Source organism: Peromyscus maniculatus, chromosome 16 (assembly GCF_049852395.1).
Source record: "Peromyscus maniculatus bairdii isolate BWxNUB_F1_BW_parent chromosome 16, HU_Pman_BW_mat_3.1, whole genome shotgun sequence".
Classification (NCBI taxonomy): domain Eukaryota; kingdom Metazoa; phylum Chordata; class Mammalia; order Rodentia; family Cricetidae; genus Peromyscus; species Peromyscus maniculatus.
In genome coordinates this window covers 30,304,621-30,376,709 of record NC_134867.1, presented here as the reverse complement: position 1 = coordinate 30,376,709, position 72,089 = coordinate 30,304,621, and the positions used below count along the sequence as shown (strand labels likewise).

The following is a 72,089-nucleotide window of genomic DNA, read 5'->3' as shown; positions in this document are numbered from 1 at the left end:
CTGATCCAGTTGGGGGCCCCTCAGCCTTTGGTTCATAGTTCATGTGCTTCCATTCATTTGGCTATTTGTCCCTGTGCTTTATCCAACCTTGGTTTCAACAATTCTCGCTCATATAAACCCTTCTCTTTCTCACTAATTAGACTCCTGGAGCTCCACCCAGGGCCTAGTCGTGGATCTCTGCATCCAGATCCCTCAGTTGTTGGATGGGGTTTCTGGCCATCCCATCACCAGAGTAGGTCCGTTCCAGCTGTCTCTCGGCCATTGCCAGCGGTCTATTGTGGGGGTATCTTTGTGGATTTCTGTGGGCCTCTCTTGCACTTTGCTTCTTCCTGTTCTCCTGTGGTCTTCATTTACCATGGTCTCCTATTCCTTGTTCTCCCTCTCTGTTCTTGATCCAGCTCCCACTTCTTCTTCTTCTTCTTTTTTTTTTTTTTTTTTTTTTTTTTGGTTTTTTGAGACAGGGTTTCTCTGTGTAGCTTTGCGCCTTTCCTGGAGCTCACTTGGTAGCCCAGGCTGGCCTCGAACTCATAGAGATCCTCCTGCCTCTGCCTCCCGAGTGCTGGGATTAAAGGCGTGCGCCACCAACGCCCGGCAAGCTCCCACTTCTTAAAGGGGCTGGGGCATGCTTTGCTATCTTTCTGCTGCAATTCTCTATGAAGTTCCATCCTTGGTTTTCTAGAAAGGATAGGAAATGGTGACGTTAGTTGATATGCCCAACAAGAGCTTCATGTCATGCTTTTCCAAGCTCTCCGTGGAGCAGCTGGATTCCAATGGACTAGAAAGTAAATGAAAGAAGTTTTGTGTTTTTATCAGAATTCCTTAAGACCCGATACCTTACTCACAAAATGTTCTGATACTAAACAGCAAGTAACTTATACTTTGACATAATGGCATTTGACTTTGTCCATGATTTTTCTCACATCACTTTTTTTTTTTTAACAAATGGCCGCCCTTTTGAGGCTCCCTTCCTTAAATTCCCTGTAACTTTCAAATATATGTTTTTTTTTTGTTGGAAATAGATTGTTTTCATGAAATATATTCTGATTACAATTTCCCCTCCCCCAATTCCTCCAAGGTCTTTCACCGCCTATCTAAATCCACCCCCTTTCTGCCTCTCTTTAGAAAACAAACAGGAATCTAAAGAATAGTAATAAAATAATATAAAACAAAATAAATCAGGGGAGAACAAAACAGAAGAAAGAGCAAAAGAACGGCACACAAAAAGGCATATAGATGTAGAGATAGACACATTCGCAGACACAGAAATCTCATAAAAACACAAAAGTGGAAGCCATAATATATATGCTAAGGACCAGTACGGTTTGTTTGTTTGTTTGTTTGTTTTTAAATGTCCTGACAAGACACTACGAGACAAAGAATCTCCAAAAATGCCATTGAATTCTTGTTGTGTTGGCCACCTACTGCAGAGCCCGGGCAGGCCCTTAATAGTGGTTTGTATCCCCATTAAAACACTGTTAGAGAAAACAGATTTTTGTTTTCATTTGCAACTGATTATCAATTGGAAATAGCTTCTAGGTTAGGGATGGGGAGTTGTGACCACTTCTCTCAGTGCTGGTACTCCATCTGACACAGACTCATGGTGGCCCTGTGCATGTTGTCCAATTCTGTGAGTTCGTAAGTGCTTACTCCTGCTGTGTTTCAAAAGCCTTATTTCCTTGCTATTCCCCATCCCCTCTGACTTGTGAAGTTTCTGCTTCCTTTCCCTTGGGTTTCCTGGGAAATGGAGGGATTTGATGGAGACATCCCATTTTAGGACTGAGAGTTCCAAGATCTCTCACACTCTGCAAATTGTCCAGCTGTGAGGCTCTGTATTTGTTCTCGTGTACTGTAGGAGGAAGCTTCTCCGGGGATGACTGAGAAAGGAACTGGTCTATGAGTATAACAGACTATCATTTATGGCAACGTTCCTTTAGCAGAACAGTAGTATTTGGTTTTCCTTTAGGTCCCCAGCCTGTCTGGTCTCGGGTTCTTTGACACCCAGGCAATGCTGGGGATGGGTTGTGTCTCACAGAGTGGGTCTTAAGTCTAATCAGTTAGTTGTTGGTTACACCCACAAGCTTTGTCATCTGGCATTAGACTTGCAGGCAGATCATCTTTGATGTTTACCTTTCTTCTTTGGTAGTATGCCAAGTACCTTCCAACACCATGAACGCTAGGCTATAGAGATGAAGGATCTAGTTAGGTACCAGCTCAACTTCTCGTGTTTAATGCATTGTGTAGGTTATGTGGGTGTTATCTTCAGCAATAGGGCCTTACCACCAGTTTGTGGAGAACAGCCAACAGCCTTGGCAATTCCCTGGTTGTTTGGGTGTTCCCATGGGACCTCTTTGGCCAATAGTTGATTAGATGTAAGGCATTCCCAGAATTGGAGACTTCATTTGAAGATGAGAGCTGTCCAGTTGGGTTCAGTCTCTGCTGTTCTTTGAGTATTCCTTTTAGACCATATTCATATATGTGTATATTTTAGGAAGCTTCTATTGTATTAAGTTTCCATAGTACTCTCAAATAGCCCTTAGTCTTAGCTGTCCCTCCCTGTCATCCCTCCCTAGATTCCCCCCTTTCCCATCCTCCCCCAATTTGATCCTCCCATTCCAATCCTCCACTCATCCATCCATAACTATTCTGTTCCTCCTTCCTAGGGTAAGCCAGTCCTTCACCCCAGTCCCTTACTATATACTTAACCTCTGTGGTTGTGTGGATTGTAGCCTACTTACTGAATACTATTAGCAAGTCATAGGAAAGCTGGGCAGTGGTGGTGCACGCCTTTAATCCCAGCACTTGGTAGGCAGAGCTAGGTAGATCTCTGTGTGTTCAGGGATACAGCCAGAATTGGAGACACACGCCTTTAATCTCAATACCAACCATAGAAGACCTGGAGGCAGTGATGAGGCAGTCATTGGTTGGGTTTACAACCAATGAGAAGACAGAACCAAAAGTCTTTATAAAGACTTTAACACAGGAAGTAGCTCTCTTTCTGAGAGGTAGGACCACCGCAGGAGGAAGAGTAAGGTTTTAGCCCTTAGCTCTGACCTCTTGGCTTTCTTCTTTGCATTGGTTCTGTGTTTCTTATTTAATAAGACGGTTGGTTACATCTACAACATACAATATTTATATTTATATTTTATATATTTATATTTTTGGTTCTGGGTTATTTCACTCAGGATGACTTATTTTTCTAGTACAATCCATTTACCTAAAATTTTCATGATTTATTTTTAACAGCTGAGTAATATTTCATTGTGTAAATGTACCACATTTTGATTATCCATTCATCTGTTTACAGACATCTAGGTTGTCCTCTTTCTGGATATTCTGAATAGAGCAGCAATAAATTTGTTGAGCAAGTGTCTCTGTGTTGGGAGGAAGCAGCCTTTGGGTATATGCCTAAGAGTGGTATACTGGATCTTGAAGTTGATCCATTCCCACGTTCCTAAGAAACAACTACACTGCTTTCCAGAGTGGCTGTACAAGTTTTCAGTCCCACCAGCAATGGATGTTTGTTCTCCTTACTCCACATCATCACCAGCATGAGCTGTTCTTGTTTTGTGGATCTTAGCCATTCTGACCTGTAGAAGAAAAAAGGTTCACGTGCTCACAGACAGCACTAGAGAAACCAGACTTGTTAAACATGCATGCTTTTTTATTTAGGGAAAGATATTGACACCTGTTCATGTGGACGGGTGGAATAAATATTGGTTAATAACCCGGGTATCTTTTTGCTACTCTGTGGAGCCAGCAGCCTTCACCAGAATCCCCCAGACTCCTGAGTATTGTTTCTCAACTCTAATGAAAGAGGTTCCATGTACTTTGCAAAAGAGTTTGCTATTCTGCTTACTACAAACCCTTCCTCCCTAGGCCCCTGTCCTAAGCACTGTTTCTCAGTCATAGGACCCATTCCTGGAGAAAAGTTCATAGGTGCTTTGTGAAAGAGATGTACTTTGCAAAGGAGTTTAGATGTTGCTATGCCTAAAGCTTTGTTGTGGTAACTGTCAGGTGGAAACTTTTTCCCCAAAGCTTTACTGTGTTTAAATATATAAAAAATAAACCACTTGTCTTCAGGTTCTAGAAGTCTGGATGAGCCTGGCTAAGTCATACTGAACCAAGTCCTCATTCTTGGCGCTCCATGGATCATGTCACTGATGGTCATGATTTTCATTTCCCTGATGGCTAAGGATGTTGAACAATTCTTTAAGTGCTTCTCAGACATTCATGTTTCCTCTTTTGAGACTTCTCTGTTTAGATCCGTACACCAATTTTTAATTTGGTAATTTTTTTCTTGATAGCCAGGTATTTTTTAGTTCCTTATATTTTTTTTAGATATTTCCCTCTCTCACGTGTGTCTTTTGAAAGCCTGAACTTGCCTCTACTATCAACCATTGTACTTTAAAGAAAAACTGGAAACAACTGGCTAAAATAATTGTTGACACTTTTTCCCCATTCTCTTTTGAAGCTATAACAATATCTTCTGTGTTTCCTCTCTTTGTGAAAATTATTTTTATTAAAATAAGCAATTGTTAATTCTCAGGCCCCACTTACATGACAAGCCAGACATGATTATTAGGTTTTATGGTTGTTTCACCAAGAAAACATTTCCCTTAATTGGGTATAATTCTCTTTTGGTTTTATTATTACCCGAGGCTCTCTTTGTCTCCATTTCTGTTTCCTCCTCATCTCCTTGATCTCCAAATCTTATGATCTCCAAATCGCAGTCCATACAATTCTGTGTTTTATCTCACACAATTCTGTTTTATCTTGGATGTGATCTCATCCAGGATAACTTTAAAATGAGTTAAAACATCTGCAGATTTTCTCCTCTGAATTTAAGGCATCCATTCTCAGTTCACGGGCTTCATCCTCTAAAAGTTCTTAGATGTTACATTATCAAAATTAGTTCTTGATCTCTCCCTACACTCAAGTCCTGACCTCCCCCTCCCTCTTTCCCATCACAGATGGTGACACTCTCATCTTTGCAAATTATGCGTACAAACTCTTATGATCTGCTTTGCCTCTTTTACTTGTCACATTTTTAAATAATAATTTTTATTTTATGAACACTGGAGTTTTGCCTGCATGTATGTCTGTGTGAAAGTGTCAGATGCCTGGAACAGGGTGCTGGGAATTGAACCGGAGTCCTCTGGAAGACGAGTCAGTGCTCTTCACTAGCGTCATCTCTCCAGGCCCTTCTTGTCACATCTTACATTCAATGCCCTCAAATGGATCAGCCCTGACTAACACCAGCAGACCACTCCTCCCCACATCTCCTGCTACCGCCTTGGCCATATCACTATCATGGCTCACCTAGATTATTATACCACCTCCAGACTGTGCCTCAACATGTTTCTATTCATTTTACACAAAAAGGTGATATCTAAGTCATAGTGCATCATTCTTTTCCCACAGTCCCTTCCCTTAGCTTCAAAGGGAAAAAGAGAATGAAGTTCCTGGATTAATTTATCTCAACCAAGAAATTATAAGCAATGTTACAATAAAAACAAACACCAATTTATCCAGGTACGAAATAGATTTGCAAATCAAAAGATTTAAGTTTGATTAAATACCTAGTTAATATTTTGTCAAGTTGAAGGAGTAGATTTTTGTCAATGTTAGCAAAGAAAATGGGAGTGATAAAAAGTAACGTATTTTGAACAACTTTTAAATGGCTATTGTCATTGTATGATTGGAAGGCATTTATGTTGGTGGTGATTTATTTCTTTATTCCTTAAGCTGTAGGTGATTGGTTGGTATAAAGCTACCCAGAGGGAATTGTCAGTAATCGATAAGTCAGCTAAGTCCTAGAACTGCAAACTTGGAGTGTGTGATCTTTTATGAACCCTTTGTTGTCGGTACTGTTGTTGTTGTTGGTGGTGGTGGTGTTGTTGTTGTTAGCTTGGAATATTGATAAGGGATTTCGATCATTTACAGCCTACAAGTTTGTGTAAAGCAGTACACAGTAAAACCAACATCATGAAAATACTATTTCACCTTCAGAAAATGAGAGGCACATTTTGGACATTCTTTATATAAATGTTAAAGACTGAGGGATCTGTCCATGAGGGAAAATACTGCCTGCCAAACATGATTTCTAGGGCTCACAGAGAAGTTTTGTTCTTTCTTCTAAACATACAGCAGCTGTCTTAACTATTCCCATACCTGTGAGGCCAAGTTTGTCCAACTCCAAATAGATATACTTAATACATACTTATGATATCTCCCTGATAGTATTTCCCCCAACTGAACAAATGATTCCTCTCCACCTATATTAGCTTCCTCGATACCCGATGCTCTAAAAGCTTATAACTCTACAAAATTAATCACTGACACCTAATCTCCAGTCAGATATGGGGTCAGAGGGCAGCTTTGGAAGGTGATTACATCTAATAGACATCTTTCCGATGAATAGGCTGAGTGTGCTTCCAAGAGAATGCAAAGACAGAACTATAAAGCTCCATCTGTGCATCAGGAGGTGACTGCCATAATTCAACTTTACTGACACGACTATCTCTGACTTCTCAACCTCTAGAACCATGAGTTATTAATTTCTGTTGTTTATAAGCCACCTAGTATGGGCTCTTTTGTTATAGCAGCAAAAATATGCCACACCAGTATCCCTCGGACACACCCAAAAGACAACAAAAGCATCGAACTCTTGTTCTCCATCAGGAATTTGAATTCACTATTCCCTCTTCTGAAAGAAAAAAGACCATTTACTCGCATATGTTATTTCATAGTTCTTCTGACAAGTGTAGGAGAGAAATTCTATTTAAAATAAGAACTCTGCATGTGCATCCACATGTATGCTTAGAAATATACATATACAAACACATATACATGCACAGTCATGTGTAGAAACTGATATAGTTCTGTGGTCAGTCAGTGGCATGGCATTGGTACCTTAAAACTGATTGTAGTATACTTACTTACATCATGGAAATTTGGCTAAATCTATAAATCAGATATTTAATTGTACTCTCCCAAAAGCAAGTTATTAAGCAATTGCCAGTGTAAGTGACATGAATCCCGGCTGCTCTGAACTCCTTGGCCCTATCCATGATTCGTTTTCCTCTTTAGCACTTTTCACCATCTAACACTTGCTTCTGCATATGGAAGATATTGATCACAGCTTTATGTATAATAAAGGGAACTGAAGGCAATGCTTATTAAGAAGGGAATGTAGATACCAATTTTTCATACACTGAGTTTCTATGACTAATGTAATAAATGCTAAAAATACAATATCTTAAAATAACACAAATTCATTGTCTTGCATTTCTGAAAGTCAAGATTTCCAAAAATCAATGTACTGTCAGGATGCATGCCTTCTAGAATCTTGGATAAGGGACATTCATGCAGATAGTCATTACACCATTAGAACTGACAACCATACCTGTAGTGAACCTTCAGAAGTCACTCCTGGACTGCTCTCTGCTCTAGCCAAGCGGTCATGGAATGAACACAAGTTGGCTTGCATGTACCACTCCAGGGGAAAACTGTGATGCCCACCTCTCCTTCTCTGCTGGGATTTGATCTGGCTTGAGCTTACAAAGGTGTTGGGCATGCTGCTGCAACCTCTGTGAGTTCATATGTACAATTGCATAGATATACATAAAAAGCACTGCTTCATTTGGAGCATCTGCTGCCTCTGGCTCTTACAATTTCTGCCCCTTCTTCCTTAAGGATCCCGTACAGTGTGTGTGTGTGTGGGGGGGGGGTTATACACCCCATATAGAGCTGAGCACTCTGCTATCTCTTATTCACTGTGTGAGTGTCTGTATTTAACCAACTCCCAATGACTTACTATATTGATTAGTGCCCCCTCTCAAACCTCAGAGAAGTTTCTTTCTGCAGTAGATGGGGAGATCTTTTTGAAAAATCTCCTTTTCATTTTCTAAACTCACAAAGTAAAATGCTGGAAAAATTCCATAATTCAAGGTTTAAAATGTTCTCCTTTGATGTGTCTTTGATTGACAAGTTCAAAAATCACAAGGCAGCTATCGATACACTACACTACTAATATCTAGAGGTACCTTAAAGACTGCACAATCTTCAACTTCAAGTCGGGGGCGGGGAGGAAGTCTAGATTGGAAAGAAAGAATCTGGACAAGGTGAGAGATGACTAACAATAAACACGCCCCATGGTCCTTTCTTTATCCTTTCCATTACTCCCTCTGACAATTTGCGCAGGGAAATGTCCTTTGGTGTGCTACTTAGAGTTTAAAATAGAAATTAAATCTCTTCAATGAAATCATTAAAAGATTATTTTATGCCCTCTCATACTATTCTAAGGAGTTGTACGCTTACATAAATTTTATGCACATCAAGCAATTGGAATTTATACTTGTATTATTCTGTCTTTGTTGATGTCTGCTAAAATTTTTTGTGTTCCATTTACTTTTCAGGATCTATCCTAAAGAAATTATCATAAATACAAGATATAGTTTATGGAGATTTAAAACAGTAAAATACTTTAAGAAGAAAATTTATTAAATAAAATGACTATTGTGACCATATGAAAAATGTTTATGCAAGCTAGTAGTCAACAGGGAAATTCATTTTACTATCAGGAAAGAGAATAACAACTTTATACATGAAAATAAATTTGATCCTTATAATGTGGAAACAATGATGTGCATCTACAAGTCTGAGAGGAAAAATAAAAAGGTGCATTCTTTTTAAAGTAATGGGAATATGAATAATCCTGGAAATTATTTTTAATCCTGTCCAAATTTTCTGTAATGACCTTACTTTTAAAAAATTTGAATTTTTTTTTTTATATTTTGACCAATTGACATTATATGCAGTTTCAAATGTTTACTGATTATACTTACTTAAAATGTTTTTTAGGAAAATTATTTGCATCGAGAAATAAAAAATAATATTTTTCAGTATTTGTCTGCTGCTTAGTGATTACTTAGTAGTTTGTTTTTGCTTTACATAAATTGTTGCAACCATGCTCACATGTGGTAGAATATCTACCAAGAAATGTAGTCCAGTAAATTAAACTTTTTGTATCATCTTAATAAAATGAATGACTTAGACAATTGTCCCTGACTTGCTGTTTTTTATATTAGCAAAATATTATGCCAAAAGTTATTAAAAATCAAAAGTATTTAGTTCTTTAGGTTTCAAGAGTTTGGGGCACATTTTTAAAATTCAGGCATTAAAAGTTATGCTGATTAGAATCTGCCAGAAACAATGCGATTGCCAAGTTTTTAAACTTTGTGTGTCTGTTTTGGTTTGATTCATCGTTTTTGAAAAATACAGATTTTCACAAAATTTTGGACCCTGCACCTTCACTTTTTAGCAGCCTAACTGTTTGTAAGACAGATTGTTCCAGAAGCTTTGAAAAGTTCACCTTACTTGTGTGGCCTCTTAGTTAATATCCAAAGTTCAAACCTCTTTCCTCTGCCAAAGGCAGCTCCTCTTATCTCTCTCTGCCTAAATATTCCATCTTCCAGAGTAGAAATGAAATGCTTACATGAGGACACAAATCTGTTTTCCAATGTTGATGAAAGATCCTGGCTTTGAAACAAATCTTTGTTAAGATTGCCAGAAACTTTAGTAATTTTTTTTTCTGTATTTTCCTCAATCAACAGATGCCTCTGAGATAGACAAAGTAATCCAAAACAAGTGGACATTGCTGAGAAGTGTTAGGTAGAGCTTGTCAAAGATCAGAGAGCAAAAGACCTTGTCAAGAATGTTTCTGTTGCATTCTCTCACCAGTATGCTCACTTTAAGGATCGCTGCTACTAGAACAGTATTTGAAACAGAACAAAGCAAGAGGAGAACAAAATATTGCTGGGCTACAAAGTGAATGGGTTCATAGTAAATCACCACAGATTATTTAAACAGCCAACAAACTGACATGTTCTAGTGACTTAAGCAGTTGTTAAATTGCTGCTCCCTTCTATAGATAAAATTTAAGCATCCCATGTGGAAGTTGAATGACATTAGCTGGATAATTATTAAGAAAAGAAGAAACAAATCATTTCCCGCAGGATAGTTTTTTTTTTTCCTCTTTTATGTCTAAAACGGTCATAATAATTTTCAGAGCCGTGGAGGCAAAGAACTTTTAAAATAGTGGGAAGAAAACTAAAAGATGTTATTATTCAACAACTTTGACTGGAAAGTAACCAAGGAGGGAAAACTGAGATGGAGTGAGTGGAAATCCCTCAACTCATCTATGCCAAGCTTCCCTGTCTCCACCAGGAACAGAGATGGGGACAGAGAGAGGCAATGAAGTGGTAGTTTGCAGGGTGCATCCTCCAAACTGAGATCTATGTCTAAAAGAGAAAAGGGAGCCAATTCATACAATACATTTGAGGAGAAAAAGAACAAAGCTAAATAGTGCTGACAAAACATCAAATCTGGCTCATTTAATAAACTCAACCATTATTAAACTACTGTGATATATCCTAATAATTACGAATGTTTACCACATGTCAGAAACTGATCTATAAAGTAAACACGTGGTGCATATCCATTCTCGGACTATAATAATGCATGCATACACACACACACACACACACACACACACACACACACACACACACACACACACATACTTTTTGACCAGTACTCCTAAATATTTATTAAAGAAGTAAAAGATAAGAGACATATTCTTCATTAACCATCATTTTATATGGGTGATTGGCATGTCTAATTCTTCCATGATACATAATTTGGTAATATTCACAAATAGAAACAAGTTGTTTGGAAAGTGGCTTTTCATGGGAAAAATAAACATTTTTTCCCAAACATAATTTACACTGTAAATATAAATAAATATGCTATATTCTGTTCATTAATGCTTATGGTCTTTTAAAAGCATGGTGTATGTTTAATCACCTTATATTTGAATAATACTAGTGTTCTAGATTAATTGTTCCCTAGAGATTTCGATCATTGCTCTCAATTTTTCTAATAAAATCTCTCACGATGCCTTCTTGAAATTTGTTATCCTACCAGCACCCCCTGTAAAAAAATATTTTAGTTTTCCCTTGTCAATTAAGTCTAATTGAATATAAGCCATACATTATTAGCTATCGTTTTGATCACAAATATAGCATTGTTCATGCTAAGGGCCCCTAAAACACCACTCCAATTTGTACCCTTATATAAATGTGTGCCATGCAGTCTCAGTGATGCTGAAAACAACCAATCCACACATTGCTTACCTAGCTCTCAAAAACTAAAGATGCTTCACAAAGCGGGAGTTTTTATATATCACAGGAGTTGAGACGGTCCACTGAACAACATGCCATAAGCTAACACCACCTCCAATTATTAACATGGGGCCAACCTTTATTAACCAAGATACAACTCCTATCATGTCAAGTTGAATTAGCTTTCACCAAAGATCAATGGTCATCTTAAAAAGTATTGAATAAAATGCAGGTACTTTAGTCATAGCTGAAATATAAAAAACAACTTTCTTCTTGTATTAGCATGTATTGCTAAACAGGGAACTGTGCTAATCACCGGCCCAAAGTGTGCTTCTGAACACAGAAACTGATATTCAAATCTGTCCTTGTTTCCTACCTCTGAAACACACACACCTTTTATCTTCTGTATAACTACAGTGATATAATTATAGCTGTTTTACAGAAAAGGAAGGAGACACCAAGAAATAACATTTTAAAGTCACACATTCAGTGTTAAACCCACATGAGTTTTCACGGCCCCAAAATTGGGAACATCATAAGAGTTCCAGATAAGTGAATACAGTCTCTTTATAGAACACAATATGTTCAGTTAAAAATAAGGTAGAAATAAATAAAATATTTATTCTTAACATGGTAACTGGAAAAACACAATTAATTGTGTTAAAGTAAATGTATTAGGAAATAGAAGAGAAACACATGATATGAATAAAAGGGTGTTAAAGTTAAGGGAAATGTTTCACTAATTTCCTATTTACCTAATGTTCTTGCATTTTTTTCCCAATTAAGCAATACATTTACAGTAAAACGGAGGAAAGAAATTCAGTTTTAAAACCAGAGAAGTGGTTTATGTTTAATAATTGGCTTTAAATATGTTTTATACTGAGAATGCACAGTAGCAGGAATAAAATTCTCTTATTCTATTGAAGACATTTTTTCACATGGGCACACCCACTTGGCCATCTGTGAGCACATCTGTATCAGCAAGCACAAAAGAAGAAGGGTCGGTGAATCACATGATTCCTTTCCATAAGGTTGGTGTCTAGAAGGCACAGGTCTCACATCACTTTCTTTCTATTGGCTAAATGCTGGTATATCCACACTAAGATGATAGCTGAGGTAGAGAATGCCTTGGAGCTTCTAGGCTAGTTTTATTCTAAGCTAAAAACCAAGAAATATATAGTAATGGACAGTCTGGGTCACAGGAGACTTTACTAGGAGTTTGTATTAATAAGATATTAAAATGGATTTTGTTGCCGTCTAAGTAGCACTGTCTAGCCTGTGACTATTAGACAAGTAGTTGAATCTCTAAACATGAGCTATGGGGTCTAAACAAAAGGAAACTCCCAATACTGTGACCATATGTATACTTCCCATATTTTGTGGCCCCCAAACATAAGTCCTCTTCCCATCGTGACAGGAAATAATCACTATATGGACTTGCAATCTATAGCGTTATGTATGACACATAGGCAACTGTGTATATCAAATGCAACATTGCGATGTGGAATTACATCCCCTAAGATAGTACTTAATATCAAGTATATCATTAAATTTTATTATTAATTATTTAATCAGTACCATAAAACACAACATAAAGATTTGTTTCAAAAGAATATCCACACTGGGCTGCAGAGTCGATGGTGACAGCAGTCGCCCATGCTGGTCTCCCAGAACGACACTGTCACTGTCCGTCCATACACTTACATCACAAAACAATCTGAGAAAATATGAAGAAATTTAGCATCAGCAGAGCATCAGAGAAATAGCAGAATTTAAAACAATTCCCCAAGAATATTGGATAAAGTCATGATATAATAAAGAATGGAAGATAAACATATCCAAATTCTTCAAATGAAAAGGCAACAGAGCATTATGAAACATGAAGCCAGCTACATTTTTCAAAAGCCAAACAAAACAGCTATAAAATTTAAGAGTATTTGAAATGAAGCAATTAGCAAACCAAGACCATAGAATCCTCAGAATAATGAATTGAAAACTTAAGAAATAGTATAAAAGATGAAAGAAAATTTTGGTACATTTGCACTTATTTTAGTATGTCAAGTAACTTCAATTTTTAAGACTCACTCAAAAGTTATTGAGTTGTTAAGTTTATGGTTTACACAAAATGTGTTGTTAAATCAGAGAAAAATTAGTAAAAACCATTTGTGTACACAGAAAATTTCCCTAGAGTACAATTACCTAGTTATATTGACAGTCAAATTTTGAATAGTATTTTCAAATGATGTTTAATAATTTGATTATCTGTAGGAAATTTCAATGTCATTTTCTGTATTTCGATCTTAACAACCCTAAGAAATCACATGTATTTTTTAATTTCCTCCAGTCCTCTAACAACTAAATCATTTTTTCTATGCCTCCCTGTTTGTTTCTCTTTATTAAAGATATTTTAATTAGCATTCAAAGTACTGTTTCATTATAGCATTTGAAACAAAATTTGTTTTGTTGATTGTCTTCTACTACCTCCCAACCCTCATGGTCCTGTACACACACACACACACACACACACACACACACACACACACACACACACACGAGCATGAAAAGCCAGCATCTACATAAGAGACAATATGTGATATTTGTCTTTCTAAATCTCGGTCATTTGACACAATGTAATTCTTCCCAAGTCCATCCATTTTCCTGCACGTTCTCACTGTCTATCTGTTCATCAGCTGATAGGCAGCCAGGCAGGCTGACTTCATTGTCTTGCTATAGTGAGTAGTGCAAAAATACACATGGACGTGTAAATATAACTACTGTAGGATTTGGAGTGCTTTAGGTATCTATGCCTAGGGAGGGTACTGCTGGCTCACATGGTAGTTCTGTTTTTTTAGGGTTTTAAAAGTGTCCATACTGATTTCCATAATGGTGACACTATTGTAGGCCTGTTTCTTACCTATACTCACATCCTAAAGCACATTCCTGAAGTTTTCCTCTAACACTTTCAGCATTTCGGCTTTTAAATTAAGTTCTCTAATGTATTTAATTGGTTTTTGTGGGGAAATGACAAGTATGATATATAGCATTCTTCTTCAGGTGGATACCCAGTTTTCCTAGGACCATTTGTTGAATAGGCTTTTTTTTTCTCAGTTTATATCTTCAAAGTCTATTCAAAATCCTTATTAAGCATGCACTAGCCACATCTGTGTGGGTTTGTTTCGAGGTCCTTTCTCTGCTCCATTGCTCTAAATGTCTGGTTAGTGCCAGCCAGTATCATTCCGTCAGGGTCACGATGTCTCTGCAGTTAAGGGTCAGGTATTGTTAGCTCTGTTCTTTCTGCTTAAGATTGTTTTGTATACTAGTGATCTTTCATATTTCTGTGTGAAACTTCAATTGTTTTTAACTTTATGATGAAAGACATTGGAATTTCTATTGGGTCTGCATTAAATCTGCAAATTGCATTTTGTAATGTAGCCATTCCCATAATATTGGTTCTTCCAATCCGTGAGTGGATTGGAAACATCTTGCCAAACACTTGTCAATATCTAGTGTCTTCTCTAATTTCTTTTTTCAGGGCCTTAGAGTTTTCATTGTAGACATTTTTCACTGCTTTTGTTTAGGGGATGGGCGATGTTTCCCATTTCTCTCTGAGTTCATTATCATTATGTATGATAGCTAGAGCTTTTTCTATGTGGACTTGGTCTTCTGCAGTTTTACAGAAGGGTTTATTATACCTATGAGCTTTATGGAAGAATTTATAGGATCTCTTAAGTATAAAAGTACATGTAAATAGAGGCAATTTGATTTTTTCCTTTGTCAGTTTTATCCATTTTGTATTCATCTCTTAGTGCTCTAAGACTTTAAGCACTATATTGAGTGAAATAAAGGAGAATGGGTACTCTTGTCGCATATATGCTTTTAAATTTTTCCCATTTAGTATGCTATTGACTATATGCTTGTTATATACAGTCTCTCCCTTCCATGTACTCCTAATTTCTCCAGGACTTTTATCATGAAGGCATGTTTAACATTGTCAAACATCTTTCATCATCTACTGAGATTGCCCTTTCTCAAGTTTATGTATATGGAACATTACACTATAAGATTTGTGTAAGATGATGGATCTTGTCTTGACTGAAGTCCATTTGGTCACAATGAAGTGTCTTTTTAATGTGTTCTTGAATTCTATTTGAATTCTCTTTACAATTTTTACATCTATGTCCATCAGAGAAATTGATCTATAGTTTTGCTGATGTTATTGTTGTTTTATTTTATCCAGGTTTTATATCAGGGTAAAAATACTAGCTTCAGAGAATGAATTTGTTAATGTCCCTTCCCCTTTTCAATTTCTCTGTAATACTCTGGGAAGTGCTGGTGTTTGATCTCCTTTAAAGTTTGATAGAATCTATCAGAATCTATCTGCTCTGAGAGTTCTCTTTATAGGAGACATTTAATTACTTCTTAAATCTCATTCATTTCTTGTGGGTCTGTTTAAATGATCTGTAGCTTCTGGCTTTCCTTGGTCATATACATTTAGAAATAGCTCCATTGAAACTCTAGCATTTTGGAATGTAAATTTTGATTTCATTCCCTCATGATCTTCTGAATTTAGCTGGGGTGTGATGTATTATTCATCACTCTCTTCTCTTATGAATTTTGTGATTTAGTGTTCTCTTTTTATTTTTGTTTGTTTGCCTATGAATTTATCAATCTTACTTATCTTTTCAAAGAAACAACTGCCTCGTTGGTTCTGTGTGTTGTGCATTCAGTGTGTATTTCATCATTTTCTACCCTAATCCTAATTATTATTAATTGCTAACAACTGGATTTGACATTACTGTTCTTCCAGAGGTGTGTCACTAGATCATCTATTTGGGATCTCTTATTTTATAATATGAGTAATTATTTTTCAAACTTTTCTCTTAAGACTTAGTTGTATACCAGATGACCTGTTGTGCTCTCATTTGTCAGTTGATTCTAGGAATTTTTTCATTTCTTTATGATTTCTTCATGACACAGTTTAATCAAAAATATTTTTTCACTCTCCAACTATTTGTGTCATTTTTGAAGTTTCGCTGGCTGTAGATTTCTACTTTTATTTTACTATGATCTGTTAAGATACAAGAAATTCTCTCTTCTTTGTGTCTATTGAGGCTCTGGGGCATATGATGTGTTAAATTTGGTGAACAATACATGTGCTGCTGAAAAGAATGTGTATTCTGTATACGTTACATGGAATGTTCTGTAGATACCTGTTAAATTGACTTGGTCCATGTTATAATTTATCTCTGAAGTTTCTTTGTTGGATATTAGTTTGGAAGATCTATCTGAATATGACAGTGGATATTGAAGTCCCCATTATTATTGTATCAGGACCTACATCGCCTTTTATGACTCTTGGTGTTTGTTTTATTAAATTAGCTTCCTTAATATTTAGTTTATAAATGTTTAGAATTGTTATATGCATCTAATGGATTGTTCCCTTTATGGCCTTCATTATCATGTCAAACTAAATTTCTTTGAAGTTTTCTTTACCAGATATGAGAACATCTATGCCTGCTTATTTATGGCTTCCATTTGCTTGGTAGGTTGATTTCCATACTTTGACAGTAAGTTTTTGAATCTCTTTACTAATTAAGAACATTTCTGGAAGATAAAAAATATCTCTTTTTTGTTTTTGTTGCGGTGCTGGTGGGTTTTATTTAATTTTTTTTCATACAATATATTTTGATCATATTCACCCAACTGCTCCTAGATTCTCTCTACTTACATATCCACTCAACTTCTCTCTCTCTCTCTCTCTCTCTCTCTCTCTCTCTCTCTCTCTCTCTCTCTGAAAAGAACAACCAAAAATGAACATCAAAACAATCTCAAAAAATCAGTAAGAAAAAAAAACAAACACAAACACACAAATAGGACTGAAGAAGAGTCATTTCATTCAGTACCTCAGTTACAGCTAATATGTAAGATATATCTTACTACAAGTATAGTCAGAAGACCTTAGTTCCTTTCTAGAAGAAACAGTTGCTTATAAAACATAACATTTCAGTCAGCAGTTTAAAGAGACCAAGAAACTGAAGTACAAATATAAAAGCAATTTCTTCACATTAAAACTGTAAATAAAATTTACTATGGTAGACACATAAAATTGGATGAATCCAGAGAGACTGTTTGGTTTTAACACCTAGCAAGGAAGTATAACTACAAAATTAGCATTCATTTTGTGATGTATATTAATATGTATAGCTCATATGTAAGCTATTTTATTAAAGTGGTATGCTCTCTAGAACAAGCAAGGCTGTGGCTTGGTTTCTTTTCTTTTTTTCCCAAGCAGGTACTCTCAGCAAACAAATAGCAGACATGTTGTTCTGTTTAGGTAAATGTTAGCAATCACAGCTGCCTTGGTAATTCAGTTATGTAGCATAGACATTGTAAACTACTTGAAAAGAAACCATCTGGTTTGCACTTGTAAAACTGAAACCAATTAAAACATTTAAATGACATTTTGTTTTTCATTTCAATCTGTAAAAATATATTTTGCAAGTCCCAATTAGCGGTTAGCTTTTCTGTATTGCTTTTATAATATGAGTCTGACTCAAACACATTTTAATTTCAACAAAGCTGCACCTATAATTGATGTAACAGATCAAGTATCCAAAAAATTAATAGGTGGATATAAATAGGATAGTACACAAGATCTGTATGAGTCTGGCTGATAAAATACAAAAGGATGCTAATTATTTTATAAGCATTGGTTAGTTACGTATATCCTCAAACTCTGATAACTGGCTATACACTGAGAAAAATCTTAAAAAAATGTAATCAGAAAGAGTTCTTATTATTCACATACTTTCCTCTTAAAATTGTTAAAATAGTATGAACTCTTCTCTTGGCACTCAATATGTAACAGGCAACTCCGTAATGACTGTCTCACCTGTAGATGATAGAAGGAAGGATGAGCACTCTGGATTGGAAAGCTTTCAACATTGATACACACAATCAATGTGTCTAGTGCTCTCCAAAGTTAGACTCTGTCCCCAATTCAGTCTGTAGGTTAAAGAGACAACAGAAGAGGCAGGGAACACTTTTTCTATCTTTTTATCTCTCTTCCTCTTAGAATTCCTGTCTCACATCTATGACTTGACACCTTGGAAAAAGATATAAGGAAGAGGGATGAGCAGAGGCAGGGAAATTCTCCTCAAAGCCCCTGATTTAAGTTGTTCTCTCTCTCTCTCTCTCTCTCTCTCTCTCTCTCTCTCTCTCTCTCTCTCTCTCTCTCTCTCTCTCTCTCTCTCTCTCTCTCTCCATGGCACACGTTGAGAGACAACACTTTCTCTTCTGAGGAAAGTTCATATTGTTTTAAGGCTCTACAACACCTTCCTCTCATTGCATGTGGCATGTGTTCTCTGAACTCTAGTTCTCTTGAACATACCAAGCTTTAGTACACACTTACAGAAGTAATTTCTCTTCCTCTGTAACAGGAATCTGGTCACCCCTCTCTAGCCTCTCCTCAGGACTTAATAACCTGTCATTACAAACCTTGTTGCTTAGTAGTTTTTAAAAAATGCCAAATCTTTTTCTTAACCAAGTATATCCAGGACACATTTGAGCATCTTTGACCACATCACAGGTAGGTCAGAAAATAGATCCCAATAGAAGACTTTCTATGCTTAGCCCAGTCACCTGCTCTCCAATCACCTGTGTTTTGCATTCTCTCTATAGGCCATAGCTTGGCCTTCCTACACAATCTAGACTATGTGGAGCCCCAACTTTGTTCAAAAAAATGCTCTTTACAATTTCCTCTTTCCCTTCCCTTTTTTTAATTATTATTTCTATTCCCAATGAGAGTGTGGATTTTTTTTTTTAATTTAAACTGCTTGGCCATTAGCTCAGGCCTATCATTTTCTAGCTCTTACCCTTATATTTAGCCCATTTCTATTAATCTATACTTTGCCACGTGGCTCGTGGCTTACTGGTACCTTACACCTTCCTTGTCCTGGCAGCGGCTGCAGGCAGCCTCCCCTCTGCCTTCCTGTTCCTTCAATTCTCCTCTCCGTTAGTCCTGCCTATACTTTCCGACAAGCTACTGGCCAATCAGTGTTTTATTTATACAGAGCAATATCCACAGCACTTCCCCTTTTCTTCTTTTTTCAAAAAGGAAGGTTTTAACTTTAACATAGTAAAATTACATATAAAAAAAACAATTATTGAGCAAGAATTACAGTTACAATATTAAAGAAGATATCCTATCTATCTTATATTTGTGAGTTTAAGGTTTTATATCTAACTTATCTTTTATCATAACTAAGGAAAATTGTAACTATCTAGCTTCAACTACATCAAAGACCTCAGAAGGATATAATATTACCTGAGAAACAGGAGAAGGATGCAAGCAACTTTCAGGAGTCTTGCAGGGTAGACAGAGACAGCTGACAGCCTGGACAGTCACCTAATGTTCCTTTGTAAAGTTGGGGCATCTGTCTTCAGCCCACAGGCCTAGAGTCTCTCAGTCTTTTTTCTCAGTGTCCTGTAGAATGTCTGGCAGCTTTCTCTGTGAAGCAGGAACCTGAAGGACCACTTTGTCAAGCAAAGTTCAGTAGTCATTTTTCTATGGGTCCTGTATGTCCAGTCAATCAAGCAGTCCAGGCAAGAACAGTTTCTTGCCCAAATGGCTATTTTTGCCAAGGTGAAGATAAACTCCATGTGGAGTGTCTTCGATGCCCACCCTCCTCTCTGAAGTAAATCGGTGCTGCCAGGAGCAGACATGTCTCACTGTCCAGAAAGTCTAAATTTTTAAAAATATTTTAAATGCCATATTCTGTATATCTTTGAAGTGTTTGAAGATTACCCATCTATCTGAAATATATCTATGTATACCTAGAAGACTTAACTAACATGGCTACAAGTATGATTATCATAGATGACTAATTATTAATGTATTTTTAATTATCCATTATAATTTTAAATGAGCTGTACAAACATAACACCTTAAACAAGAGTAGAAATATACACCCAGTATAACAAAATTAACTTTAAGTTTGTATCAATAAACTAAAATCTATACCTATATAAAACATTTTAAACAAGTTGTTGCTCTTTAAAATAGGTTTAGCAAATTACCCTTTTATCCTATCATATCTATATCATATCCCTTTTTCTTCTCTAGAAAGAGATTGTATTTATAATCAACCTGTTTTAAATAAAAATATTGGTTTTTTTCTGTCCCACACCAGAGGGCTCTTCTGATCTGGGAAACAAGAATCTCTTAACCATTTTTTTAAAGGAATATGTCTGAGTTTAGAGAAGGAATGAGCCAATTCCATTTCCTAAGCCAGCTTAGTATATTTGGGAATTTGGGCGTAGCTTCTCTTACTACTTCCTGCTGGAGGGGGGTGCTGTATCTTATGGGGACACAAAGAAAAATTTAGGATCATGGAGTAGTCCGTGAGGGTGTATCGTCTGAGCCAGTTGTATTGAATCCAATCTGGATGATGGATCATCTGGGCCATGGTGTAATTGGAGACCTTTCAGGGGATCTTGACTGGTCAAACCTGATGTATCTTAATCTGGAACAAATCCATAGCCTCTGGCTTTCTGTGGAAACAAAAGCAGAGCCTCTTTTCCAAAGCAACATATCCTTTTATCCAAATTTTGAAGTCAAGTTGCCTTTAAAATATACATATTGGCATAACTCAACAGCTTTTGTAATCAAATGTTTTTCTTTAGTTATGAATATCAAAGAGAACATAATCCAGATTCTCTGTGTGGTAGTCATCTTTACGTGGTTTATTTTTTAAATTACCTTGAACCTATTGCTTTATTTTTTTTTCTTTTCTTTTATTTTACAATACCATTCAATTCTACATATCAGCCACAGATTCCCTTGTTCTCCCCCCCCTGCCCCCCTCCCCTTCCCCCCAGCCCAACCCTCATTCCCACCTCCTCCAGGGCAAAGCCTCCCCCGAGGACTGAGATCAACCTGGTAGACTCAGTCCAGGCAGGTCCAGTCCCCTCCTCCCAGACTGAGCCAAGCGTCCCTGCATAAGCCCCAGGTTTCAAACAGACAACTCATGCAAGTACCACTTGCCTAGATGCCTCCCAAACAGATCAAGCCAATCAACTGTCTCACCTATTCAGAGGGCCTGATCCAGTTAGGAGGCCCTCAGCCTTTGGCTCATAGTTCATGTGTTTCCATTCGTTTGGCTATTTGTCCCTGTGCTTTATCCAACCTTGGTCTCAACAATTCTCGCTCATATAAACCCTCCTCTTTCTCGTTAATTAGACTCCTGGAGCTCCACCCGGGGCCTAGCCATGGATCTCTGCATCCAGATCCCTCAGTCATTGGATGGGGTTTCTGGCACGACTATTAGGGTGTTTGGCCATCCCATCACCAGAGTAGGTCAGTTCGGGCTGTCTCTCGACCATTTCCAGCAGTCTATTGTGGGGGTATCTTTGTGGATTTCCACAAAGAACCTATTGCTTTAAACTGCAGCATTCTAAGACTGAAACGGTGCTGTGGCTGATGGCTCCACCCACTTTAGCTTCCCAACATGGTGATGGTACATTTTCTGCCAGCTCTGGGAGCCATCAACTCTCAGAAATAGTGGGTCTATGCTTCTATCAAAGCAGCATGTAGTCCAGAAACCTCTTTTTTTTTTTTTTTTTTTTTTTTGAACTAGTAAAAACTATATCCAACACACAGCATAGTGTGCAGTTTGGAGACACCTCTGTGTAACATAGCCTAGGTCAAGCCCACACTCACACCACAAACCCTAACCCTTCATAGCTCAAACCCACGTTTTTCGGCGTCTAGCTGCCCATATGAGACATGAAGCAGGAACCTGGTTTTGGCTCCGTTTAGAATTGGTTATTAAATATTTTCAGGTTTAAGGTGGAAACTTGAGCTGTTGGGCGCCATTTGTAGCTGGAGTTTTCTCTCCAGGTCCCAAGAGTGTGGATTTTTAACTATGAAGCCCACACATAGGCATTTACTTTGAAATTTGTCATCTTGTTTGGGCATCTTACTTTGTAATTTCATAAACAATTACATTAAAATATTTCAATAAAATTTACATTGCCTGAGGGCCTTCACAGTGCTTGAGTTTTTTCAAAATAATCCCTAGATTGTCTTACTTCTGCCTACATGGATGAACACAAAAATTAAGTAGGCCTGAAGTGAATCAAAAATCTTCTACACAGGTGTTCTTCTTCATAGACTTTCTCTTTCCTTCATAGACAAGACACTAAGCCTTCTATCAGTTACATCCCTGACATTCAACAAAACAAAACAAAAAGACCCTAAGCATAGAGCCTAATTCTCTGGTGCACCCATACTTATTGATACTTTCCTCCAGGTGGTTCACTAACTATAAACTTAGGTGAGAAATATATTTTTATCACTTTAGTGATAATATTAATAATGATTAAATATTAAGCATGGAGCCTAACTGCCTGGTGCACCCATACTTACGGATACTTTCCTCCAGGTGGTTCACTAACTATCAAGTTAGGTGAGAAAGACATTTCTATCACTTTAGTGATAATATTAACAAAGGTTAAATACTAATTCTTAATTAAGAAGGAAGCTCTTATTTAAGGTAACTACATTATTTGAGAATCTTAAAATGTCAAAATTCAAATAAACAAAAAGGAAACTCAACCTTAATGGAAACTATACTACTTCTAATACTCTGTGTAGCTATAAAAACAAAAATATATTCCACAATTTAATGTTTAAGAAAACAAATTGACAGAAACAACAGAAAAAAAAGCATGTATTTTCAATTAGTGATTTTTGCCACATCTAAGTAATTTATGATTTTGGTTTTTGTAGGTCTTTTGGAAAGAATGAAAACTAATATAGTAAGTTTAATTTAGAATAAATAATGGTTAATGAGAACATTGTTTCAATTATAAAATATACATAATAGGAAGATAAAAATAAAATACATTTTCTCAGCCAAAGAAAAACACAAGAAGGTATATAGAGCATTAATTTTAAAGCATGAAGTTAAAAACCTCACAGTGGAAAGAAAATTTATAATACATCATAAATGATTTCCTCATGTGTATGTACACCCATATATGTATATATACTTTCATTTGTTTATTCTTCATCTTTTAAAAATGAGCTAAAGTAACAAGAGAGTACATGAAGACCAAATTCAACACTTTGGATAACACATCTTAGAGTGTCTCCAAAATATTTAGAGCCACATGTCCACAGAATTGTCTCATGAATAATTTCGCCATCATTATTTTCTTATAGATGTTTATATTCCTAGATGGAAAGAATTTGAATAAAATCCTTTTGAGTGTCTCAATTCAGAAATATAAGAAACAAAGTTTTGTGGTGTAGTGGTAGCATGCTCCTTTAATCCCAGCAACTGGGAGAGGGAGGCAGGTGGATCTCTGTGAGTTCAAGGCCAGCCTGGTCTACAGAATTAGTTCCAGGACAGCCAAGGCTACACACAGAGAAACCCTGTCTTGAGACCTACCTTCCACAAAAGAAGAAAACAGGACAAAGAAACAAAGTTTCAATGTAAATTTCAATTGAAATTATACAGAGAACAACTGTCTGTGGGGCACCCGTGTCCAGTTGATACATATAGAACATAAGGGCTAAGACTCGGGGAACATCATGGAAAGGGATGCATGAAGGTTACAAGAACCAGATGACATCCACTATGAGACAATGTCTTCTATATATGACAGAGAGCTGAACCTATACATTTGAGTAATATGGTTGCCTAAATAAAATTTGCACGATGACAACACCAGCAAAAACACTAACATGGATAGGGGAAATCGGGAAAGGCTCCAACCCTGGATGAAGAGTTAGAAGCAGTTAAAGACACCTGAGAGAAAGACAATACATCTTCTCATGGACAAATGCTGATGATAGGTTTCCAATTGGAAGTGGTCATCTCCAAACACATACACATATGAACAACACTAAATGGCCTCAGCAGGTTCGTGTGTGTGTGTGTGTGTGTGTGTGTGTGTGTGTTTCTTAATTTTTTTTTTGGGGGGGGGGGGTTGGAGACAGGGTTTCTCTGTGTAGTTTTGCACATTTCCTGAACCTCACTCTGTAGCCTGAGTTGGCCTCGAACTCACAGAGATCCACCTGGCTCTGCCTCCCGAGTGTTGGGATTAAAGGAGTGTACCACCACTGCCTGGCTTGTTTCTTAATTTTTATATGTTTATATGTTTATATATATATATGTATGTATATGTATTTATGTTTATATGTGTATATTATATATACATATATTTAATTAATAATATTATTAAATATATTTTATTTATTTATATATATATATATACATAAATATATATTTATAAAGAGTCCGTGAATTTGAGAGGGAGTAGGGAGGGATGAGAAGTGTTCAAAGAAGAATAAAGAGTGGGAAATGATGTAATTATATTTCAATTAAATAAAAATAGGTCTGCCGGGCGGTGGTGGCGCACGCCTTTAATCCCAGCACTCGGGAGTCAAAGCCAGGCAGATCTCTGTGACTTCGAGGCCAGCCTGGGCTACCAAGTGAGTTCCAGGAAAGGCACAAAGCTACACAGTGAAACCCTGTCTCGAAAAACCAAAAAAAAAAAAAAAAAAAATAGGTCATGGGCCAGGCAGTGGTGGCACATGCCTTTAATCCCAGCACTCGGGAGGCAGAGGCAGGCGGATCTCTGTAAGTTTTGAGGCCAACCTGAGCTACAGAGTGAGTTCCAGGAAAGGCACAAAGCAACACAAAGAAACCCTGTCTCGGGGCGGGGGGTGGGGGGGGTGGGGGGGGTGGGGGGGGTGGGGGGGTGGGGGGGGTGGGGGGGTGGGGGAGTGGGGGGGTGGGGGGGGGTGGGGGGTGGGGGGGTGGGGGGGTGGGGGGGGTGGGGGGGGTGGGGGGGGTGGGGGGGTGGGGGGGGTGGGGGGGTGGGGGGGGTGGGGGGGTGGGGGGGTGGGGGGGGTGGGGGGGTGGGGGGGGTGGGGGGGTGGGGGGGGTGGGGGGGTGGGGGGGGTGGGGGGGGAGGAGGGGGAGGAGGTCATGAAGTTGAAAGAGAGAGGTAGGGATGTGGGAGAAGTTGGAGAGAAGAGAGTGAAAATTATATATACTATTTATGTATAAAGTTATCAAAAATAATAAATTAATATTTTTTTAAAAAAAGAAAATTTCTGACCAATAAACATTTAAAAATATATAATTGGCCTAAATTGTATCTTTATTTTGCTACTTGAACATTTTAGACTATGAGCAGAGAAAAGGGTCAAGTGGAGTAAAAGAATTCATAGAATGAATACCTTGGATACAAGAGTTCAAAATAAATTCCTACATACTGCTTTTAAATATTTCAGTTATGCCCTTACATTCTATATATTAATTGAGATTTGAGTTAACAAGGGTAAAATAAAAGTTATTCTTCATGTCTTGAATGAAGATTAAGATCAAATAAAGGAAATGATCAGGCAGGCTTAGAACATGAATTAAAATGAGGTCATGGAAATAGCAAGGAGGGGAAGAGAAGTAAAGAAGGGAAGGCAGGATCGGGGGAGGGAAGGGAAGAGGAAGGGAGAAGAGGAGAGGAGAAATTGTAGATGCAAGACCTAAAATCTACCTGAGCTGTGACATAACTAAAAAATTAAAGAAAGCTTTACACTTTACAGGAGAGATTGACTTCTGTCTTAGTTAGGGTTTTTAAGCTGTTAAGAGATGACTTGACCATTGCAACTCTTATAGAGGAGAACATTTCATTGGGGCTGGCTTACACTTGAGAGGTTTAGTCCATTATTGTCATGGTGGGAAGCTTGGGGCCACATAAGTAAACATGAAGTTGGAGAGGTAGCTGAGAATTCTACATCTAGTTCAATGATTAGCAGGCAGCTCAAAGAGAGAGCCGGGGCCTGGGCCTAGCTCAAGCATGTGAACCTCAAAGCCCACCCCAAGTGACACACTTCCTCCAACAAGACCATACCTCCTAACAGCACCACTCCCTATGAGCCTATGGGGGTTATTTTCATTCAATCCACCACACCTTCAATGTGTAATTAAAGAATGAGCTAGAATTTCTTAGGTAGTTATGATATGTTATGCAATACTCCTTTATACTGTGTCAAGATATGTCACTGTAGTTGGTTTAATGAAAAGCTAAATGGCCAATAGTTAAGCAAGATTTGGGGGCGGGGAGCAGAGAGAACACTGGGGGGAAAAGGTGGAGTTGCCAGCCAAATGGAGAGGAAGCAACATGGGCTTTAAAAAATAAAGATAACTAAGCCACCCAAAAGAATGTAGATTAAAAGATTTGGGTTAATTTAATTTATAGGAACTAGTTAGGAAGAAGCCTAAGCCATTAGCTGAGCTGTCAAAACTAATAAGAATGTGGTTATGTAGGAACTGGCAAGTGGAACAAAAAGTCCTCCTACAATTAGCTATGGTGGAATATTATTTTAAGATGAGTTACATTTGTTTATGCTGTGGAATATTTGTTTAATGACACCAAGACATGTTGCATTCTTTTATGTTGCATTTGTTTTAACTCAGAAACTGATGGTCTAATAAAGAACTGAATGGCCAATAGTGATGCAGGAGAAAGGATAGGCAGGGCTGGCAGTCAGATAGAATAAATAGAAGGAGAAATCTGGGAGAAACCAGGAGAAGGAGCATGAAAAAGAGGAGAAGAGGACATCAGGGGCTAGCCACACAACCACACAACCACACAGAGTAAAAGTAAGATATACAGAAGAAAGAAAAGGAAAAAGCCCAGAGGCAAAAGGTAGATGGGATCATTTAAAATTAAGAAAACCTGGCAAGAGACAAACAAAGCTAAGGCTGGACATTTACAATTAAGAATAAGCCTTCATGTGTGATATATTTGGGACCTGGGTGGTGGGCCCCCAAAACACCAAAGACCAAACAGTAAAAAATGACCAAGAAAAAACTGATGCCCAAAGTCTGGCCATATATATCCACATAAGACCTGAAAAAAAGCTTAAAAAAAGGTTCGAAACACACAAAAACTAAGCCAAATGCAGCTCCCTAGTCTCATGTCTCTCATGCCAGCTGCAGTACACAGACACATCTCTAGGCAGTTGCCTGCATCCTTCAGCCACAAGGGCACCATAAGTTAAGCCTCATGGTGGGCTTAAGGTTTTGCTTATACAGACAGAAAAGGTTACAGATACATAGCAAAGAAGGTTTAGATGGAAAAAAAACCCTCAGAACACGTTTCAGTGTGTTTAACAATGTGTGTAGGCTTAAGAAAAAAAATGGGTATAGACAGTCATAGAAAAAAATAGTTTAAAAATAATGGAGTAAAGTCTTTAAAGAAAGAGTAAAGTAATAAAAAAGAATAAAACATATAGAAATAGAAAATACTCGGGAAGTCTGTATCTTGTATGTTATTGTATTGTCTTATAACTTTTTGATTGCTGATGAACAGACAATAGTTGCTAAGACACATGAATTATGGAAACTGCTAAATTAAACCAATCTATGTATTTTTAAAATGTCTTAACTTCAAATGAAAGCTGGACAATGTGTTGCATTGGGGAAGAGATTATGCTTTTGTTTCCACAGGAAACAAAAGGCTGTGGATTCCTTCCAGATTAATTAATATCATATAATTAATTAAAGATTTGACTGAGGGAGACCTCCTGAGTATCTTGTCTACAGACATGAGTGAGAAAGCCCCCCCCCCAAAAAAAAGACTACAGGACAGGTGACATGTTAGCTGATCCTTTGACATGGGAACAGCTCTGAGATGAGATGAGATATGACAAATCTTGTTGGGTACAGAGTCTTCATGACTTATTATTACATGCCGTCCTTATATGTGGCATGGATAGAGATTTATATTATAATTTGATTATACAGTCCAAATGGACTTATAAAGTTGACAGATGCCTTTTACCTGTTCAAACATAAAACAAACAAAAATACATCTTTAACTGACTTGTGCACACAGCACATTCCATACTTGTGTTAATGCAGATATGTATGTTACCTTTGAAAGTTTATATATTTTCAGAACAAGGGGACCAGACACCAATGAAAATGGGTGGGCCAAGTGATCCAGCCTCTCACAATGACTTTGTTGCAGCTTCCCCAGAGTTCTGCATCCAAAACATCATCAAGGCAGCAGGCTGAGATAGTCCATCCTCAAAGACTTCGCTAGTCAGGACTTCAGATAAGTTTTGCACTTTCCCATTGCACAGAGACTAGACAACAAATTATACAGCTAACTCTCCCAGGACTTGACCATTATCCCAAATTTCTCAGGGTCTCCTAAAGATACCAGAAACCCCAGACAACAGGAAGCAGTCTAGAGAACACAGCAACCACATTCCAAAGAGGTGGAGTAGATGACTGTTGGTCATTCGGTGGGTTATAGATGTTTGCCTTCATTTAGGGGTTGGTTGCAAGTTGTTATTGGTCGTGGTCAGGAAAAAAGCTGAACAAAGGAGTTAGATTCAAGAATCTCTTTCTGAAAGAAAAAGGGGGGATATAGTATAGAAATGATCAAATAAAGGGGTGGATTGCTGAGTCTACTTTTAAACAACCACTAGTCACAAATATTTTACAATGGTATAGATTTTTGCATATTGATACAAATTTAAGAATATTTTTGTTATACTCTATATATGTTTCTATTCTTGTTTAAGGTATTGTACCTATGCAGCTCATTTAAAAAGGTTATGTAAAGTCTTAGTCTTTAAAAGCTCTTTGGATAATAAATACAGGTTAATAGTTAATCATCTATAACTATCAAACTTACAGTCATGTTAGGTATGTTTTCAAGGTCATATGGGGATATATATTTTAGGTGATCTTCAAACACTTCAAAGACCTACAGAATATGGCATTTAATATGTTTTAACAATACAAGGCTTTTCATGAGAATGAGACAGGTCTTCTCTTGGTAGCACCAATTTACTTCATAGAAGATGATGGGCATCAAAGAAACTCTATTATATAGAGTTTTCTTTCAATGTGACAAAACTAGCCATTTGGGCAAGGGGCTACCTTTGCCTTGACTGCTGACAGTATGCTGTACAAACTGGACAAGCAAGACACAAAAAAAGTCAACTGCCAGACTTTGCCAAGACAAGGTAAGACAGTCCTTCAAAACTCCTGCTTTATGGAAAAGTCTGACAGATATTCTAGGTCTGTAGGCCTAGATGGTGCCCCAACATTGCAGAAGAACCTTGGGTGACTGTCCAAGCAGCCAGATATCTCTGTCATTTTGGAAGTGGTTTGCACTGTACCTCCTGTTTACTCAGGTAATATTAAATCCTTTCAGTCTTTAGATGGAGTTGAAAACTAGGTAGTTATAGTTGCAGGGTTTTTTTTTTTTAGTTATAATAGAAGATAAATTAGGTACAGAGCTTTAGACTCACCAAGACAGAACAAATAATGGAGTATTTTCTCCAAATATGCCAACTCCAGATGAACTGAACATTGAAAATGTAATTCTTACCTGATAATTGTTCTTAGTGTTTATAGTTTTATTATGTTAGAGTTAAAACCCTTTGTTTTTGTTTAGACAAAAAAGGGGGAATGTTGTGGAATATCCCTTTACACTGTGTGAAGATAGGTCACTGTGATTGGTTAATAAAAAGCTAATGGCAAATTGCTAGGCAGGGTTTTTGGGGCAGAGAGAATGCTGGGAAGAAAAAAGGCAGAGATGCCAGCCAGATGGAAAGAAAGCATCATGGACTTTATAGAATCAAGGTAGCCAAGCCACTTAAAAGGATGTAGATTAAAAGATATGAGTAAATTTTAAGTTATAAGAACTAGTTAGGGACAAGACTAAGCTATCAACCGAACATCTATAATTAATAAAAAGTCTCTATGTGGTTATTTTGGAGCAGACAGAGGGGACAGAAAAATCTGCCTACCCTAATAATACAAAGCCTTCTAAGGACAGATCTGAGAAAGCAAAGTGCAATTGATAAGCAGGGAAATTAGTTTCACCTGATTGACTGCTGAGTGGAACTATACAGTCAAGAGCCACACAAGAAAGAATAAAATATATGGATATCCATCCTACACCTAATGGTTGAGCAAGTAAAGTCTTTTAAGTAAGAATAAAATACAACCCATTTTTTTCAGATTAGGCATGAAAGTTTGTACTGATGCATACTGTTTATTTTTTAAATAAACTAGTATGGCAGCATCTCATCATTATAAAAAATATTTTCCTGTTAAAAGTGGGAAAAGCCATAATGATTCATATTTTAATTTATATTTACTTTTGTAGAGTACAACATTCCAAACAAAAATAACTTTAAATGCTGCTGTCAAACAAACATACATTCTGTGACCTCTAATGTTTTGTATTTCTTTTCACTGCCCTATACAATTGCCATCATTACTTTATTTATAAACACAATGAATTTCTTTGTAGCTGAAAATCTTCATTAATTTGATCTAAAAATTGAAGTTTGTGATCACAATCCAATCTAGGATAATCTTTGGTTATTATAATCAATTACAATTTCTCTTAACCAAAGTGAGATGACTAAGGTCAGAATATGTGTGCAAAATATTCAAATGGTAAAATGTAATAGCATAGCAATGGAAATAATAACTAGCATGTCCCCTCATGAAACTCTCCTATTTCTACAATCTGATAGTTATAAAGCTTCTTATGTTAAAACAAAGCTCTACTTTATTAAAAAGTATATTCTTTAATGTAGATAAACATATACTGCTTATATAAATGTCACTACGTGATGTATCATTTGATCAGAATAAACCCTAAAGGAATATATATATATATATATATATATATATATATATATATATATATATATATATATATATATATATAAAACTAGTGGGAGACCAGAAAAGAGTGAGTTGAATATAGCCTCCAGGGCTTTGAAACACATATTTTTGGCATCTAAAAGAAAGACAAAGTTATCTGTTCCTGCAGTACTTTGGTACAAATGTGTTTTACACACAAGGGTCATATATTTGTATTTTGCTCTATTGTAATGGATTAAGGCTGAGTCCCACAGCACTGTAATACTTGTATTGACAAATAGAAACCATATTTATTCTGAATGCATTCGTAACTAAGTGTACAATTCACAACTTTATCGCTTGTTTTATGAGTCCATTTGGCTTGGCACAGAAAAAAAAATAATTAATCAAGTCTGTAGATCTCTAAGCCTGGTCCTTATTTATGTTTAAACTGCTTATTTATTAACATTAAGCATCTCCCATTTGGTCTCCAAGAGACATAGAGCTACATTGAAACAGCCTTTTTCAGTAGATGATTGCAGAACTACAGATGCCTTTTCCCAACACCGTCACAGCTGAGGAGGTCCAACCAAATGAAAAACAGTTCTGATGAAGTGAGAAACAGAAAAGCGGTACCATGCAGATGTTATTACATAATAAAATGCAGACCAGCACACATTTTTTAAAACTCTTTTTATTAAATTTATGTGAATCAAGAGGAAAGGGTGAAAAGTATATTTACTGATGATAAAAATATATATCTTGTCTAAGATAATTCCAGTCATTTCACCTAAAACATATTCTTTACAATGTTTCATTTTCTCTTGCATCCTTTTTAGCTAGCTGTCATCAACTCCAAAGTTAAACTTCTAAAACATTTAATAAGGAAATCAAATTTGCAGGTGATAGTTTCCCAAACAGGCAGTCTAATACCGGGTGATATAACAAAACACTTAAATGAAAATTAGTAGGCTGTCCTCACTAATCCTACTCTTAAAATATTTTAGGTGAGTCATTTTAACCTGTTTCAGCAGTCATTTTAATATGGGTGTCTAGCATGCCCACTGGAAATGATGCCAAGCATGTAGTACATGAAATCATAAAATATGCTATCTTTGAAAATGTTCCAGACAAAATTGTACTCATAGCATTGTACTACTGGGAGATCAGCACCCTGATGCATTCTTAAATACAAGCAGATGTGTTTCCAAAACTACAAAATTCTAGAAGTATTGCTTATACTTCTGATAGAATGGACCAATGTAGAAATTCAGTATCAGTGACTTTTAGCTTTTTAAAAGTAATTTTAAGATTAAGGGGCCAGAGAAATGGCCCTGTGATTATGAGTGTGTACTGCTCTGGTACCCACATTCACTGCTTCACAACTTCTATATGCAAATCCAATGACTGGAGAACTGACCACTTTTTGTGACTTCTATGAGCAACTGTCTACACATGCACATACTCACACACAGATGCACACAGACAGACAGAGTTAAAAGTTTCCATGTATGAGTATGTATGCACATGCAGGTGGGTGTCCCTGGAGTCCAGAGATGTCAGATTCTACCAGATCTGGGTGGCAGGCAGTTGCGACCCACCTCAACACTGGAGTTGTGGGGAACCAAACTTGGGTCCTCTGCAAGAGAAGTATACATTCTTAATCACTGAGCCATCTTACCACCCCTAAATAAAAATATATCTTTTTTACTTGCATGTTTGGTGGTCTTATGCTGAAGAACTTCAAAAGTATGTACAGTTTTTCTTTTGCCTTAACTTTGTGAACTAAAAGCATTTCCCAGAAGTGATTGCATTAAATTTTGTAAATATTAGAAAGGTGTCAAATGTCCTTGAAGAACATGTCTCCATAGAAAACTCAGGGATAAAATTGAATAAATAAATACATAAATAAATTATAAATAAGAAAACTGGAGAACAATATGACTTGCTTTCTATGGAGAAAATGACATCTAGATTGATAATTTTTGCTTATAAAATTTTAGAAGTCAAGAGAAACTTAATAAAAAATCTACATGTGAATTATCAAAACAAATACTAATATTGTGTCACATTTACTGGAGGCCCAATAAAAAAAGTCAAATTTGAAAAAAAAAATTAATCATGTCCATTTTTTACCGTTCCCCCTATTCTTTGTATGTGTGCACAAGTATGTGTCTGTGTATACATGTGTGCATACATGAGTATAAAAAGACTTACCATGTATGCAGCTGTTTCAGCAAAAGTAATCAGTCATCTCTAAGTGTTTGTGTTGAATTTAACTCTCTCATGGAAGGGAAAATAACTTGTGTTCTTTTCATTTTCTCCATCGGTCTTTAAGCACATTATTGTCTTTAAACTATACTCAATATTTACCACACACTTCAGTTCACCCCTACCATAGCTCCACAGAGTAGGTACTGTCTCCGTCATCTATGAGAAAATTGTGCTCCTGAGAATTTAGGTCATACATGAGAAAGCCAATTAGTAATTACTGGGATAGCCTAAATTCAAATTCAATGGTAACTCCAAAGTCAATTTTCCTAACCAATATTGCTTCAAGTTATCCAATAAACTAACTCAATATATTAGGACAAAAGGAACATAAAAGTGATTCCAATTAAGTCTGTTTAATTAAAATCCATCATAAATGAATAAAAGATTCATGTGATCCAAAGGCTGTGGAAGACATCTACAGCACTAACCAGTCTCCAACCCTAAATGTCCTTTTGCTTTCTTGCACCACATCCAACGATGTTGCACAGGAATATAAATCTCTCACACAACCTGAGATATGACACTTTACATCTACATATATATGTTATACATTACATTTATATATTTATAATTTACTCTTTACATCTTACATTTATATGCTATAAATTTTGCTGTGATTTACATTTCTACAATATTGACATTTACCCAGGTTAATGTCACAAAGATGGCTATGCCCGATGTTGATTTGAAAGACGGCCATATTTTTAATTTCTGTACAAGTGTTATTCTTCTGGCATAAAAACCTCTCTTTGGTATACTCATTTATACTGCACCCATTGTATATCCTTTGTACTTTCTTCTGAGAAATAAGAAAAGATAAAAAGATATCATTACAATAAATTTTTCTATTATAAAGTTCAAAGAAACCTGGATGGTGTATTACAAAATTCTGTTGTTTTCTTTGCATTTCCAGATCATTTGAAGTGTTGTTTGTAAGAAAACCATTTATAGTCCCTGTGCCCAACCCCAAGGTAGTAAAATGGGGGTGAATCAAGCATTCAAAAAAATAACAAGCTGAGGGATCAGAGGTTAGAAGCAGGCATTGCTCTTTAGAGGACCTGACTTTGTTTTCCAGCACCCACTGCTGTCCAAAACTTCAGATCCAGAGGATCTGACAATCTCTTCTGACTCCATAGGCACTGCACTCACACACACACACACACACACACACACACACACACACACACACACACACTTGAAAATAAACATGTAAAATATAACAACCAGATACAGAAAAAGTTCTATATATGAGTAAATAAGTTATAAAAAAATTACCACTACTTTTTCTTAGACAACAAAATCAGATATGTGTTCTACTCATGATTTGTGAACCTGGTACTTCATGCTTTGATATTTTATCCAGTAATATTGTTTATGACAAAAAATTGAGACAATCCCTCAAATGTGAGTGATTCAGTACTAAACCTGTAAGACCTTTCTTTCTACCTCTTCATGACCCAAAAAAAACAATCTCTATATTATCACTCTTCCAATGATGGAGCCTAAAGAAAGTGTGCTGTGCAGAATCTCCTCCCAAGATCCTGAGGGATACAGAGGGTAGTTTCTTGTTCAAGTGTTGGAGGAGTATGGAAAGCTTTTACTGTTGTAGTTTGATATGGATCCTTTCTATAACAGCCTCTAAAAATAGTAGCTTTCATCACAAACATACAGTTGGATGCAGCTGATGGTGGACTTTGAGCTACTACAAATCAAAATGTTAATGATGTCTCTGGAATTGATGTAAAATTAAGATAAAATAGTACAATTATTCTGACATGATCTAGCCTGAGACACACAGTTAAAAGGTCGGAGAACAACTTGGGGTGATCTGTCCTTCTTTACCATATGGTACTGGGCTTCAAACTCTGCACTCAGTGTTGAAGGCAGCAGCTTTGCCAGGTAAGTCAATTCAATGGCCCATTGGAACTTAAAAAAAAAAAAGAACTGAAAATTGGTCCTCAGTTGTGCAGAAATATGCATAACACTTAGAGAAACAGGAAGAGATACTGTGTGAAACAAAATTAAGAGGCTCTTTATGTGCAATCAGATTCTAAACATGCCTAAATGTCAGCAGTGTGGTAAATTTGATACAGTTTCAGCCAGTATGCAAACCACACTTGCAGTGGGTCCCATGCCCAGCAGTAGATGGCCAACACAAAATGAATTCAATGGTACCTGTGTAGATATTTTTGTCTCATATTACTTGGTTTGGGCATTTTTATCTTACTGGTCTTTTGCTTGTATATTATGGTTTTCAATTTTATGTTTTTATAGTGTGGGTGTTGCTTTTTAATTTTAATTTGTTTTGCTTTTTAATTCTGTTTTATTATTATTATTATTATTATTATTATTATTATTATTATTTGTTTCCTAAAATAGAAAGTGGAAAAAAGGTTTGCATTGAGTGGGTGGTGAGGTAGCAAGGATCTGAGAGGATTTGGGAAACTGATCAGAATAAACTTTACTGAAAAAAAAGCTTGAACATATACTGTAAAGGAATTTTCTTCTGGAACATGCAAAGATATGTGAATTTTGATGCATTGCACGAAACACTGAAATGTACTGTTTACTTAAGAGGAATAACTAAAACTCAACACAATAGTAAGAAAAAAACTTACATCATCTATTCATGGCCATCTCCAAAGACCTCCACTCATTAATCAGGATAATCGTTTTGTAACCAATTGTGAATACACTGAAATAATGCATTTTACATTTCAACTTTCTTTGTAGCAAAACTGGACTATATACTACTATTTCTTTACAAAGGTGAGATTTATAAATAAAGAATCTTGAAAGCTAGGGAAATGGCTCAGCAGTTAAGGGCCTTGATCTCTTGTAAAACACCAGAGTTCAGGTCCCAGCACCCACATGGTAGCTTATAATCATCTGTAACTCCAGTTCTAGCCTCTGAGGGCAACAGGCACACATGTTGTACATTTCCATACATGCAGAAAAAACAATCATTCACATAAATAAGAATAAATAAATATTTAAGAATAAAAATTTGAATATGAACTTCAAAAAATAATTCATTTGAGAACAATAAAAAGCTAACATTTTTCATATTTTGCCATTCAGAGCCTATATTCTTTGATTTAAGAAAACTGCAAGCTTTTATTTCTTCATAAATAAATGTGTGATGTGCCTATAATGATGTTATAAGGCTGTGATTATTAAGCATCACCATATTAATTGAATACTGACATGCTATAAAGTACAAAATGTAGCCACTTCTAAACACCTATCCTCAAATCATAACTCTTTTGTTTGATTGTAACAGATGCAATGTTCAGATCTGATTTCCCTAGCATATTTGAATGTCAATCTCAATAGATAAAGCAGTAGTTGATAATATTAAACCTATAAAACTGATGTCTATCCACTAACTCTGTTGGGATATACCATTCAGTTAATATTCTCATCATTGTAACAAATGCTGTCCTTCAACAGGTATTCCTTACTTTAAGATGAAACTAAACTTGGAAGAAAGTGAAAGCAAAGCCTCAGAATTTGTCTGCACACTCTGGGCAAAATTAGATGCTTGACAGGGTAAGCATATGCTGGCCACACAACTCATCTATATGCCAATGACAAAATTGAAACCATCCTTTCGTGGAGTGCAAACATTGATTGCTATGCATTCCTATAAGCAGAGGACTGCAAACAGTACTGTAGCCTTCTCTGATCCTCCTCCACTTTTATGTAAAGTCCAAAAAAAACGTATCCGTTAAAGGAAGCTTCTAAATTCAACTCAGAAGCAAACAGGAACTGGAAGTGACGAGGGGAGGGAGAACAAATGACAGAAAACTGAAAACAAACGCAAGTAGACTGTGTTCAACTAGAACGTACTGTTCACTAATGGGTGGAAATGAGATATGTTAATCATAGACGGACTCCGCGTTTCATTCAAGCTGTGTATTTTATCCCTTCATCCTTCATCTGTCCTCCCTGAAGTAGTGGTCACAACTGTTCATTCAGTCCAAGGCAGCCAAAGCACTTCTTAATCCTTCTCAACTTGAGTGCCTTCAGGAGACTTGTAATCATGAAGTGATGGAGTCTTAGCTCTCGATCCGAGTTCCATCTCTCACATCTTCCCTTATTTCCTTTAACATGCTGCAGCCATACTGAATGTCTTTTAGATGCTTACTGGGACTTTGCACCTATAATAAAATACCCTGCCTGCCTGAAAAGCACTCTTTCTATCAAAGGTCACCTGGCTGACTTGTTTGCATATAAGTACTACTCAAACACAGATGAAGAAAGGTGTTTATCTTTCACTTTCTATATACTCCTATCATCTCCTAAGGTCACTTGTAGCAAAGGTAGGGCAGAAGAGAGTAAAGATTTCAATCCAAACTATTCTACCTTCCCACTTTCTACCAAAGCATAGACCTCATTACCATTATGATATAGACCTAGCTACTTCTGACTTGTTTGTCTCAAGTAGATGCCATTGCTACCTTGCCATGTAACCTCTGTTTGAAGATGGTGATTAAGATACTTCTGGAGTACCCAGGCTGTGGTGGTGTGCACCTTTAATCCCAGCACTCAGGCAGGCAGAGGCAGGCAGATCTCTGTGAGTTCAATCAGCCTGGTCTATAGAGTGAGTTCCAGGACAGCTAGAGCTACACAGAGAAACCTTGTCTTGAAGAGAGAAAAAAAAAAACTTCCGGAGTGAAAAAAGTCATACTACCACATGGGATAATTAACCCCACACACACATACACACACCTTAGTCCTCTTTTAAAGTAAGCTAAAAAGAACATATAGAATACTTTAAAGGCTCTCAACAAAGCCATTGCATGACACTCCTTCCCTGAAGGAAAGATGTGTTCTTTGATGATCCAGAGCAGGTGATAGATGAGTAAAAACAGCACTCTGTGAATGTTTGAAGGGTTATAATCCAAAACTTTAGATGCTCTCCAAACTAAATAAGTAAAATATATTCTTAACAAGCTTAACAAGATATGTTTTTCCAAAACATATAAGAAAAAATTATGACTAATTTCCATGTGAATTCAACTCTGTGGTTGATATATTGTGCACCCCAATAAACTTATCTGGGGGTCAGAGAAGAGAAGAGCCACTATATTAAACATAGCTTTAGGCAGTGGTAGCACACACCTTTAATCCTAGCATTCAGGAGGCAGAGATCCATCTGGATCTCTGTGAGTTCAAAGCCACACTGGAAACAGCCAGGCATGGTGACTCACACCTTTAATCCCAGGAGGTGATGGAAGAAAGCAGAAAGGTATATAAGGCATGAGGACCAGGAACTAATGCCTTTTTTAAGATTTTAGCTTTTAGCAACAGTTCAGCTGAGATCAATTCTGATGAGGATTCAGAGGCGTTCAGTCTGAGCAAACAAGAGCAGCTGAGGAATTGACAAGGTGAGGTTGGATGTGGCCTGCTGTTTCTCTGCTCTTTCAGCGTTCACCCCAATACCTGGCCATGGATTTATTTATATTAATAAGACCTTTTAAGATTCAAGTTACGCAAGTCAATAAAAATTGCATTTAATCATTATTGGTCACTTATAAGCCCAATTTATAGCAATATTTGAGTAAGTAATAAAGACAAATCGTGATTGTTGAGATAAGACTGGTTCTTGATCTAAGTTACTCTGTATTACATAAATCAGTGGCTTTTTCCATAATGTGCCTTGCCTTGAGAAAGTCTATTATACAAGCACCTTTTTCTTCCAGGCCTTACCAACCATGTTACCGAGTCATTCTTACCTCCCGCCGTGTGTGTGTGTGTGTGTGTGTGTGTGTGTGTGTGTGTGTGTGTGTGTGTGTGTGTGTGTGTTGAGAGGACCAAGCAGATGCCATAACAGGCTGCTCAGGCTTCTCTCAGAGATCAGGCCTCAATTTCAGTTTCCTGAGACTGAGCAAGCAGTTTCTTGGAGGGCCCTGACCAAAAGACAATTAATCACTGATGCCCCTGTCAGCAATGACAGGGAGATAGGATACACCAAACCTGGGCCACTGAGACAGCCCTCAAAGTCAGTATGTGCTAGACTAGCCAGCCTCTACTGCAGCTCAAAGGCAAAGCCTGGGACTTGTCCAGGCCTACCCCAAAATGGATAACTATAACCCCCAATTAACCCTAGCCAATTAAAAATTACTAACATAATTGCCACTCACATAAACCAATCCTGAGTCTGTTCCTATGTAATCTGTAGACTCCAAGACCCTCCCCCTTGCTTTACCCCCTATAAAAACTCAGCCCTATTGCTACTTGGGGTCTCTCCTGCTCTGCTGCTGTTTTAGCAGACAGAGAGGCCTGAGTTAACTCAAAACAATAAAAAGACTCTGCTTTTGCGTTGGATTTGGACTCTTGGTGGTCTTTGGGACTCTGGGTGCAACAATGTGTAGGTGTGTAAGACTAACACACATAGAATTCCCAATAAGCCCATAGGCTTCAACTCAGTTCAGTTCCTGCTGTTCATGTTGCCTATTCAACTGTTCACCCTTTCTGTTCACTCATCTGGACCTGGAGCTGCTATCCATTTGTCTGTCTGTTTCTGCATCTGTACCCAGTCCCAACCTTTTCTTTTGTCCCTACAAAAGGACTCAACTGTGAAGCATCACTATCAAGTCTAATACTTGTTGATAGGGAGCCGATACTGTTTCCTTAGATAGATCTTGCCTGTACCTTGCTGGAGTTTACTATCTTACCAGCAGAGATACTTCAATGCCTGTTGTTTTCCCAGCTGTGGTTTCTTGAGACCTTTGAATTGGCTTGCCTAAATAACTCTATGTGTGACATTCATAAATCAGAGAAAAAGCCACAGTTCTCAGACATATATTCTTAAGCATTTCTCCAATACATAAATGCATTTCACTCTTTAGACCACAGAACAATTTGAACCAGTGAAACCTCTGAGCCCTAAGCTCATTTCTAAGATGATTGCCCCATTCATTTAGTTGTTAGAAGGTTAAATTTAACTATTTCTTTTTAATCATCTTATTCATTGAGAACAGAATAGTCAGCTATCTATTGTAATGCCATTTCAATCCATACTGAGGATGACTTCTGGATTTTCAGTCCAATATGTTACTTGGTGATAATTTACATTAATGATGAAATGAGAATGTCCTGATCTTCACTCCCACTGGAAAACTAATCTCTGACATTCAGTTCCTTGCAGGAGAATCAGCTTTAACACAGAATAAAACTTTATGATCTGTAAATTTTAATTAGGCAAGTTTTTCAATTGCTCCTAAAATGACAGTAAGTTGTCAAATAAAAGAAACAGAGTCAGGGAGGAGGGAACTGGTGTCAAAAGTCTAATTTTAAAAAGGAAAAACACAATGATGTATTTGGAGTAATTGTAGCTTGAGCAGGGGGCAGCTTGGAAGTTGCAATGTATTTTGAAACCTTAGGGTTCAGCTTATGATAGACTTTTGTTTGGATAGGAAGAAAGTACAGAGAATCCAACACCATGGTGGAGTTTAGTCAAGGCTTACTGATTCATGACCACTCAGCAGTGACAAGCCATACAAAAGCCAAAACAAAATTAGCTTCACAGTTCAGATGTGGACTATAAGGCTGGGAGTGGGCTCTCAGTGCACGCACATGTGTGCACACATGCAATCCCCCCCCGACACACACACATATATACACACATACACACACATGCACACACGCGCGCGCACACACACACACACACACACACACACACACACACACACACGAGTCACTTTTAAACTTCATAGAAATCATAAAACATTGCCCAAAAGTAATAAAATATATGTCTCAATCCTAGAAAGACAAAGATAAGTTTAAAGAGGCATTTTGGGTTGATGCAGCCTCCCTCTCCATGCTGAGACTTAATCAAGGATCTATGATCCCCTCTTCCTTTTTATTGTTTCTTACTTGATTTGTTGAGGTTTTTAGGTGCCCCTATAACCATTGGCTCCTTTTATTCTCATTGCAAAACTAAAAATAAACTTCTCTCTGTTGCACTCATTGACACTTGAACTCACTTTTCAACTAACCAACTAGAAAATAGAGTAACCCTCATTTATTCAAAAGATCACCCCAATTCAGTTTCTTTCTGTCCCTACAACTTTATCCAGATTGCTTCTTACAATACCATTGCTGCTGTCTGCCTGGGAACTCAAAGAGTTTTGAGTCTTCCCTCACTCGTTTGTCCTGTAACATTTGAATCAACAGCCTTCTGAAAGACTGGCTTTCCATTCAGGTTTCTACCCACGTCTCCATCGTTTCCGTTGATTGTTCCCCCAGAATCTGCTAAACAAGCAATTTGGAACCAAGGATTCTATTCTCTGCTCTGAAAACTCCTCTGACTCCCCAGATCTTTATTCCTCGGATCCTAGATCTCTAACCCAAAAGCAAAATTGATGTGACTCATTTCAATGTTCTACAAATTCTTGAGCTTAGCTAATCATTTGAGAATTTCTCACCTCCTTCACAGCTCTCTCCCTCCTGAATTTCTTCCTGAGTGAATGATGCTGCGTATACCCAATTCTATAGTAGAATAGCCTCCTTGCTGTACATCTCCATCTCTACACAGGTTCTATTTTGGCTTCTTATTGTACCTCTGTCTCAGAAATACTTCTCAGTGTGTTCCATCCTCTTCTCTCAATGGCCACTACTTTCAATCTTACAATTCTCTGCATTCTATCTGATAAGTGCATGTGTACTATACATCTCTTTCTGCCATGAGCCTGGCCTTTCTCCTATTGAATTTCCCCACTCCTTCTAAATTTCCGTATCTCAAAAAAAGAAGCCCAATCATTTTTCTATAATTTAAACTCTTAACAACATTTAAATATTGTCCTACAATATTCAGATATCTCAGAGGGTTCTTGCAAGTGTAAGTAATCCAATTGGGTTCAATGTCACAAGAAGTTCATGGAAAAGTCCTCACATTTGCACAGTAAGCATTTTACCAAACGAGCTATGTCCCCAGAACCCCTCTTTCCTTTCTCATGATATCCAGGCTCCTGGCCTGCGTGTGTGAAGCCACATTCAAGGCAGTTCTACCCTGTTTAGATATTTCTCTTGAGACATACCCAAAGACATTTTTACCAACCCTGTAGGTGTACTTTAATCCATTAAAGCTGACAATTATATTAACAATCATGCTGAGATATGAAGAAAACAAAATATTAAGACTTACTGCTAAGGGGCAAGAGACTAAGACCCAAATGAATAGAAGCGGGATTGGCTCAGTAAAGGACCAAAGGGAGAGCATCACCCAAGTATTTAGGAGCCATGTGGAAGTCATCATCCGATTAGTGCCCTGGACTATGTGTATGCAATCAATGTTTGTCCCTTATACACAGAGTTATGTAAGAGGTCTTTTCCTCACTGAAGACTAATAAAGGCATCTCTTCAATCATCTTTGGCACCCTTCCCAGTCACTGCTCAGCAAGAGTGACACCTGTTGGTATTTCAGATTTTGCTTGACCCTTCTTTGACTTATCTCATACAGACAAATAGAGAAATCATTTTGTAATGTCTCAGGGGCTCATATGCCTCAAGAAAGCCCTGTGTACTTTGGGAGAGATAATGGTCTGGAAGGGAAAAGTTCCATGCGTGTTATGGGAGAAGCGAGTCCCCAAATGAGACTATATTTTGACACTTCCTAAACTGAAATGGTGATGAAATATCTTCCAGTAGGTAGTCAGATATGAGCTGGAAGCTCCAGGGAGTCATGACACCGAAGAAAAATGTAGAACCTTGGAAATGCATGAAATCACCTGAGGAGAGTTTATGCCAAGAAGCAGAGGAGCCAAGATCGGAAAATAGTAAAAGAATGAAGCTAGGCGTAGTGGTCCATGAGTGGAAACCCAAGCACTTGAAAAGGTGAGGTATAAGGACCTCGGAGAGTTTGAGGCCCAGACTGGATTACATAGGAAGACCTTATCTTTAAAAATGAATAAAAAGAATGGACAGGAAAAAAGAAAGGTAACCTATACAACAGATGTAGAAGCCAAGGACAAATGAAGTTTGAGGAGGAAAATCTAAGCACAATACATGTTGCTCGGAGCTCTAATAAGAGGAGGTGAGGAAAGGTAACAAAATGAGATCATTTACTCCAAAGCTATTATATAGAGGTCCATATCAGCGAGCAGCAATTCAGTGAATGAAGTCAACTTAGAGGAGATTGAAAAGTAAAGGTGAGGAGTAGACATGAAGTGTTTTCTCCCCAGAACTACTGAGAGAACAATTTAAAAGAGAATGGTTTATTTCAGCTTGTGGCTTCAAAGCCTCCATGTGCTTGTGCAGAAAGTCATGACAGTGTAATAGTGGATAGCAGAGTAAGGCTGTCTACTTCATGGGAGATAGGGAGCAAGAAGAGGGAGGCAGGAAGGAGGGAACAGGGACAGCATATCCCTAGTGGTCCACATTTTTCTGCTAGGTCCCACTTCCTGAAGTGTCTATAATTTACCCAAATAACAATGTCACTTGACTGGGGACCTATGCTTCAACACCTAGTCTAGGAACCTGTGGAGGTTTCACATCATACCAAATTCATATCATACCAGATAATGAAGGTTTTATTTGTTGTTTGTTTGTTTGTATAGGGTGGCACTATGTAGCCCAGGCTAGCTTCAAACTTGTGATCCTCCCATCTCAGTCTCCCAAAAACTGAAATGATGAGCATCTGCCACCATTCCCAGATGTCCTCTGGGATAACAGATAACAGACATCTGTGTATAGTTAGAGCATACCTGTTCTCATGAAGAACTATGGGTATTAGTTTTTGTAGATGTAACCAACCATCTTATTAAATAAGAAACACAGAACCAATGCAAAGAAGAAAGCCAAGAGATCAGAGCTAAGAGCCTTACCCATCTGCTGCAGCTATCCTCTTGAGCCAAGAGAGACCTACTTCCTCTGTGTTTATCTTTATATAGACTTTCTGTTCTGCCTTCTCATTGGTTGTAAACCCAACCACATGACTGCCTCATCACTGCCTGTTTGTACAGACCTCCAGATCTTCTATGGTTGGTATTGAGATTAAAGGCGTGTGTCTCCAATGCTGGCTGTATCCTTGACCACACAGAGATCTACCTAGCTCTGCCTACCAAGCGCTGGGATTAAAGGCGTGTGCCACGAACGCCCAGCTCTGCTATGGCTTGCTATTAGCTCTGACCCCCTGGCAACTTTATTTATTAACATACAAATAAAATCACATTTCAGTCAGTACAAATAAAATATCACCATAAGTTTTAATACACTTCATTATTGGGCCAGGAGACAGTTTGGGGTCATCTCTACCTCTGTAGAGATCGATGAACATTTCAATGATCTATAAACATTAAACAAATGTTTGCTGTAGGAGTTTATGCACAGAAGAAGGGATAATAGTTCTACCTACTCTGGATATATAACTAAGAGAAAAAGAAAGTGTCTAGAAGAAAAGACATCAGAAAAATGAACTCTCACATGACAAAGCCACAAGCTTTCTGAAGCAGACCCTGGGAAGCAATCAACCATTTCTATCCTATATCATTTCCTTTAAATCTGGTATAAGGGGAGAACAGATAACATGAGAAACTCTAAAAATGAATGTCTCTGCCCAAAGAGTAGAAAACTACACAACCACATTCTTAAAGCCTAAAGGTCCCATCACCTATAATGAACATAAATCACAGATATCAGACATGAAGAAAACAAAATATTAAGACTAAAAAGCTTACTGCTAAGGGGCAAGAGACTAAGACTTGAATGAATAGAAGCGGGATTGGCTTAGCAAAGGACCAAAGGGAGAGCATCACCCAAGTAGTTAGGAGCCATATGGAAGTCATCATCCGATTAGTGTCCTGTATGCAATCAATATTTGTCCCTTATACACAGAGTTATGTAACAGGTCCACAGTATCACATAACCACTCCGATGAAACTAGGTGGAGTAAAATTACTCCCGCTAGGAGCACAGTTGTTAGATAGAAAGGCAACTCATATCATAGTAAGATATGAATATCCAACTTCAGTGAATGTAAGACTCAGTATGGCCATATCAGGCCCTGGGACATTAAAATTTACATGGGGAAAGCGGGATCACTCAGTGTAGATGGGAAATAGGAACTGAGTGGGTGAGAAGTATTCAAAAGCAACGGACTATACTAAAGGCTAAGAAACTCCCAAAGGAGGGTTGGCCATTGCTGATGCCTGGGTAGACATTTAACCTCATAAGCATTCTCTTGAGCTCCACTGAGATACTGAATACCAAGCAATATAATCAAATCAGTTTGAACTAAAAGTCCAAGTAAGCATCTCTGGCACCAGTGGAGTTAAATTCTCTACACAACCCAGAAAGTGGAGAGACATTAATAGATGCTATACGCAAAGAAGAGCTATTTGGCTGGTATTGTAGTTTGCTTTCCATTGCTGTGATAACACCATGACCAAAATCAACTTGGGGAGGAAAGGATTATTTCAGTTTACAAGTTATAGTCCATAATCAGCGAGGGAAGCCAAGGCAGAAACCTGGAGGCAGGAACTGGAACAGGGAGCATGGAGGAACGCTGCTTACCAGCTTTCTTCTAGGTTCAGGATAATCTACTTTTATCATTTCCAAAGGCCTACCTGCCTAGGGATGGTACCGAACACAGTGGGCTGGACCCTCCTATATTAATTAGAAGTGAAGAAAATGCCCTCACATAAATACCCACAGGCCAACTGATGGAAAGAATCCTTCAGCTGAGTTTCACTCTCCTCAGTTGTGTCAAGTTGACAACCAAGATTAGCCATGGCAGGTCTACTCTGTGTCAACGTGACTCACAAATATATCATCATAAACAGTAGTCTTTCCATTCTTGTTTGTCTCCAAGACAGTCCTATCACTACTCCACTAGTGAAATACCATTGAAGAAGCAACCACTGATAGATAAAACAAAGCTGATGCATAAGCTTGTTAATAAAACACAATAATGTTCAAAACAATTGCCCCTTCAACTCCAATAAGGTTTTCAGAGAAGAAAAAGAAGGATTGTACAGCCTATACTAAGTACTGACTATGGTTTTAGTAACCAAGGATATAAATGGAAAGGAAATAATCTGAACAAGATTTAAAATACTAGAAAAGCAACAGATAAAATAGAGGAGATAAAGTAAATTAAAAGGAAGAAACACTGGGATATTGTCAAAGTAAATAAAGTCTAAAGATGTTTAAAGCTATTGAAAATAATGATAAAAATTATATAGAGATAAAATGGAGAAGAGTAGAAGGGAATAAAGCAGGACTGAGAGAATGTATGTGGATTGCACATAAGGTAATTCATAAAACAGCATAGGTGGAAAAACAAGAGTGGGTTATGATAGAGCAGTATGAAAACAAGAATATATTTAAATATTTATGGAATAGTGAAGGTCTAAAGGTGACAAAGCACAGGAGAAAGAAAATAAAAATATTTCAACACTTCCTGTGGTGGTTAATCTTGATTGTCAACTTGACACACCCGGGAAGAGAGAACCTCAGTTGAAAAAGTCTCTACTTCAGATCAGTCAGAGCATGCCAAGTCCACCGTGGTCAGTAACTTCTCTAGATGGGTTGACCTGTGCTAATAAAAATGTAAATGGACATGGCCCTGGAAGCAAGCCAATAAGCAGTGTTCCTCCATGCTCTCTGATTTAGTGCCTGCCTTAAGCTCCTGCCTGGGCTTCCCTTGCTGGTGATGCATGACAACATGAAAGCTGAAATAAGCCCTTTCCTCCACAGGTTTCTTTTGCTTGTGGTGTTTGTCATACAGCGGGAAACAAAGTAGACACAAACTGACTCCGGGAGTGGGGTGTTTTAATGAAACTGAACATATGGAAGGAGGTAGAGAATTTTGAAGTTAGGGGCTGAAAATTCCATTGGCTGCTCAGAGATCAATGAGCTTCTGCAGGAACTTGGAAGATAGCACTGAGGGAAATTCAGATAATGAAAGGTCAACTAGTGAAGTTTTAGAGGGAAGCAAAGACATTATTGGACTGTTTGTGTCATGTTTTGAATTAAAAATCTGTGTGTGCTGATTAGCTGGGGCTGAAGAATTGGCTGAGATTAACAAAAAATCAGCACTTCTGAAATGAAAGCTTACTAAGATAATTCGTTACTGGCAAAGACAAACATAGTCTTGTAGTAAAATATGGTAAAAAAAAATTCTAAGATGATGAAACCAGAAAAAAACAGAGCAGTTCAAATAATAGCTAATAAAATAGTCTTTAAAACAAAATTAGAAGAGGTAAATAAGACTGCTTGATATTGATGTTAGGGAAACAATCCATCAAGGGCATATATCAGTACTGAACATGTACACAGACCATTGGTGCATCCAATTTATAAAACAAATCCTATTTTATATAAAGGCATAAATTTGTATCAACATAATAATGGAGGGTGACTTCAATAGACACTCTCACCAATGTACATATCATCACAAAAAAATAAGGAAAGAAACATGAATTAAATGATATTGCATTACGCATTAATTGCACTTAACAGACAGCTACATAATATTCCACCTGAATATTGCAGGATATACATTCTTCTCAGCAGTCTACAGAACATTTCCAAGTAGCCCATGTTTAAAGACACAAAATACATCTTTACAGATTCAAGAAAAGTGAAACGATTTCTTATATTCTTTCTAGAACTAATCTGCAAGAGAAACTACAGAAAATATGCAAAATTATGGACATTGAAAATTAAATGACTGATTAACAAATGGGTCATTAGAAAAATCAGAAGGGAAAATTTGAAGTCATAGAATTGAGTGAATATGAAAATGCAAGATGCCAGAATCTGAGAGAACCAAGAAAAGTGGTAATAAAATGGAAAAATATAGCTATAAATGGCTATATTACAAAAGTCAGAGAAATTGCAAATACATAACTCAATGATTCATCCCATGATCTTAGTAAAACAAGAGCAAGCCCAGCCCAAAATCAAAGACATAATGAAGATCGTAACAGAAACTGATGAAATGAAATGAAAAAAAATAATCAATGAAGCAAATAATTGGTTCTTTGAAAAGATAAATGTGATTGATAAATTCCTAGCTATACTAAGAAAGGAAAGATGACTCAAATTAATACGATCAGAGATGAAAGAGCAGACATTATAACAGATAACAATAAAATTCAGAAGATTTATGGCATACTCTGAAAGACCTATATTCCTAAAAGAAATGAATTAATTTCTTGACATGTGCCACCTACAAAAATGATACCAGTGGGATGTGAACAAATTAAACAGAACTACAACAGCAGTGAGATTAAGGCCAGTCTCGGGTAGATTCACTACTCAGTTCTCACAAATCATTAAAGAGCACCAATGTACTTCAACTAGTCAATGAAATAGAAAGGGAAAGAATCCTACTAAGTTCATTTTACAAAGCTACCATCAGACTAATGCCAAAGCCAGTTAAAGACCTAACAAAAATTTATTATAAATCCATCTTCTGGATGAGCATGGATTCAAAAATATCTCAATACTGTCAAACTTAGTCCAACACTTAAAATAGATGATTCATAGGCATCAAGTTGCCTTCATCTGGGAATACAATGTAATTCAATATATACAAACCAATAAATGTAATATTTCACACGAGCAGACTAAAGGACAGAAATCACATGATCCATTCAACAAATGATTTGCTAACCTCTCTTCATGATTAAAAACAATAAAGAATCTAGAAAAAAGTAGCATACCCCATATAAAGCTAATCAAAACAGCACCACCAGCATGTAATAAATGGTGGACGGGGATTGAGAGCATTTCATTCAAAATCAAGAATGAGACAAGGATTCTCACATTCTTCACTGTTGTTGAACATAATGATCAAAGGCTTAGCCAGAGCAATAGGACAAAAGAAGGAAATATAAGGCATACAAAGAAAGGCAAGAAGCCAAATCATCACTACCACAGACAATAAGATTCTATAACTAAGAGACTGGGTAGATGCCACCAGAAAACACATAGGACCAACTCAGAAATATCGCCAGAGCTACAGCCACATCATTTTTGTTGTTGTTGTTGTTTGTTTGTTTTTCAAGACAGGGTTTCTCTGTGTAGTTTTGGTGACTGTCCTGGATCTTGCTCTGTAGACCAGACTGCCCTTGAACTCACAGAGACCCGCCTGGCTCTGCCTCCCGAGTGCTGGGATTAAAAGTGTGCACCACCACTGCCTGGCTGAGCCACACCATTTTTGACAATATGTCCAGAAAATGGCATTGAATAAAAGACAACTTCTTCAAGAAATGGTACTAAGAAAACTGAATATTCACAAGTAGAAGAATGAAACTATTATATCTAACCCAATACAAGAGTCAATTCAAAATGGATCAAAGACTTTGATATAAGACCAAAAATACAGGGAAAACTTCAAGACACAGCTATAGAAAAGACCTTTTGAAAAGCTAAACCAATAATCAGTAAGTGGGGTTGCATAAATTTAAACCCTTCTGAACAGCAAAGGAAACCATCAATGGGAGAGCAAGTCCTCAGACTGGGAAAACTATTTTCCAGATATACATATTATAGGATAATATCTAAGATGTTTAGAGAACTCAAAGAACTAAATACAAAAATTCAAACAATCAAATCAATTAAGAACCTAACCCACATACAAGTCTCAAAAGATGAAGTGCAATAAATATCTAAGGAAAACACCCATTGCCCTTCAACACCAGGTGCACACAAATTAAGACTAGACTTAAGAGTCCATCAAACCCTAATCAGAACAGCTCTCATTAAAAAGACAGGCAACAACAAAGACTGGCAAGGATACAGGGAAAGGGGCATGTTAGTCCACTGCTTGGAGGAATGTACATCAACCTAGCCATAATAAATTGAGTATTGAAGATGCCTCAAAAACTAAAAGTAGACTACTACATGATTCAGCTGTATCACCCCTATGTATTTATCTGAAGAACTATACATCAAAATAACATAGCAATACTGCATATCATTGTTTATTGTATCATTATTCAAACTTGCCAAGTGTCTGTCAATAGATGAACGGACACAGGAACTTGTCATTATAAACAGACAGCCAACTTAATCTAGTCATAAAGAAAAGCAAAATTATGTTGCTTGCAGGAAATCAAGATTAACTGGAAATCTTTGTATTAAACAAAATAAGTCAGACTTAGAAAGACAAATATCATGAAATATATATATATATACATATAAATTTTATGTGGGTAAATAATTTTATACATATTCTCTATAAAGGTATATAATTTTATACGTACACATATAATCACATGAATATGTTTGTGATTACACAGATATATGTGATTGCATTAAAGTAAAAGTGATCCTGGGTAAACAAAACAGAATAGTGGAAGGGGTGAGGAGAATTAGAGGAGAAAAGCCATGCTCAAAGTACATGATATACTTGTATGAATGTGTCTTTATATCCATCACTACATGCAATGAATATGTGATAATTAAAAATTATATGTTTATATAAATAAGAAAAGGAATAGTAGATTTTTAAATAACAAAATGTTCAGTAGACTTGAGTGTATGAGTCCCAAGGAAATAGGAAACACAAACGTAACTTCTTACAAGGATCAAATTCTAAGAAAAGACAACTCATGAGACATAAGAGTGCCAGAAACTCGTGGGGCCCAGGGAACGCAGCGGACTCTGGAGACGAATGTAGTCTTCAACATGGGCAGAGGATAAGTAACATTGAGAAAACAATCCTCTCATGGTTAATGGCTACAGTGTCTGCTTCATCGTGCTAGGGTTTCACGCTAGGCAGTGTTTTACAACCACAAAAAGAAGCTCCTTGCTGTAACATGATAAGGTAAAATATGCCAAGCAGAGTTCCAGTCACAGGTGGTCATCATAAACTTGACTTCCTATCCAATCACATGAAAAAACCTCAAGAAAGCTTATAGGAAATTAGCTGCTGAAGGCTCTGGGTGGAGAGAGTGAAGGTTTACATGTTACAATGAGTTCACTTCCAAAGATAATTTGTCAAGTACCTACTATATTCCAGACAATGGATTCAGCCATAAACTTTCAGAGTATATAGCATACACCAAGACAAGGTCCCATTTAACCACAGACAGTGTAGTCTGCTATTGTATGTATGTGCACCTCTTATGTACAATAAATTATGTTTACTCATATGGCATGTCATCTTTTCCAAAGAATGTTACTTAGAGTTCTGGGGTCCCATGAGATATGAATCAGTGTTCTAAAAATGAAAGCATCCCCAAACACAAACCACTATGGGACACAGAGGTAGTAAACAGAGGTAGTTTGTTCCATACGACAGGACTTCTAGATGCACAGAGCTAGCATGTGTTAAGGTTTTCTGAGAAAAAGAAAATAAAATAATAGTTCATAATCAAAAAATATTGTGGACTCTCCAAAACTTTAAGACATCAGTTTTGTTGCTTAAAATGATCTGGATTTTGTACTGTGTTTCGTATTGAATATGGACAGTGCACATTGCATACTCAACATGTACTATGTTCTGTTCTCATTTCTAGCCCTGACTTTAAGCAAATTACAGATATCTACACATTTTCACATTTTTGAAAGATTAGTTTCTATCTTAATTAAATGTGGATGCATTAATTGACAGCAAGTAGCTATAATTATAATTCAACATAAAGATGTTTGCAAAAAAAAAAGAACAATGGTATAAGAAAGAAAATATGAAGCATTAGCCTAAACTCTAACATCAAGTAAATTCCTGAGTTCGTGTAAATAAATCCCAAGATGTCAATTAATTCGAGTATTTTACAGTTCACAGAAATACTTAAATTATTTTGAGACCTTTTTTTTTTTTTTTTTGGAGACTCAGTAAAAAAGCCTTGATATCTAACCCAGAGATCTTTACCCCAAACTACCACCATGCTCTACAAAGTTTTTAACTCAGTGTCACAAATATGACTATAGAAATTCAAGTTGTCCAACACAAATAGATCTTTCCAGATTTATTAAACTTACGAGTTGATTCATCTTAAAAGTTTTAAATCAGTCATCTTCAATTGTCTAGAACAATCCAACACAGCAGATACTGCTCTGCGATGCTCAGCCCCAGTCTTACCTTCCTAGTTCATGATGGCTTAGCATACACTTCCCCCATTCACCTTCCTCTACACTGAACAGTTCTGAAAGCCTAACAGGTTTCTAGTAATTGTCTAGAATTTGTGCTGATGGTTTTCTGACAAGGCCATCATCGTTTGAGAACTTAATATTTAATTTGGTATAAAAGGAAAGGGAGGCCAGAGAAGCAACAATAACTCTGGCACTGAGTTGCTGTGCAAAGCCAGAAGTCTCAGGTATGACACTACACTGATTTTGTAAACCACCGTCATATAATCCAGTCAGTTCTACTGAGTCTGGCATATACATAGCCAATGAATAACGACCGGAGAAATAATGCTGATGGCAAAGGTGACAGTCTACAATTAGAAAAGGAACATCATGTATAGTAGAGTTGTAAGCATAATGATTTTTCTGTAGGGAACACTTAACTAGATCATTGCATTACTTAGACTTTCCTGAGATTATTTTTAAATGGGAAATAATTATTTGTAGGGAACCCTTGAAGACCTCTTCTGGAAGAACTTTGAGGGATAAATTAAAGTTAACTACTAGTTTCAGTGGAAGTGAAGTGATCGTATAAGCATGGGTTTTCATGTTTATTTTTATGTTTCAATGTGTGTACTCATGTGTGTCTGTGTAGGGGTAAGTACATGTTAGTGCAGGTACCCAGGGATATCAAGGCAGTCTAATTCCCTGGAGCTGAGTTATATATAGTTGCAAGGCACCTGGTGTGAGTGTTGGGAACTGAAGTAGGGTCCGCTGTTAGAGCAGTAAACCCTCTTAATCACTGAGACATCATTCCAGCTCCCATGTGGGTATTATTGAATAAAGTACGTGAGAAAGCATTTCAGAGTGAGAAGAATCCCAGCACAGGATTTTTATACTGGCACTGTGCTCAGATTGCACTGAATTCTGTTTGACAGAAGTACGTAGTCCAGGATGAAATGAAAGTGTTTATGTAAATTTTGAGGGCAAAAAAGATGCCAACTTGTTGATTTTCTACTGTGTGATTCCACCAGAGTCTCCATTGGGAATAACATGGAGGAGCCCAGGACATAAATCGTTTAGGCATTTTAGCTTTTGCAAAACTATGAGTAAAACTATAATAATAAATACTGTAAAGATGTGGGTATAGAATGTACCCAGAAAAGGTATGTCTCTTAACATAAATTGTATTTAGGGAAAAAAATCAGGACCATGTAGAAACAAATTGCTGAAACTATAGTTGGTGCACTATAAATACAAATATAGAAATGATTTTTTTCATGGGGCAGGGTTGTCTTAATTTAAATAAAGATTTAACCTTATGGAAAATGAAGTAAACTGGAAAGGCAGGCAGCATCTGGAGACCATAACCTCATGTATACATTATCTCCCCAAGCTAAAAAAAAAATAGGTAAGTCTTTTTATTTCAAGTTTTTTTAATGTGTATGTGTATGCCTACATATATGTTTGTACACCACATGAATGTAGGTGCTTAAAGATCCAGAAGAGGGCATCAGATACCCTGAAGCTGTAGGTACAGGTGTTTGCAAGCCATCTGATGTGGATACAGCAAGTTCTCTTAACTGCTGAGCCATCTCTCTAGCCCCAAAGAAACACATTTAAAAGGTTAAAGTAATCTACAGACCAAAATGAAAATAGTTGAGGAAATTTCCTTGGCAAGAATAGCCAAGAGGGAGAGAACACAACTGTTCAAGTGGATAAAACCAGACAGGCCTCAATTTTGAGCTGTGTAGCCAACAGAGTGATTAGGCCAGGTTTCTTTGCCATTCTGCAAGACACAGGACACAAAAAGATCACATTTCTTTGGCAGACATATTTGAAAGCAAGGATCGTGGTGTATCTCCTTCAGGGTTGGTTTAATAAATGTTTGTCTAAAAGTGTAGAAATATATTACTTCACATAATTTCAATTTAAAGATTCCAGTAGGGCACTAAGCATTCATAAGCCATTTCATGGGTCAGTGTTGGTTAACAGGATGGCTCGCTTCTTGCCACTCTCCCAGATTTCCAGTCTGAGGTATGAGGACACATGTACCATTGGAAATAGTCAACATGGATGCCAATGACTGGCCAAAGGAAACAATCACCTGTTACAAGACTGCTAAGTGATTAATGGACATTAAGTCATTAGTGGGTAAGGTGAAGTCTCAAAAGTGAACTCTTGAAGAAGGCGTGTGGTTGGAGGCGGGCTTCCATCTGCTAATGATGATGGACAGCCATATGGGAGCTGCATCAAAAGCAAATGATGAAGACTTTGTGGGAAAACATTGTAGGTCATGGAAAGCAACCAGCTCAGGAGACAGAAAACCAGGGCATTGGTTTCCTATTGGCAGGAACTGTAGCACTGAGATATAATAGTAAGCTACAATGGACCTTTGAAGATACGGCAAAACCTGTTGCCATGTCAAGGCATAGCTGCTAGCATGGCTATTTATGCTTTGGCAAACCCAAAAAATCACTACTGAGGCAAAAAGATAATTCCATTCCCATTGTTCTTTAATGGCTTCCTTGTATAAGCCTCTTCTCTCTGAGATTGTTCCACAGAGTGATTTTTCACTTTATCCCTCCTGACCATGACTTCTTCCATAGACATCAATGTCTCTCAACGATCAGGACAATGGTGATAGCAGGTGTGGGTGAGCCAGCCACAAAATTGTGAGCATAGGAGAGCTCTCCGCATTTCTCATCTGTCTTGTGGCATGGCCTGTGGCAGGTGGGGGAGCTGGCCCTGTGGTCATAAGACTGGGAGAGCCATCCCTGACCCCCACCAGCTTCAACACTCAGGAAAGCAGACCCTGCACCCCTCCAAGGCAAAAGAATGAAACCAACCATGTTAACGCAGGTGTGAGTGAGGCAGCTCTGAAATTGTGACCACGGGAGAGCTATCTCCATTGCACATCTGGCAGACCAACCCTACAGCTGCCCAGACCCAGACCCAAGGTTATGACTTGACCTGCCCCAACATCCATCCCATCTATGATCTGCTGGAATGCGTGAAGAGACCTGACCTGCAGACCCAAAGCTGCAGGATCTCCACAACACAGGGCAACAATAGAGTATCCAGAAGGAGCCCTAGCGAGGGCCCAGGACCCATAGGGTAGTAGAAACCAGAGACTTCAAATCAGACCAATGATTCTTTGCAATGAATACTTGCAAGTAATGATAAAGATGTTTACAGCACGACTCACTGTGCCACACTGCAGCTTCCATGGCAATATTTTTAAGTTTTTCCTTTTTATTTTATTTTATTTTTTTTCCTTTAAATTTTAAAATTTCATTTTGGGGGACATGCACAGGCAGAGGGCTGGTGCGGAAGGATAGGGAAATGAATGGGATCAAAATGCATGCTGTAAAAGATACATTAAATAAACAAGAAAGAGAGAGAGAGAGGTGGGGGAAAGGGAGGAAGAAAGAAAGATCAGGACACTGGTGGGTAGCAATTACAACTAAATTCTACCTTATATTTTATTTTATCATTGTCCATGTATGTCCAGGTATTATAAAACAGAATGCCCAGATCAAAATCTCTACTCTCATTGACATTTTAATTTTTCAGATTCAGAGATGCTTAAATGAATACTTCAAACTAGTAACTCCTACAGTATCCTATATAGTTCATCCTGCGGTAGAATTTATGTAACTTCTTTCGAATTGTTTTTATTCTGGTCAGTAGAAAAAAATAAAGGGTAATCTGAGTGACTCACATTTTTCCAGTTGAGATACTCCATGTGACAAGGGAAAAACACGTCACCAACTAGTTTACTTACATACTACTGTGACAAAATACTTGACACTGTAACTCAAACGAAGAAAGGTTTGTTCTCGCTTGCAGTTCAGTGGGACTGTTGACTGTACCATGGCAGTTCTGGCTACAGGAACATGAGGGAGCTGGTCATATTGTCTGCAGTCATGAAGCAGAGAGCAATAAGCACTCATGTTCAGCTGGCTTTTCCTCCTTGTATGGTCTACGACCTCAGTCTGCAGAATGGTCTCATCCTCCTTATACAGTCTAGGACCCCAGTCTGCAGAATGGTCTCGTCCTCCTTATACAGTCTAGGACCCCAGCCTGCAGAATGGTCTCGTCCTCCTTATACAGTCTAGGACCCTAGCCTGCAGAATGGTCTTGCCCACATTCAAGGTGCATCTTCCTCTCTCTCTTAACCTAACTTAGATAATCCCTCACAGACACGTCCAGAGGCTTGTCTCCTCCCAGGTGACTCTAGACATTGTCGAACTGACAGCCAATATCAGCCACCACACAAAACCATTCGAAAGTTTGGAGATTCACTTTCAGTGTCAAGGATACACTAGAAAGCACCTGTACTTGAAAAATCACCTTAAACTTGATGCTCTTAAGTGTGGCTTTTTTTTTTTCCTCACACAGGTGCAGAGTAGAGAGAGGGAGGTACTAAGTGGTACTTTAGATACCCAAATGAAACATGTGAAGAGAGAAAGTGAGCAGCTTGAGTGAGAAATAAGCTGTCAGATTAAATGAATCACATTTGAGTGGGTGTTTAGAAATGCACTGTATAATACAATGTAATTTTCTTTTGGTCACCTTCTCAAAATATCTGCAATAAATAACAATGATATTTTTTATGAAGTTACAAGAATGTTTCTTTTGGACACTGTACTAAAATTATCTTGAAGACAATCCATTTTTCTTCCAGGTTTGTGAGTGATTCAGAGAACTTGGCCAAACACTATGTCCAATTTTAACATGTCATATATTGACTATTGGGTTAATCTGCTCTGAAAATTCATCTAGCACATCATTATTTGTTTAAAAAAAAAACCACTAAAACTTGGGATGACATAGTTGTTCTGTTTAACAAAAGGAAAGGGATGTTTTTCTATAAATCACATTTAAATTCTTTCCATGTAACATTTATGACTACTTAGAAAAGCAGCTAGCAATGTGGCCATAGTCTGGACTTACCTAAAAATTGCACTTACTTATAGTAGTATTTTTGTACTGATTTCTTATTAATCAATATTGGAATTAAGAAACCAAAAAATAGGGCGTGTGATTGGTCAATTCATACACTCATTTCCTTGCAATTATGAGGACTTGAACTCGATACCCAAAAACCTCATGCCTGGAAGGAAGGAAGGAAGGAAGGAAGGAAGGAAGGAAGGAAGGAAGGAAGGAAGGAAAGAAGGAAAGAAGGAAAGAAGGAAAGAAGGAAAGAAGGAAAGAAGGAAAGAAGGAAAGAAGGAAAGAAGGAAAGAAGGAAAGAAGGAAGGAAAGAACTGCCTCGTGATGTGTGCTTGTACTCTCAGCCCTGGGAAGAAAGAGACAGGAGGATCCTTAAGTCTCACTAACCAGTCAGCCTAGCCTCATTGTGAGTTCCAGGCTAATGAGAGACGCTGTCTCATAAACAAATTGAAGATATGCTGAGGAACAACACCTGAGGTTGACTTCTGACTCCCGCATGCATAAATTGATACACCTGTGTACACCTATGAACATACAGGAAGACACAATAAGAAATCCAAAAATGTGACTCTGACTCAGAACCAAAACCTGCCTTTCTAAAATTCTTTAAGGTTATCAGTCAGAATTACATGCACGAACTAGTCAATGGACACTGGTCTCAATGGCCTCACTTTGTGCTCTTAGAAGATTGTATCTGTAAGAAAATATTCTGTAGTCAAATTGTTTCAGTTCTTCTAAGCAATTAGAAACTTACTTTGAGGAGACGACAAAGTCAGTGAAGTGTTGGCATTGTAGCATGTAAGCCTGAGGACCTGAGTTTGAATCCCTAGTACCCACACACACACACACAAAAAAAAAAAATCCTAATGCAGGAGAAAAGGACTCAAGCTTGCTAGCCAGCTATTCTAGTCAACTAGTGAGCTTTAGGCTGAGTGAGAGATCCTATCTCAAAGTAAGGTTTTCAGGCCAAGCATGGTGGCGCATAACTTTAATCCCAGCACTTGAGAGACAGAAGCAGGCGGATCTCTGATTTTTGAGGCCAGCCTGGTTTATATAGCACATTCTAGGCGAACAAGGGTTACATAGTGAGAGCCTATCTCAAACAAAGGGGTAGGGATGATTAAGAAAAATATCTCAACTTGACTTCTGGACTTGACATACACAAATACCCATAACCCACCACACACACACACACACACACACACACACACACACACACACACACACACACACACACACCAAAAAAAAAACAAACCAAAAAACCTGTAAAATCTGTTTTTTAAAGCCTTAATAAATGGTTCAGTGTTTGTTGAGAACTTACCCTGTGCCAGCTGCAGATATGTGTGTTGTACACACTGTTTCCATTTCAGACACCCCCCAACTAGGCAGACTCCCCTTTAATCCCATTTTATGAATGAAGAAAAATGATGCCTAGAAGTGATATATCTTGCCTAAGGTTGCAACTAATAAGAGGGCTGAGCCATAAATTTGCATAACTTCACCTACATGAGGGCTATCCATACTCTTAACTGATCTGGCATCAATGTTGTTAAATAAAATCCCTTCCGGACAGATCCACAGTATTATGTAATAATGTCCGTATCAAAAATAATATTTGACAAGGCCACAACCAATATTAAACTACAATATATTGTCTGATACTGTGCAAACCTCTTTGCTCAATTCACCCTCTTGAGGAGTTCTCTGAAAGTGAATCTGGACTCAAGCGTTTTGTCTTTGCCAGCTGGTGCCATGGTTCTCTCCGTAGAGGGTGCTGGGGAGAGAAGCGGGAAGAGTTTCATTTTCCTGGTTTCCAAGGATTCTCTCTCTCTCTCTCTCTCTCTCTCTCTCTCTCTCTCTCTCTCTCTCTCTCTCTCTCTCTCAATATTTCAAGAGTTACACGTTCTCACATTTAAATCACTAATACTGAAAATGTTATTTCATTTTTTTTGCTGCTGATATTGTTATCCCGTCACTGACTGTTGAAAGGACTGTGGTTTCCTCATTAGATAGTCTCAGCAGGTTTGTTAAAAAAAAAACAAGTCCAGCCGGTCGGTGGTGGCGTGCGCCTTTAATCCCAGCACTTGGGAGGCAGAGGCAGGAGGATCTCTGCGAGTTCGAGGCCAGCCTGGTCTACAAAGCGAGTTCCAGGAAAGGCACCAAAACTACACAGAGAAACTCTATCTCGAAAACACGCACTCCCCTGTGAAAGATTTCTGTTTCCATCTAACAGAAATTTTATTCTTCCTTTTTATATATTTGTAAATAATATCTCAAGCATGAAAAAAAACTTAGCTCCAATTTTCTTCAACACATTTACTGATTGGCTTAATCATTTTATTTAATGTAAGAGATCGTTATCTCCTCTTCACCCTGAGGGAACTGACACAAGACAGCTTTCACTAGATCTTGCTCCCACCATGCTGTTGCAAGGCTAAGGACTTTTACAACTTCACACAGTAATCCCAGCCCCTGGCACCTTGACGCCCCATGCCATTACCCTTTCCATATGCCTTGTCCACAAATTGCACCTCTGATTACTAGGTTGCCCAAAGAATCGCAAATGGGCTCCTACAGAGAACAGTGACCAGCAGCCTGCCCTGGCACCTTCCTCGGGTGGCTAATAGAATATCTCTGATAAGAGGATTTCCCGTGCACAAATGGTCAGCATCCTGACGAGCAGGCTTCTAGAAAATTCGACCAGCACAACAGATAAGTGGGCTTTTCTGCTATTCATTCATTCAGGCTTCCTCTGAAATGAGACTGGAATTTCAGGCCTCGGGGAAGGAGACTCTGCAGTAGAATCTATCTTGGTTCTTGGAGCATTAGCTGTTTACACCTGTTACGTATGCATTCTTTCAAGGTCTCACTACTTTTTGCTGCTAGGTGCACACAGCATCAGTACACAGCGGGCACAACTAGTAACATGTTACACTTTACTTCCATGTCTGTAACCATATGGTAATTCACTCGATTGTTCTCTGACAGATAAGGGCTGTTGCCCTAAGAGAGAACTCTAGTGCAAAATCATCTGGTAAGAAGCAACTAGCTGATGTATTTTGGAAATTGAAAAAAAAAGAAAAGTACTAGGAAACACACACAAAAGTCTACACCCAGATAAGAACATAAATATCTTAGTGTTATTAATTTTGGTATTTACCAAAAGTAAATGCCATAATCATAAATGATTCAAATTGATACTGAAATATCTTTTGAGAACACATCTTTCATCTATTATCTTAATTCCTATTAATACAATATTTAATGAAAAACAAAGATAGAAGCTATCGTGACTAAATTTACAATGTATTTCAGTTAATAATTATTTAAATTTATTTAAACAAATCCAAGCATAACAAACTTAGTAGGTATATGCCATAATTATTATCTGACCCTGCAATGTAACATGCATTTAAATGGATTTTTCTTTGGGCTGTAAATATAATCTGAGCCCCTATTTCACAAAGCCCTGGGAATGTTTCAAGCCAAAAAGAAAAAAATATTAGTTGAGTTTAATTCCTTTCAGACAGTCGTGCCTAGGGAAATACATGTTGGAATGCAAGAAAGTCAATTCTCATGTGTTCGAAAAATGAATCATAAAGCAGCAAGCCTGTTAAATTCCATCATACAGCTATTAGTAACATTTCAAATCCATAAAGTAAAATCTGAGGCAGTTGGCGGAGAGCAACTGTTCTTCACCCAATGAGTTGAATCACAGATCTAGCCTGTTCAGCTACCAGGACTGAGTGGCAAATCCTGAGGACTGCCTACCGTGGGGTCTGTGCCCATTGAAAACACATGACTCTTAAAACTTCTGTTTATCCGTATAAGTGTGACTTTGAGGACTGGAAAAAAAAAACTATGTTAACAAAAGCTTTGTGAAATTTAAGACCACCCTGTGCTGTGACTTTCTCTGTTCTCATAAAATAAACTATGTCTTACTTTGTCATTACTTACGAGGAAGACCACCAGAGAAAACCCAAGGTGCGACTGCACGCAGGGATTCAATAAATGGCCCCCTTTTGGAAACAACATTTAATATTGGCTTCAAAATACATTCAAAAGCTGCCCCAGCCACACACGGGCTGCACTGGTTCCCCCACATTTGATTTAGACAGTAAAGCCCTTAGAAAAATCATAAAGAAGTTGAGGATTACAAGTGAGAAGGCTGCTAAGATTGACTCAAATCTAAGCATTTGGGGAAAGTGTTGGGTTTGGGCAGTCTGGCTGTTGCTCAGACCCTTTCTCAGTGGAACATTCTCAGCTCTCTCACTTGATACCTGCAGCTTTAGATGACTCACTTAATTTTTCTGAGTCTTGGTTTTCTCATCTATAAAACAGAGGCAATGATTTCAGCCTCCCAGAGATCCATACAGTAAATCAAATATCGGTGTAATGTGTTCTGCACCCAGTAAAGTAAATCTCCATTCCCTTCCCTCGTTATCCCCATTCCTGGAAACCAGCATCAGTTCAAATCTTCTGGCAAGAGTTAGACTTAAAAAAAAAAAAAAGCAGAAATGGAGGCCTGGGGATATAGTTCCGTTGATAAAGTGTTTTCCTAGGATGCAAGGAGCCCTGAGTTCAACCCAGCATTGCAGAAAAACAGTCATGACTCAAGCCTGTAATCCCAATAGCAGTATGGGAGGAGAAAATGAGAGGATGACAAGTTCAAGGTCATTCTCAGCTACACAGTAGTTAGCAGGCAAAGACCTGCAATTCATAAAACTCTCTCAAAAACAGTGACAAAAAAAATTGCAAGCTAAAGTATGTATTGGTGAAAATGGGGAAACATTAGAGTGTAATTAGAAGGCAGAATTATTTTTTTATTCTGAAACTATTTTCTACTTTTCATGTTCAGCTTTTTGACATTGCACTGATTGACACTGAATAGCAGCCTCAGAGAGAAAACCAAGTAGACGCCCATACAATGGAAGCAGTTTACCCAAGTTGCCATTTGGGGTGGGGGTAATCCTCAATTACGACAGGCAAAGAAATGTTCATGTGATATGAAGGGTTCTCATCATACAATGCTGTTGCTGTCTTTGAAGTCGCATGGCTGAAATGAGCCATAGGAGCTTCCTGGAAGCCCTCCATGACACACATACAAGTGTGTGTTGTCTCATTTGTTCTTTCCCCATAAAACATTGGACACTGGAAATAGTTTGTTTGAAAATAATGCAAAAGAATAGTCCTCACTTTCAATGTAAGCAAAATTTAAAATAACTTCCTCGAGGAACAACAAATAATGTGTAGAAAGTGGAAAATAAACAATAACAATAATGACAAAAAAAACCAAGCCAGTTGAGCACATATTTCCTGGTTTTTATTATTTCAAGCACCAAAGGATGGTTTTACCAAGCACACTGTGCCCAGTATAAGCACCAAGATTATTTGTGTGTCACTAAGTAGGAAGTTTCTAAGATTAACTAAAGACCTTCTTTGTGCTGACTAAGCCTACACTCTATATTTGTCCTTCTACATAAACTATGCAATATTCACATTCTGTTAGTTTCCCTTCACTAGAAACGGGCATCACTCTATGCACAGTCTGATAAGGAAGTAGTCCTAGTCTCCTCTAGAAGGCCTCCTGCATGCCTTCTCCTTGTCCAGCACAATCAGGCAGTCTGGGCTTCACCGATCTTTACACCTCCTGCTCCGAGCCTTTCTTAGTGTGTCCAGGTTGTGTTCAGGTTAGCCACTTTAACACGGTCTTATTTGTCTGTGCCTCTCAGTCAACTGTTCTGGGAGACGGGTATTATGTAACTCTACTCTTTTGGTTTGGTTGGAGAATTTTTAAACCCTGTTGCTTGGTAAAATAAAATTGTGTTTTTCTTCTGGAGTACAACTGGAAAGCGTAGTTTCAGCCCTTCCCATGTGTAAAATTCACTTTACAAGCCTTGAGAACATCACTGGATACTGAGTGTCCAATGATGTCCCCATGGAAGATGCTAAATAATGCTAATAAACAGCCTCTAAATATGCTTTAGATATATTCATACATGACACACTGCACAATGTTTCTCAAAGATACATTAAATACCTGTGATGCCTCCAGGCATGTATTTTTGATGGTGTTTAGCATTTTAAAAGAAGTTCTAATCTTGAGTTGCCTATATGAACATGGTTGGGGAAATAAGATAATTTCCCAACATATTACATAGAAATTATCACTTAGGTCAAATTTGCCCTCAATTGCCACTAAAGTTGCTAGAATTGATGTCTCAACCCAAAGCCATGTTATATATTTGCTATGGGATAAGTAAGATCTTATTTCATTTTTGGGAAATTATATGTGATAAGAATATGTTTAGGGTCATCAAAGAGACAAGTATACTTGAGAAGTAAATGCTTTATATGTACACCAAATCAATCAACATGTATTTTTATAAATATAACCAAGAAGAAGACAGGTTTTAATAACACGATGTGCTTTCTAAAGATCCACAACAGTCACACAGAAAATATAGGCTGAAAAACATAGAAGAAATATACAGCAACATAACACAGAGAAACATTTTTTCCTCATATACAAGAAACAGAGAATAATTCAAATATGATACATGATTGGACTTTAACTTGCTGTTGGACTTTAACATGATTGGACTTTAACTTTAGGGTGGAAGGGTACTGAAGACTTATATAGGGAACTGCCGTGTAGCTTTTGTTTGGGTGGGAGCTCCACCTCAACCCCTGGCACCCTGGCATCCCTATACATAAAGAGTCTGGCATGTTCTGGTGGAAGGTCCACCTCAACTCCCCTCCCCTATCTCTTTGCCTAAACCCGCCCCTTTAAAGCCTGCCAAACACAGCTCCTCCCCCAGAGAGGCTCAAGACCACTCCCACAGGGTATATAAGCTACATCCCAGAAAACAGACACATGGTTCTTTCGGCCACTCCTCCTGGTCTCCTCTCTGAGGGCCCTGGGAATCATCCAGAAAGGCTTCACCCATTAAACCTGGGCTTTTCCTGATTCGGTCTGATTTGGATTTGTTGTGTCAGCAAAGAGGCCTATCAGGGTGGAAAAGACTTATCATTTGGAGGTTCCACCGAGGGGGCGCTGATTTTTCCCCACTGGCCCAGGGCTGCATGGTGGGAAAATACCCCTCTCTCCAACACCTGCTCTCCACCAGACTGAGATCGGCTCCCGGCTAGGTAAGTTCCCTTTTCAAGGCATTGCCTAGGAGGCCCAGGGCCTCTTTGTTTTTTGGGGGTGTCCTGCCAAAGATTTGGCCATGCCAGGTCGCCCCCACATTCCCCAAGCACAGGGCTGCCTTTGCTCCATCCAACCCCCTCTGGAACAAAGGACTGCCTTCGTTCCATTGACCCCTTCTCCAGAAGACTTTCTGTCGAAGGGAATTCCGCCCCCCCCCAACACACACACCCCGTTTTTTGACCCAAGACTTATCATAGTGGATGCATTATGCTAGGCTTCATTCAGGTCCCCAGTGTAGACTTGAGAAATGGCACTTGCCATTCAAAGCCTGATCCCCAAACGCCCCTACGAGGTCTTTTACAAAATTTATTCAAATTGGGACTATCTGATATAATTGGACAGAACTGCCCTACGTCCACGGTTCTGGGGTTCTGTGTTCCCGCACTCCCTACAGGGGCCAATGTCTCACAGCACTGGTCCATTCACTGCTAGAGACACTGACCCCGCCCCCCCCTCACTTCCCCCAAACTCCTACCCAACCCCCTCCTCTGGGTCCACAAATCTAAAACTAAATTCCTTCCCCTTCCCCTCCTTCCTGCCTTCCCCTTCCCCACACCCCACTCCTCTCCCCCATCTCCCAATGCCTCAACCTACACACCGGCCTAATGCTTCCAAATCATCCCTGGTTTCTTCTTATACTCGGTCTCACCAGACTCCTGCCTGCCCACCCATTTCATTTTTTCAGTCAGCACCAGATATTCGGGGGAAAAAAAATTTTTTTTTTAAAGGCTGAGGAGGATCCCCAAGCTCCCCTACAGGAATTTGTGAAATGGCTTTTAAAGTTTTTAATGCTCAAGAATGACAGCCAAGTCAACCCAACAGACAAGGCTGCAACAGAATACACTCCAAGCCCAAGCCTTAGCAGCTGCTCTCAGGCCACCGGGGCCCCCACAAGGGGTACAAGGGAAGTCGGCCACGAGGCTCCATCCCACTGGAGCTCAGCCCAAGTCAACTCTGCCAAAAACTTGCTTCAAAGGCGGCAAGCAGGGCCACTGGTCATGGTATTGCCCTGACCCCCAGTCACCCAGGGGGCCATGCCCTGTCTGCCGACAGCCTGGGCACTAGAAATGAGAATGCCCCCATGCAGGCTCGTCCTCTATGCCATGCCATGGTGGTCCAGCCTCACCAACACTGGCAACTGAGAACTGCTAAGCCTGGCGGAGAACTGACATGGCCTAGACCTCCTGACTCCCATTGCCCTCTCCTCCAAGCCTAGGGTGACATGTGGGTCACGGGTAAGTCCATTGACTTTCTTCTGGACACGGGAGCTACCGATTTTGATATCTGTTTTGATATCTCACTCAGGTCCTACAGTTCCCTCACCAATTTCTGTCACAGGGGTGGACAGGACCCCTTCCTTCCCACTTAACGCCCCGACACTTCCCTGCTTTCTTGCAGGGTGATTCTTCTCACACTCTTCTTCTGGTCATACCTGCTTGCCCTGCACCTCTGCTTGATCACAATGTTCTCAGCCTTTTGGGGGCTACACTCACCTTGGTTCCCACACTCTCCTGAGCTTTTCACAGGTCCATTCACAGGGCCCCTCCAGAAATGTCAGCCTCTGCACCAGCTTCGAGGACACCAACCAGGCGAGGATTGGCAGGTGGACTTCACTCACATGCCCACATCTAAAGAACTCCATTACCTCCTAACTATGGTTGACACCTTTATCCTCAGGAAAGGTTGAGAAGGCCAATGGACTCATCAAATGACATCTCACCAAGCTCTCTACTGAATTCGGGTTATCTTGGCCCTCTCTTCTCCCCATTGCCCTTACCTGACTCTGGCCCACTCCACGCTCTCCTATAGGTTTGAGCCCTTTTGAGCTCCTCTACAGAAGGCCCTTCCTCCTCAATCACCACCTCCCAGCCCAAACTCCTCCATTGGCCGGGTACCTCCCCTAACTCTCTCTTCTGAGGTCCCTTCTCCGTTCATATTGTGATCCTCACCACCCCCTCAGCTGCCAAGCTCCTGGGATATCCATGCTAGTACCATCTCTCCAGATGGGCACCTATCCAGGATACATGGTCTGCTCAGCAGTTGGGACCCTCCACCTTCTGGCTTTCCAAGATGTCCCAAAAAAGGGCCTATCTCCTCTTCTGCTCTGTACATTCATCTTTATAGTACAACTAGGGCAGATGTTTGTAGCTAGAGTTTTCCTACCTTGCCCACAGTCAGGACAAATCTCTGTCACCCGCCAGTCCCACAGCCGCTCAGACCCAACCAAGTAAACACAGAGACTTATATTGCTTACAAACTGTATGGCCATGGCAGGCTTCTTACTAACTGTTCTTATAGCTTAAATTAATCCATTTCCATAAATCTATACCTTGCCACATGGCTGGTGGATTACCGGCGTCTTCACATGCTGCTGGTCATGGTGGCGGCTCGCAGGGTCTCTCTGCCTCAGCCTTCCGCTTCCCAGAATCCTTCTCTCTCCTTGTCCCACCTACTTCCTGCCTGGCCACTGGCCAATCAGTGTTTTATTTATTGACCAATCACAGCAATTTGACATACAGACCATCCCACAGCAGATGTTAATGATCTATTTTTTTTCATACAAACTTTCCTTCTTTGCTTCCTCAAGAAGCAGATGCCTGAGGTCTCCTGGATGACAATTAACTGGATGTTCCTCCCCTCATACCTCCTGCTGAATGTGAAGCCACCAACTCCCGACTCCTCTTCTCCACGTCACCCTATGCCCACAGGAAGTAGTCAGACTTGAACCAGTGACCCTATACCCAAAGAGTCTGGAATGTTTGGGTAGGATCTCCACCTCAACCCTTGGCACCCTGGCATCCCTATACACAAAGAGTCTGGAATGTTCTGATGGAAGATCCACCTCATGTCCCCTCCTTTATCTCTTTCCCTAAACCTGTCCCTTCAAAGCCTGCCAAACACAGCTCCTCCCCCAGAGAGGCTCAAGACCACTCCCACAGGGTATATAAGCTGCATCCCAGAAAACAGACACATGGTTCTTCCGGTCTCTCCTCCTGTTCTCCTCTCTGAGGGCCTTGGAATCATCCAGGAAGGCTTCACCCATTAAACCTGGGCTTTTCCTGATTTGGTCTGATTTGGACTTGCTGCATCGGCGGAGAGGCCTGTCAGGGTGGAAAAGACTTGCCAGCTTTCACTTAATTTTCTTAATGTTTTGGAAAATGTGTTTCATCATGGACTATGGGGACATTTTTGCTTTTAACCCTTTTTCATGCACTGCCTATGAACAAAGGTGTTTGTCCATACAAACACAGCTTGTCACACACACACTCAGCAAGTGTAAGGATGATCCAACTGCACAAAAAGTCCTTTGACCTCTACACTTACGCGGTGGTGCATGGGCGCCACTTTTCCCAGCTTCATTTAAATCTGTTTCATCTGCCAGTTACATCAATTATTCCATCAACATTTCACATTGTATGCCAAGTCCCTTTAGTCTCCTTTAATATGAAAACAATTTCAGCTTTTGTGATTCATTACTTGTTAGATGCAACCAGAGTTCATTCTGGTGCCTCCAGTTCCAACTCAGGACCACAAGGCTCTTCTTTGCAGACTCTATTCCTGGTTTGTGTCTTCCTGTGGAGAAAGAACCCTGTTTCACAGCACAGTCAGCATATTTACTCACTTACCAAAATCTTGCAACAAAAAATAGTTTCAGAATTCTTGCACTCATACAACTGGGGGAGGGGGGATAAATCTACCAGATGAGTTTAATATATAAAGAAGAAATTGTGATCAAATTAATTGGGTTAGTTATTCTACCCTTTTGGTGTGGTTACATAATTGATTTAAAATTCAATTATTTATTTGAAATACTGTTGGCATTTCAGCTAAATTTTTCCAACCTTCTTGATTTAAATCTGTTTTTAATATATAGAAAATTAGTGTATTTCTAAATGTCAAAACTGTACACAAGGCACACTCACAGTGGGATTCTACCTACTCCTCCCAGGCAGGTACCCAGCCACAGTGTTTTCTGATTGTTTTCTCATGTTTTGTTAATCGGCATTCCCTCACTGCAAAACATACCAAAGACCCTCAACATAGAGAAAAGCAAGTCTCACCTTATCATTCCAGAGATTCTGGTTCCTGTGATTAACCAGTGACTCTACTACTTTTAGTCCTATGGTGAGGTACAGCATCACGATGGGACAGAATCTTTCACCTCTCCTCTAGGAGCTAAGACAACACTAGTCTAATGGACCTCAAGACCCCTTATCAGGCCCTGAGGCAGGCAATCATCAGGAACATCTTAGCAACCGGGATTCTACTTGGTTTGGGCAATACACATGCTCCTCCCCTTACAAGGCAATTGGCAGCCTCACTCCTTCACCTGCATATAGACAGAGAGAGAGAGAGAGAGAGAGAGAGAGAGAGAGAGAGAGAGAGAGAGAGAGAGAGAGAGGCTGTTGTGGTTTAAATGAGAATGCTCCACCCCCATGGGCTTGTATATTTAAATACTTGATCTGCAGTTGATGGAACTATGTTGGAAGGATTAGGAGGTGTGGCCTTGTTGGAGAAGGTGTGTCCCTGGGGGTGGGCCTTGAAGTTTCAAAATCCCTGGCCGGTTAGTACCCTCTGCCTCATACTTGAGGATCAAATATGAGTTCTCAGCTACTGCTCCAGCACTATGTCTTTGTCTACTGCTGTCCTCTCCAACAAGATGATCATGGATTCTAACCCTCTGGTACTGTAAGCTATAATAAACATTTTCTTTTATAAGTTGCCTTGATCATGTTTTATTCACATCAATAGAATTGTAAATCACACACACACACACATACACACACACACACACACACATGCACACACAACTCTGAACAATGCACTTAGCAACCTCAAACCCCTACCTGCATTGATTTACAAGTACAATCCTCTCCAAACAGTAGAAGAGGTTTCTCTTCCCCTCACAACAATCAAATTTAGACTGTTCCTATTCCAGCATATTCCCAATATATCCAGCAGGCAGAATAAAGACCAGTTGGGCCCACACTGGTTTTGTACACAAACACAGTACAGAAAACTATATTCTTTGATTGAACTTTTAAGGATGCTTCCTTATTTAACATCCTACACCCTTAAGTATGCCAGGAATATGATTAAAATCAGATGTATTATGGGAAGACACGTGCAGAGTAGGAAAAAGGAATACAAGACCTAATGTATCAATCTAAATAGAGAACCACCCAAGCTACACCCCTTAGCAGCAAGCCTCTCCTTCCTTTATACACCATAAAAGGAGATTCAGGCTGTAACCTGGGACCCTAGACTACTCAGTCATGTGACCTGCTGCCAGTCTTGATGGGGTATGCTTCTCTAATCTCTACTATTGCTGCCTTCATATAAAGCTGTCTTGATGCTTTTGCACATCTGTGTGAGCCCTCCCATAGAAAATGGAAGCCGGGACTGGAGACATGGCTCCAGTTAAGAGCCGTGCTGCTTCTGCAGAGGGCTAGAGTATGGTTCTTACCACCCATGCCAGCGGCTCGCACATGCCTGTAACTCAAGCGTCACACCACTGTCTTCTGACCTCTGTGGGCACCCCCATTCACATGTGCTCATAGTAACACATATACACAGACATAATTAAAAATGTTTTAAAGGGCCTGGAGACACCCAACCTAGACCCTCAACCATTGCTAATAGCATCATTCCCTAAATAGTTTACAACCTTCCCTTGGCTTGAAGATGATTGTATTTGCCGGGCGGTGGTGGCAAACGCCTTTAATCCCAGCACTCGGGAGGCAGAGCCAGGCATATCTCTGTGAGTTCGAGGCCAGCCTGGGCTACCAAGTGAGCTCCAGGAAAGGCACAAAGCTACGCAGAGAAACCCTGTCTCAAAAAACAAAAAACAAACAAACAAACAAAAAAGATGGTTGTATTTACCATGGTTTTTTTTCTTCTTCATTGTATGAATCTGTTATATTTAATTTTTGTTTTTAGTTAGGGAAGCTTATTTTTTTAACCACTACACCAAATATTATGTTTTGACACCCAAATTTCACACTTAATTTCCATTTTTAAAATCCTTCATGACTATAAATAATATATAACTTGGCCTAAAGAAGATGTCTCTGAACACTAAAATTTTTACTGCACATTATGAACTCAGTTTCAATGGGATATGAGAATGTAAGCAACTGTAGAATAATGTCCCAGTTGAGAAAGAATGAGACATAAATAACACCCCAAAGATTTCAACCACAACATTCTTGAACCAAATGCTTTGTGATTCAATTTATAACTAAATTATCTCTGAGGATGAGGGTTCAGAACACTTCTCACAGCGGTCCGTAAGGAAGGATCCAGTGAGTTTGGAAGCGCAGCCTCAACGTGGCCTCCTTTTTGCTTGCACACTGTTGATACAGCTAAAAGTTCAACTCCTCAGCTCAACTCCCATGCCTCCTAATGAGGGAAGCATAACACTATCCAGGCGTCTCCCAGCACAGTGATCAGAAAGCCGTTTGCTCCACACACTCTGATTTATGTCAGCTTGCTTAGAAATCACCCACATGCTGGAAACCCCTGTGGAAAGGTGTGTCCTGGCCCCAGGCCACAGCTCGCTCCTTTCCCCTCCTTGATTTCTTCTCCCTGTGAGAGATCTGCGGGTGGAGGGGCGCGCTGTGTGTTTGCGAAATTCTCCTCACGGGAACACAGAGAAGAACTTTGGCCTCCTTGAAATAATTTACACCTAATTTAGTTAAAGGTGCAGGAAAAATGGGGCTGCTCATACCAGCAACAGGAGGCGTCCCTGGGAAGATTTTTTTTCATGCCAGGTAGGAACACGCGTGGCAAACACTCTCATCTTCTGACGCTAGAAAAATTGCTCATAGTAAGAGATTATTTTTTGACAATACCATTCTAAATCCTTGTGGGGGGGAGGGGGAAAGTCAGGGCAGATGGCCTGGGGCCAGTCAGGAAACCCTTAATCACCCAGAAAAACAAGGAACAGGAGAGGTCATTATTCTTAGTGGGCCAGACTGTAAAACAATGTTTTTAAGGCTTCAGATTTATAGCAAAGCACCTTGAAATATCTCAGGCAATTATAAAATGAAAACCACTCCAAAAGGTATTATTCTTTTCTATAAACAAGAGAAACTGCCCAACTCTCTCCAGGCTTCATCAAAGAACTTCCCATTGTATCTATCACTGAATTATTTTATCATATGGTAGGCTTACCACAATGAATTAATTTTAAATATGATAATAACTTAATGGATGGAGAGACTAATAGAATGATAGATAGATAGATAGATGATAGATAGATAGATAGATGATAGATAGATAGATAGATAGATAGATAGATAGATAGATAGATGATAGATAGATAGATAGATATTCACTTTAGATCATATAATTTGCTGGACTATCTTCTTCCTGCAGGTGTACCAACCCTATTAGAGATTAAAGCAAACATCTTCAGGTAGATGTGCCATATTGAACCTGGTGTCACATCATGAAATTCAAATCAGTGGAGACTAAATGAAGTTAATATTTACAAAGCTCTGCAATAGCCAGGCGCATTGTGCATGAACTTCCATTATATCATACATACGTTAAATCAATTATACTCACAATTGTTAATCAAAGGCATTATTGCTTAATTTATCATAAATGAATCAACTTTTAAATTCTGTGTGTGTGTGTGTGTGTATGTACACATGTGTACACTTTGTGTGTATCTGTATATGCCCATGCACCACAGTATAAGTGCAGAAGTCAGAGGACAATGTGCAG

At 38.5% G+C, this 72,089-nt stretch overlaps 1 long non-coding RNA gene across 1 annotated transcript; it reads right to left on the bottom strand.

The window, feature by feature from the left end:
- Positions 1-17,934: 17,934 nt before the first annotated feature.
- LOC143268963 (uncharacterized) lies at positions 17,935-68,476 on the bottom strand. The gene is made up of 3 exons (XR_013045214.1): positions 68,417-68,476; positions 67,680-67,928; positions 17,935-18,288 (listed from the first exon to the last, which is right to left on the bottom strand). It is a non-coding gene; the product is annotated as an uncharacterized LOC143268963 (long non-coding RNA).
- Positions 68,477-72,089: the final 3,613 nt, after the last annotated feature.